General features: G+C 41.9%; 2 protein-coding genes across 2 annotated transcripts; one reads left to right on the top strand and one right to left on the bottom strand.

Annotated features, from left to right (window-relative positions):
• Positions 1-18,476: 18,476 nt before the first annotated feature.
• LOC147897627 (increased DNA methylation 1-like) lies at positions 18,477-20,647 on the bottom strand. Its single transcript, XM_087380706.1, has one exon. The coding sequence runs from the start codon at positions 20,530-20,532 to the stop codon at positions 18,898-18,900; it is 1,635 nt and encodes a 544-aa protein (XP_087236832.1). The 5' UTR covers positions 20,533-20,647; the 3' UTR covers positions 18,477-18,897.
• A 23,859-nt stretch (positions 20,648-44,506) lies between these two features.
• LOC147897626 (DHHC-type zinc finger family protein) lies at positions 44,507-67,534 on the top strand. The gene is made up of 10 exons (XM_087380337.1): positions 44,507-44,822; positions 44,901-44,994; positions 46,297-46,391; positions 46,578-46,745; positions 46,926-46,998; positions 47,155-47,207; positions 51,545-51,636; positions 56,593-56,645; positions 56,755-56,880; positions 67,146-67,534. Exons 1-10 carry the CDS (start codon positions 44,677-44,679, stop codon positions 67,443-67,445), a joined length of 1,200 nt encoding a protein of 399 aa, XP_087236463.1. The 5' UTR covers positions 44,507-44,676; the 3' UTR covers positions 67,446-67,534.
• Positions 67,535-72,089: the final 4,555 nt, after the last annotated feature.

Genomic DNA, 72,089 nt, shown 5'->3' with positions numbered 1-72,089 from the left:
AATAAACTATCTCCCCAAGATGAAGTCTAATGGTAGACTTTGCCAATGCATCCAACTCATTCCATTCATCTGTGGACATAGCTACAGGCTTAGCTGCAATCCCTTGCAAGGGTTTTATCTGCTTCTTTTGAATAAGCACATCCCTTATCTGTTCTTTCCACAAAGAAAAGTTTGTCCCATCAAACTTTTTAATGCTGAAAAACTCCTTTTGAGACATGGAAGAGGATGCCATGATGCAAATAAAGCAAATTCCCAAATGCTAGTGCGTGCAAGAGAGAATCACACCAAATACCAGGTGCACCCAAATGTGTATACCACAATAGAGTGAAATATCACCAAAACTCAAAGCTCAAAGCATCAAAAGATACAACTGACTCGTGTGCATGTACTATGCATCCATATGAGCAAATCTGGCCCAAAAGAAAATTTGGCTGACATTTTCAATCATTCAAGAGTGAGAAAAAACTATATGTCAGTAAAAACTCTTACACTCCTTGGTAGAGCAAAACTACAAGAGGGCTCAACACATATCCTTGCTGCTAACCAATTATGTATCAACTACCCATAATGGAAAAAGCTACATTCCCATCTATTGGCTATACTAATTGGGTTTGCAATAGAGCAAGAGGATGACTCTACACCCCTCTCAACACAAGATATAGAGGACTTTGAAACATTGATATTGTCGCCAGAATGGGAATTACACCCTCCACCTACTCTCAATGTGGATAGCATGAAAGGGCAACAATCAGAATACATTTCAGAGAATGATAGAGTCCCACACGCCCTGCACGGCTGATGTAATGTGATCACCAATCTGCTCCCCAAAAGTAATTTTGCACGCATCCCACATTTGATGCGGTGCCCCATTGTTACCGGTGGGATGCCAATCATCATGATCTAGATAAAGTAGATGCTCCTCGCAATTGGCCGTTAATTAATAGAAACTCTAAAATCAAATGGACAAGCTAGGAAACACTCATCAGAGCCTTGGACAGAGACATGCATCAATTATGCAAAGCAGTTATGACAAAACACACAACGAAAGTGCAAGACTTAGTGAAGCCTTAGCAGTCATCCTAGAGGTGGCCCTCACCATTGACGACCATTTACCCAACCTCAACTTCAATCCAAATCAACAGATAGATGCTCAAACAACAAGTCTCCTCTTTCAAAGGGCCATATCTCTTCAAGGGTGCTATGTGTGTTTGTTTGAAGAAATGGTTAACACTGGCTTCTTAAAAACCGAGCAAGCAATCTACGGTGTTCATGGATTATGAGGAACCATACTCATTGGGTAAAGACAACTACATCACAACATCATCTGCAGACCCAACCATAACCCGAGGATAGGTAATCAAGTCGGTCCAAGGGAGTTGTTAACCCTATGGTAACAAGGGCCAGAAGTGGAGTCGAGGACAACAACTATGAGAGCATTGTGTGTGTAGAGTAGTGGCAAAGCTCCACTGTAATATCTTGAGGCTGAAAGATGGTATGATAAATCTTAAAGGATGAGGATAGCCAAAATCCTCTCTAGAAAAGATCCAATCATACTTGCAAAATCAGGACCTATAGAGAGAAAGACTAAAAGCCTACACTTTCAGAGGTCCCTCCACTTTGTGTAGAGACCCAAAAGGTCCCCCCACTTTGTGTAGAGACCCAAAAAGTCCCCCCACTTTGTGTAGAGACCCAAAAGGTCCCCCCCAAAAGTGAAGGAAAACATGTCCAAAAGGTCTCCTACAAAAGACGTCCCACCACGGAGGTACCTACGGATTGTGTAGAGACCAACATGTATAAAAATCTCTCAATGGAATCAAGGTCCCACTCTTTGGGGTTCAGCGTCCAAGCTCACTATTGTGTTCATGCGATTGATCTCCATTGCATCCATGCTCTCTTACGATATCGTGTTCTAGCATGCCCTTACCCTTGCACTCTCTACCCTTGTACTTCCTCCTCCTCCTCCCTTATCCTTATCCTCCATCTCCTCCTCCTCCTCCCTCCTCCTTCCTTCTCCTCCCTCCTCCTCCCTCCTCAACCCCCTCCCTCCTCCTCCTCATCCTTCCTCCTCCTCCATCCTCCTCCTTCTCCCTCCTCCTCCTCCCTCCTCCTCCCTCTCCCTCCCTCCTCCTCCACTCTCCTCCCTCTTCCTCCTCCTTCCTTGTCCCTCCTCATCAACCCTTACCCCTCGACGAATCCGCGAAGGAGACTAGCTCTCCAATCCTCAACCTTGGACTCCTCTTAAACCCTGCAACTCCCTCTGAACTCTAGAAATCCTAGTTAGCTCTCTCAACCCTATTGACAGTGCTCTCAACAGAAGCAAGAACGGAAGAGGGAGAGAGAGAAACAGAGAGCCACACAAGTTTTTGGTGGGTGCAGAATACCCTGATCTTCTTTTTCATTCATTTATATATGTGTTTGAGTATTGTACATAACCGGGGTAAAGGCACAGTGACCTCTAACCCCCACAACCTCCCACTTAAAGGACGATGTGCCTTTAAGGGAGAACAACAGTGAGCATACTATCCAATGCCCATCAATACACAACAATACTCAAACCGCTAACTAGGTAGACTCTTCGTCAGCATACCTGTAGGGTTATCATCTGTAGGTATGATATAGGAAAGAATTAAAGTAGCCACCCTAGGATGTGGACTACATGAAGTGAGGATGTGGATCAAGGATACCGATAAGGAGAAATGTGGATGAGAGGATCCCACAAGTGTAGACTATTCTAAGGGCACTCTCTAAGAGGAGGATGTGTTAGCTAGACAGCTTTAGGACTACATAAAGATGGGTTATGTACACCCCAGTAAATCATTCCTATCATGTATTGTTGAGAAAAAAGGAGAAATGCACATTCACTGAAGATTTTGTTTATGAGTCCAAGCGAATCTATCTTGGAACCTACTTGACTTGAGGTACATGTCATGAGCATTCTATTCATCATGTTTCCACATAGGTTCCATCCCCCTTAGAGCGCTCCATGGATCCTGAGGCACGCATGTTTTAACATCCTCTTGCATCTCATTTAAGCATATGAAAATTTTAACTAATCAATTTCTCAATTGTAAAGGAAGAAGATGTGTGCCGCTGTAATGCCATTGGAAACCTTACATCAAGAGGATTATGGAAACGTAGTTACAACACTTATAATATTCTCCTACCAACATTAGCTGATACCATTGTAGAGCAGAGAATATAGTAAAGGCAAGGCTACCAATAACACCAAGATGAGATCTACTTCAAAGGAAACATTCAAATTTTCTTCGTCAAACTCTACATTCAAAAACAAAGGCAACATTAAGTGTCACTTTTGTGGCAAATTAGGTCACTATGAAAAGGATTGCTACACCAAGAAGAGACTCTTGGCAAACCCTTTTGAAGGTAGTGAAAAGCAATAAAAAGATGAAGAAATTGTAGTCTCCAATGAGGCCAAATCTGTTGAATATGATTGGGAATTTTTAGGATAAAAACCCAACTCATGTTGTCATGCCATCCCAATCATATTCTATTCAGTGTGACTGTAATCCAATAGATCAACTTTAGAGTGAGGCCATTTTGGGGCTAGAGAGTCGAAATGAATCTACTTTCAATACAAGTATAGAATACCAAGTCGGGTCATGTGTGTTGTGACTAGAGATTGACTAGCCGTGAAGCTTCCCTTGGATTACTGCTAGGGTTGAGGTCCTTAATTTGAGAGGGAATTTATTGGACACATTGATGCATTTGGATGTGGTGGATTAGCCATGGATCCTTATGAGTGTGTGCGATCATCTATGCGTGTGTGACCATCTATGTGTGAGTGTCATTGTTGGAATGTGATTGATAGGTGGAAGCATGAATCAAGGTAAAATGATTCTCATGAATAAGTTCCTATCATGTTGTTGTCTACATGCTCTACATCTTGCAATGAAGATCTGTCATCTTCCTACCATTTAATCTCCCACTAGCTGTTCAAGCCATATAGCCTCCTTACAACCCTCTATGCCTGCAACGCAACAACATACTCAGCCTCTGTGGTAGACAAAGTAACGCACTTCTATGTGGGGGTTAAAGGTCACTGTGCCTTTACCCCGGTTATGTACAATACTCAAACACATATATAAATGAATGAAAAAGAAGATTAGGGTGGTTCTGCACCCACCAAACTTGTGTGGCTCTCTGTCTCTCTCTCTCTCCTTCTTCCTTTCTTGCTTCCGTTGAGAGCACTCTCAACTGGTATCAGAGCCCGGGTGATCTAGCTGAGCGTGCGTGAATGCTTGAAGCTCAGCAGCTCTGTGGGAGGAAGGAGAAGCTCTGTGAGAAGCTTTGTGGGTGACTTTACTTGCATCCGAGTGTGCAGAGACCTTGGAGGAACCTTTGGAAAAGTCACTTTGGCTTTGCGAAGTGGTTTTGAGAGCCTGTTAAGTCGTTTGAAAGAAAAAAGTCGTTTTTTGAGCTTTTCCCTGTTCCGTTCGATGACAGAGACTCCGTATTGACTTGTAGAGGCAACTATTGCTTGCTTTTGGTGTCCACTTCACTTCAGGAGCTTGGAAACACCTTTATTCTTGAATCTGGGATCATTTCATTGGATTTCTGACTCACTGTGTCAGTTCCTGCGTTTTTTGCCCGGGTGTTGGAACTCAAGTTTGGAGCAACCATTTGCAGATCTGTCAGTTTCGGTGGACTCAGGAGGTCCTAAAACTTCTATGTTACTCACCATTCGCACTCCGATTGAGTTTACAAATAGCTCTGTTTCCAAAAACGTTTTTCAGTCCGTGTGTTGGACCCAGTGATTGAGACCACGGTTTCCAACTGTTCCATTGCGTTCCGGACACCCAAAAACCCCTAGCTGTCAGTTCTTGCACTATTCGGTGGAGTATTTTCAGAGTTATAGATCTCTGTGTATTCGATTTCGTCTCTTTTTTATGCATTTTTCATTCTAAGGTTTTGAAACCTTAGATTTATGCCACATGGCAGTGGATAATTGTTGACTCCCATTTCTCACTCATCGGTTGGGATTTTGGAGTCTGGCAGAAGAGAGATATTTGCAGATTTTCTTGCTGAGTCCGATTATTGAATGGCGCCCATGTTTTGAGGCATCTCAGGTTCTATTTTCAGTAGCGCTCATTACTGTGGGACTATGATTTCTTGAGCATACCTTATGCAGATCACTCTGGTTGCAGTTTGAGCAGTGTGCGCTCATTCGTGGTGTGCATTGGGTTGCAGTGGATGATTTATAGGCCATTTGGATACATTGCGGTCCTTATTGGATGCGCTGATAGGCTCAAATTGCCTTATGGGATGCTATTTTTATGGACGCTTTGCACAAGGATGCTATTTTATGCTGAGGGACAGCTTTGATACATTGCAGATGATGCAATGATAGTGCTATGCTCTCTTGGATGAGATATTATTGATGCATATGCCAGTGGACGATGTTTATGCTTGAGTCATTTGGCACTTATTGGCATTTTCTTTTGGGCCAGATTTGCTCATATGGATGCATAGTATATGCACATGAGTCAAATGCTTTGAGCTTTGATTTTTGGTGATATTTCACTCTATTGTGGCATACACATTTGGGTGCACCTGGTATTTGGTGTGATTCTCTCTTGCAGGCACTAGCATTCGGGATTTTGCTTTATTTGCATCATGGCATCCTCTTCCATGTCTGAAAAGGAGTTTTTCAGCATTAAAAAGTTTGATGGGACAAACTTTTCTTTGTGGAAAGAACAAATAAGGGATGTGCTTATTCAAAAGAAGCAGATTAAACCCTTGGCAGGGATTGAAGCTAAGCCTGCAAATATGTCTGAGGATGATTGGAATGAGTTGGATGCATTAGCAAAGTCTACTATTAGACTTCATCTTGCAGAGTCAGTTTATCTTACAGTAGTAAATGAGCAGACTACGGAAGATTTGTGGAAGAAACTGTGTGCCACTTATGAGAAGGAAACTGCCTCTAATAAAGTTTACCTCATGAAGAGGTTGTTTGAGCTGCAGATGAAGGAAGGGGTCTCCATTGCTTCTCACTTGAATGAATTCAATATTATTTTCAGCCAGCTTCAGGCTCAGAAAATGAATTTTGATGCAGAGACTAAGGCAATATTTCTCTTATGTTCATTGCCATCCTCATGGGATACCTTCCGTACAGCTGTCAGTAACTCTGCACCTGGTGGAGTACTGAAATTTGATGATGTTGTGGGTAGCTTATTGGCCGAGGAGATTAGACGATAGTCTATGGATGGCAACAAGCAGGATGCAGCCTTAAATGTGCAAAGGGGCAGATCACAGTTCAGGGGGAAGTCCCAAGAAAGAGGGAAGTCACATAGCGAATCTAGGGCACGAAACATTCAGTGTTACCACTGTGGCAAGAAGGGCCATATAAAAAAGGATTGCTACAAGCTGAAAAGAGCTGAAAAGAGAGCAAAAGGATAAGAAAAAGAATGCAAATTGGGGTGCAAATCAAAAGGAAGAGAGTGCAAGGGAGGAAAAAGCAAAAGTGAAGATCGAGGAGATCAATGCAGTCACACATGATAGTGACAATGATGTTCTCTTCATGTCTAGTTTATCTACAGAGTTGCTTACCACTTCAGATGATGCATATTCCCAAGATTGGATTTTGGATTCTGGTGCTTCATTCCATGTTACTCCCCATAGGGAATGGTTCTCCACTTATGACAGTGGAAAAACAGGTTGTGTGCATCTTGGAAATGACTATGCATCTGACATAGTGGGAGCAGGTGACATAAAGTTTTCTTTTGCAAATGGGTCTGCATTTGTTTTGAAACATGTGAGACATGTGCCTAAGCTGACCAAGAGTGTTATTTCAGTGGGTCAGCTAGATGATGCTAGTTTTCACACCACTTTTGGCTTTCAGAGTTGGAAAATTCAGAAGGGATCTATGCTTTTGGCCAGGGGTGCCAAGTGTGGGACTTTGTATCCCTTACATGTATCAGGGGTATTTGATCATGTTGTTGCAATAACCGAGCAGCCAAGCACTTCTTTGTGGCATTGCAGGTTGGGGCACATGAGCCAGAATGGAATGAAACTCTTATGCCGTTTGGGTTATGTACCGCATTTGAGTTTCTCTGATTTTGAATTTTGTGAGCATTGTCTCTATGGGAAGCAGACTAAATCAGCCCATAAAAGAAGGGGAAAGAAAGAGTTTGAAATGCTTGATTTGGTGCATTCAGACGTATGTGGTCCCATGCCTACACGGTCATTAGGCGGGGCTGAACACTATGTGACATTCATTGATGATGCAACTAGGAAAGTGTGGGCTTATGGTATAGCTCGGAAGAGTGATGTGTTCCAGGTATTTCAGAAATGGCTGGCCTTGGTTGAGAATCAGTCAGGTAGAACGCTTAAATGCCTACGGACTGACAATGGTGGAGAGTATCTCTCTCATGACTTTCAGCATTTCTGTGATACACGTGGGATTAAGAGGGAGCTCACATCCCCTCGTACTCCAGAGCAAAATCCAGTTGCAAAAAAGATGAACCGTACCATTCAAGAAAGGTTGCAATGCATGCTTTCCAATGCAAGTCTTTCTAGTGGTTTTTTGGGCTGAGGCAATGAAGACTGCAGTGCATGTGATCAATAGATCACCTAGTAAGAGTTTGGATGGTGGTATTCCTGAAGAGGCATGGAGTGGCAAGAAGCCCTCTTACTTTCATTTGCGCATATTTGGGTGTGAGGCATATGCACATGTGCCAAAAGAGCTTCGAAAGAAGCTAGATCCTAAGTCTAGGAAATGCATCTTTCTGGGTTATGGTGAAAGTGGAGACATGGGCTATCATCTCTGGGATCCAGAAGCAAAGAAGATCATACGTAGCCATGATGTGGTCTTCAATGAGAAGAAGATGCATAAGGCACCCATGAGGGATGTGGAAATGAGGAGAATCACTTTCCAGGATGTGAATCCACCTGCATATGTTGATCGACAGCAAGCTGTTCATGTACCAAATGTGCAAGAAATGGTACCACCAAGTACTCCCACAGGTATACAATCAAGGGTAGATGATGGATCATCTATTGGTGGAAATGATGAGCCAAATGTGGCTGATATGCAGGTGGGACAGCAAGCTGAAATGCCATTGAGAAGATCATCTAGAGTGTCTAGACCGCCTGATAGGTTTGTTCCAGGGGTAGACTATGTGATGCTTACTGATTGCGGGGAGCCTTCTTGCTACAGAGAGGCTATGATGCGTGAGGATCAACGCAAGTGGGAGTATGCTATGCAATCAAAGATGAGTTCACTTATGAAGAATAAGACTTGGGACTTGGTTTCTTTGCCACATGGAAAGAAAGCATTGCCATGTAAATGGGTCTACAAAATGAAGGTCACAGGTGATGATGTGCCTAGGTACAAGGCCCGTTTGGTTGCTAAAGGGTTCAAGCAAGAGAAGGGTGTGGACTTTGATGAGATATTCTCTCCGGTTGTGAAGATGACCACACTTACATGCATGCTTGGACTAGTGGCAGTAGAGGATATGGAGCTTATGCAGATGGATGTCAAGACAGCTTTCTTGCATGGGGATTCGCATGAGGAAATTTACATGGTGCAGCCGGAAAGCTTTGAAGAAAAGGGCAAAGAGCATTTAGTTTGCAAGTTGAAGAAGAGTCTCTATGGTCTTAAGCAAGCGCCTAGAGAATGGTATCAGAAGTTTGATGCTTTCATTCGGTCCCAAGGTTTTAGAAGGAGTGAAATTGATCACTGCCTCTACACTAAAAGGGCTAAGGATAGTAGCCTGATAATCCTGGCACTATATGTGGATGATATGCTATTGGCTAGCAAGAATACTTATGAGCTAGATGCATTAAAGGCCAAGTTGCATGAGGCCTTTGATATGAAGGATTTGGGATTTGCAGATCATATTCTTGGTATGCGCATCACGCATGATCGGAGTAGGAAACTCCTTTGGCTTTCACAAAAAGAGTATGTTACAAAAGTATTGCAGCGTTTCAATATGGAGGGGGGGAAGGCAGTGAGTACTCCATTGCCTCCATATGTGAAACTGAGTCATACAGATAGTCCCAAATCAAATGAGGAGAGGGCCATGATGGCCAAGGTTCCTTATGCATCAGCGGTTGGGAGTCTTATGTATGCTATGATAGCTACTAGACCAGACATTGCATTTGTAGTGGGAGTTGTTAGTCGGTATATGGCTAATCCAGGAAAGAGGCATTGGGAGGCAGTTAATTGCATCATGAGGTACATGAAGGGTACCAAGGAGATGTGCATATGCTTTGGTAAAGGAGACATGCGTGTACTTGGGTACACAGATTCAGACTATGCAGGGCATGTGGATAGTAGGAGATCCACTTCTGGTTATGTGTTCACCTTTGCAGGTGGTGCAGTGTCGTGGATGTCTCGTGCACAGAAGTGCGTTGCTTTGTCTACCACAGAGGCTGAGTATGTTGCAGCCACAGAGGGTTGCAAGGAGGCTATATGGCTTGATCGGCTAGTGGGAGATTTGGGGATTCATACAGGTGTACCGACATTGCATAGTGATTCCATGAGTGCTATTCAGCTAGCACGGAATCCGGTCTTTCATGCAAAGACCAAACACATTGAGGTCAGGTACCATTTCATCAGGAAGGTACTTGAGGACAAGCGCGTAGAGCTTGTCAAGGTTCATACAGATGATAACCATGCAGATATGTTGACGAAGAGTCTACCTAGTCAGCGGTTTGAGTATTGTCGTGTATTGATGGGCATTGGATAGTATGCTCACTGGTTGTTCTCCCTTAAAGGCACATTGTCCTTTAAGTGGGAGGTTGTGGGCGTTAAAGGTCACTGTGCCTTTACCCCGGTTATGTACAATACTCAAACACATATATAAATGAATGAAAAAGAAGATTAGGGTGGTTCTGCACCCACCAATCTTGTGTGGCTCTCTGTCTCTCTCTCTCCTTCTTCCTTTCTTGCTTCCGTTGAGAGCACTCTCATTCTATGCGCGAGACATCCATGACACTGCACCACCTGCAAAGGTGAACACATAACCAGAAGTGGTGGATCTCCTACTATCCACATGCCCTCCATAGTTTGAATCTGTGTACCCAAGTACACACATGTCTCCTCTACCAAAGCAGATGCACATCTCCTTGGTACCCTTCATGTACCTCATGATGCACTTAACTGCCTCCCAATGCCTCTTTCCTGGATTAGCCATATACCGGCTAACAACTCCTACAGCAATGCAATGTCTCGTCTAGTAGCTCTCATAGCATACATAAGACTCCGAACCACTGATGCATAAGGAACCTTGGCCATCATGGCCCTCTTCTCATCTAATTTGGGACTATCTGTATGACTCAGTTTCACATATGGAGGCAATGGAGTACTCACTGCCTTCCCCCCCTCCATATTGAAACGCTGCAATACTTTTGTAACATCCTCCTTCTGTGAAAGCCAAAGGAGTTTCCTACTCTGATCACGCGTGATGCGCATACCAAGAATATGACCTGCAAGTCCCAAATCCTTCATATCAAAGGCCTCATGCAACTTGGCCTTTAATGCATCTAGCTCATAAGTATTCTTGCTAGCCAATAGCATATCATCCACATATAGTGCCAGGAGTATCATACTATTATCCTTAGCCCTTTTAGGGTAGAGGTAGTGACCAATTTCACTCCTAAAACTCTGGGACCGATTGAAAGCATCAAACTTCTGATACCATTCTCTAGGTGCTTGCTTAAGACCATAGAGACTCTTCTTCAGCTTGCAAACTAAATGCTCTTTGCCCTTTTCTTCAAAGCCTTCCGGTTGCACCATGTAAATTTCCTCATGCAGATCCCCATGCAAGAAAGTTGTCTTGACATCCATCTACATAAGCTCCATATCCTCTGTTGCCACTAGTCCAAGCATGCATCTAAGTGTGGTCATCTTCACAATTGGAGTGAATATCTCATCAAAGTCCACACCCTTCTCTTGCTTGAACCCTTTAGCAACCAAACGGGCCTTGTACCTAGGCACATCATCACCTATGACCTTCATCTTGTAGACCCATTTACACGGCAATGCTTTCTTTCCATGTGGCAAAGAAACCAAGTCCCAAGTCTTATTCTTCATAAGTGAACTCATCTCTCATTGCATAGCATACTCCCACCTGCGTTGATCCTCGTGCATCATAGTTTCTCTGTAGCAAGAAGGCTCCCCGCAATCAGTAAGCATCACATAGCCTACCCCTGGAACAAACCTATCAGGCGGTCTAGACACTCTAGATGATATTCTCAAGGGCATTTCAGCTTGCTCTCCCACCTGCATATCAGCCACATTTGGCTCATCATTTCCACCAATAGATGATCCATCATCTACCCTTGATTGTATACCTATGGGAGTACTTGGTAGTACCATTTCTTGCACATTTGGTGCATGGACAGCTTGCTGTCTATCAACATATGTAGGTGGATTCACATCCTGGAAAGTGATTCTCCTCATTTCCACATCCCTCATGGGTGCCTTATGCATCTTCTTCTCATTGAAGGCTACATGATGGCTATGTATGATATTCTTTGCTTCTGGATCCTAGAGATGATAGCCCATCTCTCCACTTTAAGCATAACCCAGAGAGATGCATTTCCTAGACTTAGGATCTAGCTTCTTTCGAAGCTCTCTTGGCACATGTGCATATGCCTCACACCCAAATATACGCAAATGAGAGTAACAGGGCTTCTTTCCACTCCATGCCTCTTCAGGAATACCACCATCCAAACTCTTACTAGGTGATCTATTGATCACGTGCACTGCACTCTTCATTGCCTCAGCCCAAAAACCACCAGAAAGACTTGCATTAGAAAGCATGCATTGCACCCTTTCTTGAATGGTACAGTTCATCTTTCCTACAATTGGATTTTACTCGAGTACGAGGGGATGTGAGCTCCCTCTTAATCCCACGTGTATCACAGAAATGCTGAAAGTCATGAGAGAGATACTCTCCATCATTGTCAGTCTGTAGGCATTTAAGCGTTCACCTAACTAATTCTCAACCAAGGCCAGCCATTTCTGAAATACTTGGAACACATCACTCTTCCGAGCTATAGTATAAGCCCACACTTTCCTAGTTGCATCATCAATGAATGTCACATAGTATTCAGCCCCGCCTAATGACCGTGTAGGCATGGGACCACATACGTCTGAATGCACCAAATCAAGCTTTTCAAACTCTTTCTTTCCCCTTCTTTTATGGGCTGATTTAGTCTGCTTCCCATAGAGACAGTGCTCACAAAATTCAAAATCAGAGAAACTCAAATGCGGTACATAACCCAAATGGCATAAGAGTTTTATCCCATTCTGGCTCATATGGCCCAATTGGCAATGCCATAAAGAAGTGCTTGGCTGCTCGGTTATTGCAACAACGTGATCAAACACCCCTGATACATGTAAGGGATACAAAGTCCCACACTTGGCACCCCTGGCCAAAAGCATAGTCCTTTTGAATTTTCCAACTCCCAGAACCAAAGATGGTTTGAAAACCAGCATCATCTAACTGACCCGTTGAAATGAGACTCTTGGTCAGCTTAGGCACATGTCTCACATTTTTTAAAATAAATGCACACCCATTTGCAAAAGAAAACTTTATGTCACCTACTCCCACTATGTCACATGCATAGTCATTTCCAAGATGCACACAACCTATCTTTCCACTGTCATAAGTGGAGAACCATTCCCTATGGGGAGTAACATGGAATGAAGCACCAGAATCCAAAATCCAATCCTGGGAATATGCATCATCTGAAGTGGTAAGCAACTCTGCAGATAAACTAGACATGAAGAGAATGTCATTGTCACTATCATGTGTGACTGCATTGATCTCCTCGATCTTCTTTTCCTTTGTCCTCCCTTGGACTCTCTTCCTTCTGATTTGCACCCCAATTTGCATTCTTTTTCTTATCCTTTTGCTCTCTTTTAAGCTTGTAGCAATCCTTTTTCATGTGGCCCTTCTTGCCACAATAGTGACACTCAATGTTCCGTGCCCTGGACTTACTATGGGACTTCCCTCTTTGTTGAAACTTTCCCTTGGACTGTGATCTTGCCCCGTTGCACATTTAAGGCTGCATCGTGCTTGTTGCCTTCCATTGACTTCCATCTAATCTCCTCGGCCAACAAGCTACCAACCACATCATTAAAGTTCAATACTCCACTAGGTGCAAAGTTACTGATAGTAGTACGGAAAGTATCCCATGAGGATGATAATGAGCATAAGAGAAATATTGCCCTCATTTCCGCATCAAACTTCAGCTTTTGAGCTTGAAGGACTGAAAATGATATGAAATTCATTCAAGTGTAAAGCTATGGATACTCCCTCCTTCATGTGCAGCTCAAACAATCTCTTCATGAGATAGACTTTGTTTGAGGTAGTCTCTTTCTCATATGTAGCACATAGCTTTTTCCATAAAGCTTCCATAGTCTTTTCAGTGACTATTGTGAAATAAATTGTCTCCCCAAGATGAAGTCTAATGGTAGACTTTGCCAATGCATCCAACTCATTCCATTCATCTGTGGACATAGCTACAGGCTTAGCTGCAATCCCTTGCAAGGGTTTTATCTGCTTCTTTTGAATAAGCACATCCCTTATCTGTTCTTTCCACAAAGAAAAGTTTATCCCATCAAACTTTTTAATGCTGAAAAACTCCTTTTGAGACATGGAAGAGGATGCCATGATGCAAATAAAGCAAATTCCCAAATGCTAGTGCGTGCAAGAGAGAATCACACCAAATACCAGGTGCACCCAAATGTGTATACCACAATAGAGTGAAATATCACCAAAACTCAAAGCTCAAAGCATCAAAAGATACAGCTGCCTCATGTGCATGTACTATGCATCCATATGAGCAAATCTGGCCCAAAAGAAAATGCTAACTGCAATGGCAATCCAAAATGCCAATAAGTGCCAAATGACTCAAGCATAAACACCATCCATGGGCATATGCATCAATAATATCTCATTTAAGAGAGCATAACACTATCAATGCAGAGTCAATGCATAACCTACAATGTGTCAAGTGGCTGTCCCTTAGCATAAAATAGCGTCCATGTGCAATATGCCGATTTCGGCGGACCGTGCTCTACCCCGGTGAACTCATGCGGTTTCGACGTGCCCAGAGGCCAAGGGCGAATCCGTTCACCGTCCATGTGCAAAGCATCCTTAAAATTTAGCATCCCACAAGGCAATCTTGGCCTATCAGCGCATCCAATAAGGATCGCAATGCATCCAAATGGCCTATAAATCATCCATTGCAACCCAATGCACACCACGAATGAGCGCACATGGCTCAAACTGCAACCAGAGTGATATGCATAAGGTATGCTCAAGAAATCATGGTCCCACGGCAATGACCGGTACTGAAAATAGAACCTGAGATGCCTCAAAACATGGGCACCATTGCATAATCGGACTCAGCAAGACAATCTACAAATATCTCTCTTCTGCTGGAACTCCAAAATCCCAACCGATGAGTGAGAAATGGGAATCAATACGTATCCACTGCCATGTGGCATAAATCTAAGTTTTCAAAACCTTAGAATGAAAAATGCATAACAGAGAGACGAAATCAAATACACAGAGATCTATAACTCTGAAAATACTCCACCGAATCGCGCAAGAACTGATAGGTAGGGGTTTTTAGGCGTCCCGAACGCAATGGGACATACGGTTTTGGAAACCGTGGTCCCAATCACTAGGTCCAACGCACGGACTGAAAAACGTTTTTGGAAACTGAACTGTTTGTAAACTCCACCGGAGTGTAAATGATGAGCAACATAGAAGTTTTAGGACCTCCTGAGTCCACCGAAACTGACAGATCTGCAAATGGTTGCTCCAAACTTGAGTTCCAACACCTAGGCACTAAAACGTTGAAACTGACACAGTGAGTCAGAAATCCAACGAAATGATCCCAAATTCAAGAATGAATGTGTTTCCAAGCTCAGGCTCTCAAAACCGCTTCGCAAAACCAAAGTGACTTTTCCAAAGGTTCCTTCAAGGTCTCTACGCACTCGGATGCAAGTAAAGTCACCCACAAAGCTTCCCACAGAGCTGCTGAGCTTCCAAGCATTCACGCACGCTCAGCTAGATCACCCGGGCTGTGATACCAGTTGAGAGTGCTCTCAATGGAAGTAGAACGGAAGAGGGAGAGAGAGAAACAGAGAGCCACACAAGTTTTTGGTGGGTGCAGAACACCCTAATCTTCTTCATTCATTCATTTATATATGTGTTTGAGTATTGTACATAATCGGGGTAAAGGCACAGGGACCTTAAACCCCCACATGCTAGCATCTGAGCTACTTTTATGGTTTGATCTGCCGATGTGGGGCTTATGCTCAACTTGCTTAATATGTAATAATCCCTCTCAAAACAAACTATTTTATAATGCATGATCCAACCTATGTGGATGTGAGAGGAAAGATACCAAATATAAGGCTTGTAATAATATGATGACAACAACATGTCAATAATAGCCAAGAGGCTTTATAAAGCTGATGTATATAAGCGAACCAATACCAAAAATAATCAACACCGTGACTTTGGCATGTGTGTGCAAATGTGTACAATTGTCTTGAATCGAAAGGAAGATAACTCTACCAAGGGTATCACTAATGTGATGAACTGCTCATTACCAAAGTACTAATATGGGCTCAGATGTCTGAATGTGAATAGCAATGATAGATCAAGGGGACAAACTCTGTTAGGAACTAATCAGGTATTTCAGGCAATGGCTTACTTGGATCTTCTCTGAGGCTATGCTAGTTTACTCCACATCAATACGAGAAATGAAGGAAAAGATTTTATCTTTGCTCATTTTATTGCTAGTTGAAGCAGCTGTCATGGAATAGGATGAGGTGATCATTGTGTAAAGCATGATCTGCTGTGGCAAAATTCATCATGGATCAAAATTTATGGCCATTTGAAATTTTGCCAAACTTTGTGAGTGGTCAAAATGATGATGTGGCATGCATGATGTGTGGCATTGTGTGCGCATCTATTGCTTGTAAAAGTCTACTTGTGTAACACACTGTGCTTAGGTGGCACATGATGACATGGTACTGATGTGGCAAGTAAGGTGCCCGTGCTGAGATGGTATTATTGAGGTGGCTCTAAGGATATGTGGCATGTGATGATGTGACTATGTTGACTCTGCAGATGATGTGGCACTACCACGTTCATGTTGATTGGACTATTGAGGTGTAAGGCTGATGGCATGGCGATAGAACAATAAACCTTTCTAGCCTTGTGAAATTGTGAAGAGCCTAAGGTTCGTTGCTGGTCGAGAGTTGCAGTTTGACAACCCATTAGTAGATACACCTATTTCTTGCCAAAACAATGGACGTTGAAGGTGGAGAAGGTGTTAAACGGAACACATGTAAGTCTAAAAATGCACATTGACTATAGAGGATTGAGCAATGAAAAGAGAACAAGCTTAGGCTTGCCTTTAAAAGGCACATTGACCATAATGAATGAAAATAGAACACTGCCATTAAAAAGGGAAGGCCAAAAATGGCAAAGGTTCATTTCACACTTTTACATATGTCCCAACACAATCTGCAGAAATGGTCAAGTCAACTAATGCTTTCTATGGAGTGAATAAAAATGGTGTTTACTAGTTTAAAAATCCTAGACTCTTGGGAGTGGGTAACTGTCATGCCTACGGATGCCAAAACATTGCTTCTCCATCATGCTTTCCAACATCTAACTTCAGGTGGCATCTTAACCCGTACTTATCGAATCAACTTACAGAAGTAGCTTTGACTGCTTTGTTGCCACAACTCTGGCCGTGGTTTTCAAGTGTCATTGCTGCAGAATCCTTCCAAAGGAGTGTAACATACCACAGTTGAAAGAAGGTATGACAAGCAGAACAATAGCCTCATTTCTCTTCCTGGAGAAAGAAAATGGAACATTTGCGAAAACAGTCGTCATGCAGCCATGCTTTGTCATACAGCTATGAAAACAGTCTCCCAATGAGCTATGCGTGACTCATTTGCCAATGAGCTATGCATAACTCATTTGCTAAAACAGCGTTGGCGGATACCGGATGACCTTATCTAATGTCTGATCCCCTCCTAGCAAAACAGATTGGCTTTTGGTGAAACAGATTAGTGTCTCAAGTCTGTTGATCGCCTCATTTCCTTTACATGAGAGGCGTTGAGCATGCAACCATGCAGCGTTCAATTACTGCCATATCCAGTGGGTGCACCCAGTTTTCCCGTTTGCTGCTAATTTACTTCTGTGTTAGCTGAGCTCCGTGGCGATTCGTGTAGATTGGGTTGCTGTAAAAATAAGATTCTGCAAGACTGCCGAGGGCTATAAAACGCCTGAGTTGTAATTCGGACATAAATGAAATGTGTAGGCTGTGTTGGGGAATTGAGAATCCAAAATAAGCGTTCCATTTATCTGCTAGCAAGAGGGCACTGTTAGAAATTAGTTATCCCATACGCAGGGTTGAGTCTAATTTAGGAGGCTACCTGGAATCCTAAACCGGGAAAAGAAGGGTATTTCTAATCTCTGTCAGGTAGTGCATCAATGGCTAGCAATGCTGGAAACATCCTCTAGCAGGAAGGGTGAAGAAGACGCCCTCCAGAATCACTAGGACTGTTCATCCAATAAGCTTCCACTACCATTTCCTGTTATGCTAAAACAGGGCGGTCAAACGTGGATAGAAGTTAGAACTGATGTAAGAACGCAGCCACGAATTGGGGGAGAAGAGACCCTATGATCTGCTAGAGCATTCAAATCGGTTTTGGGTTCAGCAATGGCTCGCAAAATATTCTGCAGGGTGCCTTCGGATGGATGGCAACACTGCACTTTGCTGGCTTCACACTGCCTGCAAGTTTCTAATTTCAAAATAGCGTCGAGTGAGTATCGAGATCTGTGCACGAGAAACACCTTCCGATCCTTGTTTTTTAATTCAAATTTGAACACTGAACTAAACCCAATAAGTATTACACCTCCTGAAAATCGCAAGCCTAGTAACCTGCAGAGCACCGAGTTCTGTGCATATGAAGCAGCTTCCAAAATCCTACTCGATTTTGAATTCAAATTCAGAGCATGGACCCAAGTAATACAATGCGCAGTTTGCAATAAATTTTTTTCGTGCAGAAGCTCCAGGAGAATAAGACCACACTCGTCTAAAGCATAGAGTAAATATTTGTACTTTGCAAATCTCGTCGCCTTTCCAAGGAGATAAAAGGTTTAACACAATGACAATTAACAGACTGAATACAAAACCATGTCTAAATAGCAATCACTGCCAATTGATTCAGACACACCTAGCAAAACAAGGTGGGCACTGGGAAGAAGAATAGATTCCGTTGATTTGGACCAAATTTAGTGAGTGCCAGTAGAAAGAAGACATAACACAGTCTGCTTTACCCTTTCCAAGACCCTTTCAGCCGACCTATTATTCAGAACAGAAATATGTGCTTTTCGGTGATACTAAGTCAAAAAGATGTAACAATTTCCCGCGTAGCTTTGGACGAGACAACACAAGATGGAATGCGCTAGCCACTCATTTATATTAGACAGTCTGCATTACACATTTTATAAAGGATTTCCTTCACCTTAGCACGAAATCCATTACAAGAATCCTTCAGATTAACAGGAAATCCATTACCAGAGGTCCTCCCTCCCCAAGATCTCCAAAAACTGGTCATTGCTATTTATAAGTTGGGAGTTGAGATGGTGAGGGGTGTAATAGATATAAGTATGTACGCAATTAAGCTGGGTCCGTATCAAAGGACCTTCTCAACCGACAAGCAAAGCATGAAGTGCACCAGCACGAAACAACCCGACATCAAAAAATTGCTTCCTTTCAGGTTCTGCTGAAGAAAAAATGCAGTTACATGTCCACTGTAAGACATTTGTGCTACACAGGAGATCAGCTACACTGTACAGCTTCTTCACATGTACAGCTTCTCCATCAATTGCAGCTGATAGGATACGAACTGAAAGCCGTAGCCTTCTTATTGCTGGAAGCATTCTTTGAGGGATTAGTCTGTCGCACCTTGAACCGGAAATTCGCAGTGTGGAATTTCACACATGACAACTGAGATCCTCCATTGCCACTCATTCCAACCTTGCCTAAGGATTGTTCTTTCACTTGCAGGAGCTTGGAGGTTAACAAATTTTTGTAAAGCAGTGTAGTTCCAGGAAAGGACATCACATTTAATTTAGACACTTGCTTCCGCTCCGAAAGATTCATACATCTGAAGCCAAAGGCACCAGTCCAAGTCTCTAGCAGCTCAGGAACCGACGGTAGAATCATTCTGTTCACCCCTACTCCTCGGAGCATCTTTTCGAGCGACACCATCAACTGCCGACACATGCCTTGCTGCCGATATTGATATCGAGTACCAATAAAAGGCATCTCCGCAAGTGCAGACCCATGAATCCTTACGGATGCAACAGAAATCACTTGATCCCCTCTAGCTAGAATCATCGTATAGAAAGCACTGCAATCCAACCGTCTGTACTTCGACTTCCGATTGAAGGTAGTCTGGCTAAGCACATCTGTCTTTGTTTCGTAATCCACAATAGGATCAAAGCATTCTTGCAGCACATCAAGTGCCCTAGAAAGTTTACTTTCATATTCTGGGATGGCTTTTTTGGCCACAGATGTTCTACCTTCATATTCATGAGAGGAGGATCTGAGCAGCATCCAGAAAAAACCGTTCTCCAAAGGGTTTACAACGCCGACAAGTCGTCGGACTTTCCTGAAGATGTCCTTACAGTGTTGACCGCAAAACCAGTAGCCTTCCTCTTCATGGGAGCTATCAGCCCTAACGCAATGTTGATGGTAATAGACATCGCACTGGCGGCAACAGAGCATTGCTCTTCCGGCTTCTTCACCGAGACCGTTGCCTCCACAGTGGCCACATCTACATCTGGAACAGTACCAGTCCCCTTCAGGAATGCAATCGAAATCGAGGCACTCAGCGTGAAAGGCAGAAGGGCAACTGTCGCACAACATCAATTTGCCTCCATCTCCACAAACTTGGCAAACGTCGTCGTTGTTATCCACTGCGTCCGGCTGTTTTGAGGTCCGCGAGGAGTCATCGGCCTCAACATCCATCTGGCACTCCGTGTCGGACGTTCCATCCTGTGAAACGATTTCCGTCCTTGCCTGACTCTGGCAATTTTCGCTCCGCGAACCCTTGCTGGCACTTGGATAACCGGCCTCCTCGGCCTCCATCTGGCAGTTGGTGATGGACCGTCCGTCCCGCAAAAACATATTGGCACTTGGCCGATGAAGATTGCTCCCCGCATGGACTTCAAACTTCGAAAGCCGGAAAACCTTCCGGCAGCAATTGCAGAGGACGCCGTCACGAGTGATCTGGCCCTCCTTCATGACGGAGCCATCCTTCTTGCGGAGGTAACGAACGGGCTCGGAGGGGGCGACGATTCGGAGGTCGATGAGGCGGGAGAAGATGGAGCAACCCTTGGAGTCGGAGGAGGGAGGAGGGGGGGGGGGAGGGGGGGGGTGACGTTTTTTGATGCGGAGGTCAGAGAGGAAAGGGGGGGGGGATTTACGTTTCTGAGATTTTTTGGCAGCCATGGGGGGATGAAAGAGGAGAGGAAGGGGCAGATCAAGGGGAGGAGGAGGGGAAGGATGCTCACCAAGAAGAAGAAGAAGAAGAAGCGACGGAAAGCTTGGAGAAGACGCAGCTTCAGAAAACGCAGAACAAAAACGAAGAAGATGATGAAGATGAACAAGAAGACGACATACAAAGGCCCTTTAATTCTATATTACTCCCCTAATCCTACTTCTTAAGCCTCTAATCTTGTTTATTATAATAACCCCGTCTAAACCTGCCCTCGTCAACCGCCGCCTGCCGCGTTTTGAATCGCGCTGACTTCAACTTTTGAACTTTGACTCCCTATTTAACCCTGGTTAAGTTATTGTCCACTTCAGGGTTCTTATCATAATCCTAACCCTTCCTTTTGTACCCCTTGACCACGTTCTCCCCTCTTGGAAAATTCGTACCCCTTTGCCTTTCCATAATTCAAATTTTCCTTAGATTCCCACACCCTTCCTCCTCCTCCCTTCCTTCATCATATGGAATGTCTCTTCTTTTTTCCCTCCTTGCTTTTTAAAAATCTGTAGTTATATAATGTTCTCTGCCTTTTGGCTAACATCATCTGTAGTATTGCTTTTGTCTTCCTTCTTAACTATGAACGTTATACTGCACATTATCTTAGCCAAAAGGCCGAGAACATTTGAACATTATATCACTGTTCATGTTTTGGCTTAACCTTCCTTCCAACCAATGATTTAATACATCAATCATTTTTCCTAGCACCAGAAATTAACAAATCTACATAGAGGCAACTCTGGCGCCTCCCTGACCTGGTTGCTCGCATTTGATTCCCTTGGGAAGAACCCTACTGCCTACCAATGTACGCCACGAGCAATGTGCCCCTCATAGATGGCCATCTATATGTGTGTGCGTGCGCACGCACGCGTAAGAGAGAGAGTGGGAGCCCAACAGATTATATCGAGGGATATGCATTTCCTTCCCATCTTTGCTTGTCTTCCATTGCATGTGCATTAATGAAACACCGCTTGCGGCCACTAAGATTAGGATCATGTTATTTATGTAAGAGATGCAACCTACATTCATCAGCTAGATGCCACACTAAAATTCCTCATGTTATTTATGTAATAGATACAACCTATGTTCATCGGCTAGATGCCACACTAAAATTCCTCACAAAATCGAATTATCCTTTCATGAACTAACCTTAATTCGCTGCTACAACATTTTACCACACCTTTAAGGGGCTGACGTCAACATGTCCATTTCATCTCATGTCGACGCCTTCTCTCCTATTTTAAACCTTAAGAATATGCATAAGCCTTGTAATTTTTATTAACTTTCTAGCCCTTCAACACGAACCTATACATTTGATTTCTTTTTAGAGGCTAGTAACTTTTGGAAGAGTGCCCTATTTGAATAAACTACCCATGGAATGCAACACTTCATCCACATGAGGAACACGTTTCCAACATGAACAAACAATCCTAGCTTGCCATTCTTTAAATGCCACCTCATCTTGCCAATCTGTTTATTTCCCACCTCATTGCTTACATAAGTCAAAAGCACTTTCTTGAAACTCTCCTACACTATCAAGTCCCTTTAGTATCATTGACCTTCACATCCATGCCCATTACCACATCCACTTGTCAAATGCACCCAAATCTCACGTGCTACCTACTAAGCTTCTGTATTCGTGCTTAACTGTTAAACTTATTTACTTGCATGAGCTCAAGACTTTATCCACATGGCTCATGACAAGCTTTTTCAAATCTTGAGCCAATGCAATTTGAACACTCTCGTCATCACATGGGGGATTTTAGAACCTCAAAGAAACATTTCACATGCCATAGCGAGAACATGTAACTTTTTTGTCCTTTTAATCTAGCTTCCTAGTAAAGGTAGGTAGTTCATCTCCAAGTAAATACCACCTTGCAAAACCAAGGGAAATTCCTTTGGTAGAACATCTCCATCAACAAGGAGTGCTCTTGTCTAAAAAACTACCCTCAACTGAAGATACCATTAAAAGAAGTCAAAGACCCAATAAAGGGAGAGGTAATCTACCAACAAGATCCCAAGGACCAACTTAACTTCTAAGCTACAACATAAAAGCAATTAAATTTACATTGATCATCTAAACCTCTAGTGAAAATAGAGTGATATTACTAAAAGTCTTTATGTGGGTGACCCCCAAAGCATATAAAATTGGCATGTATATCAAGAATAATCTCCTCAAAGAACATTTATAGCCCAAAGAAAGCCATTTAAGCCAAGAAAGATCTACGTTTTCAACCTCCACATTTTTCCTTTAAATTATGAGACTATTATAAGCATTAAACAAAAACAAATATTAGGGCGGGGGGAAGGATGAGTCTACCTCAAAATTTTTATCACTTTGAAAAAACTCTTTTGGTTCATCACTTTCAATGAATAAGCCTATAGACTAACACTTATTTCTTTAATTTTGGACTTGTCAATGTATAAATTCATTTTTATAGATACTTTTGGACTAGTTTATGGATAAAATTTAAGGAAAAACTCACTCTTCAAAACACAGATAAGAACATAAAAACAAGCACTTTTTTAGAGTGTTTTGAAGGAAATAAAATCAAAATTATAAAAACGTAACACAGATAAGCTACACCAAACGATAAGAAACAGTAGCAAATAAAACTAAAATTATGAAAATTAACGTAACTTCTTACATAGACTGGTGCACGATCCCAATTCATTTTTGTACTTAGATTTCTATTGAAAAAATCTACTTTATGAAAATATCCTTCCAAAACCAAAAGATGACACTATCCTTTTGAAATAAAGAGTTTATTTACTTACACTATCATTTTGAACTAATAATGAAAAAACTAAGAAATGTAATTCTTACATTACTCTATATTGCAAAAATCCTAGTATAAATTTATATTTTTAAGTATCCTCATTTAAAAGTTTAACTTTTCCTTAACTTATTAATAACTTCAATAAATAAAAATCATTTAAATCCATGGATAAACTATACGTGTGTGTGTGTGTGTACGTACATATATATATATGTTTAAGGTCCATGCATGAGATTAATTCAGCATGAGAGTCCTCTAAACGCTACTTAATAATGGTGTTAATAAACACCTTTCAGAGTTTCGGAACTCTAAAATCTCCAAGAGTTAATAACGGTGCCAATAAACACCTTGAGAGAGGGAAAGGGAGAGGGAGAGGGAGGGGAGAAATAATTTTTTTAAAACAAATTTAATTAGATAAGAGAGGGGAGATGGGTGACAAGGAGAAGGGGAAGAGATCGCGCAGCGCAAAGAAATAATATATATATATATATTGGTCGTCGCAGCAGCAGCGCAATCCCTTGGGCACACTATGCTATTGATTGACTTTGAGGTCAAGAGGAGACTTGAAAGGGTGGGGAAGAAATGGAGGGAGAGAGGAGAGGAGAAGGAGAAGAGAGAGAGAAAGAGAGAGAGAGAGAGAGAGAGAGAGAGAGAGAGAGAGAGAGAGAGAGAGAGGGAGGGAGGGAGGGAGGGAGAGACGGGGGGAGAAAGACAAAGGGAGAGAAGGGAGGAGAAAGGAGAGTGAGAGGGAGAGGGAGAGGGGAAGGCGAAGGGGAAGGGGAGTGCAACACGAGGGAGAGGGAGAGGGGAAAGGGAGCACAACACAAGGGAGAGGGAGAGGGAGAGAGGAAGGGAGGGGAACACGATGAGAGGGAGGGTGTGATTGAAACTGAGTTACGAGAGAGGTCCTCAAGGAATTCAAACTTCCTGCTCATTCTCTCCCCCCCATCTCTCTCTCTCTCTCTCTCTCTCTCTCTCTCTCTCTCCTTCCCCCTGGTCAATGGTTGGGGTAGGTGCAGCAGCGATCCTGGCTGTCGAATCTTCCATCTTTCTGAACAGGAATCTGCAGACTGCTGCAAACTAGCAGAATATCTACCACCTATTCAAAAGTGACCGAATAGTTACTATGCATTGTACCATAGGCAGACGCTCGATTCCAAATCGTTGGATGGAATCCCAATCGAAGGGCCATAATTTATCGTGATTATAGGCTGTTAGATCTTGATCTCGGTCGTAGGGTCAAGAAAAGACACTTTTCGATCACCTTCTTGATCTTATGGTGTATGCGCGACAATGCTCGTGTGCCCTTTGATTAGCTTTCTCAACCTACGAACAAAATGTGGTACTGCTTGTGCACCCTCGGATCATCTCTCGCCTCAAATCTAACATCCCATATCAACCCACGTGTCGACCGCGCCTCCCCAAGCCTTTGACGGCCGAAAATCATCAGCGGTCATCCTTTACCGATCGAAAACCAGCTCCATCGGCTCTCGACCTAAAGGCCAATCGTTGGCTATGCCGGTTTCCTCCTGATAAAGGAAGGCCACCGACGATTCCCTACTCCTTCCCCTTCCCCTCCCCCATTCTCCCTCCCCCCCCCTCCCACGTTTCCCCTTTTCTCTTTCTCCTCTTTCCACTGTCCCTCTCCCCCCTTCCCCCCCCTTTCCCCTCCCCCTTCCCCCCATGCCCCCCTTTCCCCCATTCCCCCCTCCCCCCATTCACCTTTCTCCTCTATCCCCTTCCCCTCCCCCATTCCCCCCTTTCCCCCATTCCCCCCTTTCCCCATTCCCCCTTCCTCTCCCTCCATTTCGGCATTCCCCCTTTCCCCTCCTCCCCCTTCCCCTCCCCACCCTTTTTAAACCCCCCCCACTTTTCACCTTCCCCTCCCCCCCCTTTCCTCCTTTACCTCCCCCCCCCCTCCCCCTTCCCCCGCCCCTTTTACCCCCCCCCTCTACCCCTTCACCCCCCCCTTTCCTTCCCCCCTTTCCCTTCCCTCCCTCCCCTCTCCTCACTTTCCCTCCCAATGTGATTGTACTTCCTTCTGTTCCCCTCTCCTCCATTCCATTAATTCCATTTTTTTCTTAACTTTCCAAGGTAAAATTTTAAGGGCGAATATTTACCCAAAGGCGAACCTAGGAGCTTCTCCAAACTCGTTTAGCTAATATTTCAATCTTGAAATTTGATAAATTTGCCTAAAAATTAACATCATTTCCTTATATTGGACCCAAATTTAGCCCTCCAAGTACTCAAATCGATCGGTATAAGCCATCTAGAGTCATCTATATGGTTAGAATTTTCAAATTCCAACTTATAGGAAATGTGTGTAAAGTATCGTGCCCATCAACTATGAGCACATTCGAATGACACACCTCAGATTCTCATAACACGGTGAAAAACGGCGTTTGTGGTGAGTTTGACCATCCAAAGCATATACGATGGGCACAATAATTTACACACGCCTCAACATAGGTTGTATTCACATGTGTAAAGTATCATGCCCATCAAGTATGAGCGCATTCTTATGACACACCTCAGACAGATTCTTTTGGCGGTTGTGTATATCACTTGGTGAAAAACGGGGTTTGTGGCAACATCGACCATCCAAAGCATATCCGATGGGCATGATAATTTTTACATGCATCAAAATATGCAGGATTGATGCCTATACATAGTATCATGTCCATTGGCTATGTGCGTGCTCGCATAACACACCTCAGATCGTGTTTTTTAGCGGCGGTTGTGCATGACACTTAGAATAGGGTTTGTGGCGAGTTTGACCATCCAAACCATATCCGATGGGCATGATACTTGGTATAAGACTCAAAAAAGGTGTAATTGACATGATTGCAAGCTATCATGCCCATCCGGTATGTGTGTACTTGAATAACACACCTCAAATACTATTTTTTGGCGGTTGGGCATAATACTTGATGAAAAATTGGGTTTGTGCAGGCTTTGTCCATCCAAAGCATATCTAATGGGCACGATACTTTGTACGCACCTCTAAATAGGTTGGATTGACGTGTGTGCAAAGTATCGTGCCCATCGAGTATGAGTGCATTTGAACACACACCTCAGATACTATTATTTGGTAATTGTGCATAACACTTGATGAAAAAATGGGGTTTGTGGTGCGTTTGACCATCCAAAGCATATTCGATGGACATGATATTTTTCATGCGCCTCTAATTAGATTAGATTAACACATGTGCAAAGCATCATACCCATCGGGTATGAGAACATTTGAATAATACACCTCAGATACTATTTTTTGGCAGTTGTGCATAACACTTACTGAAAAACGGAGTTTGTGGCACATTTGACCATCCAAAGAAGATCTGATGGGCATGATATTTTGCATGCGACTCAACATAGATTTTATTGATGTGTGGGAAAAGTATCATTCCTAGTAGCCATCTTGAATAGTATACTTTGTCCATTTGAGTCCTTTATCATCAACTTGTGGTGTGTCACCATTTCCATGTGACTCCTCAATGAAATCTCGATTAATTGGATCCCTCTTCTTAATTGCTTTTCCTATTTCAGAAAAGTGAGAATCAAACTCACATTTTCCTTTTAAGGACTCTAGGAAATTGTTTTGGAATTGAGTAGAACACCATTCATCAACAATTGGCATTCCACTTAGGGATTTTGCTACCACATTAAACTTCCCCTTCCGATATGTCAATTGGATATCAAACTCTTGCATTATTTCAGCCCATCTAGCTTTTCATCCTTTAAGCTCTAGTAGCTGATTGCAAATCCACTTAATGCTTTATTAATAAAAATGATCTCAAATTTGTCACCATACAAATAGTGCCTCCATTTCTTCAAAGCATAGACTATAGCAAACAGTTTCTTCTCATATGCCGAGTAATTCGGTTGGGCACAGTCGAGCTTTTTTCTTTCAAGAGCCACTCGTTAACCCTTTTGTAATAGTACTGCCCCAATAGCAAAATGACTAGTGTCTGTTTCAACCACAAATATTCATTGGGATCCACTACCTTAAAGATAGGAGCAAATGCTACAGCCACCTTCAATTTCTTGAAACTATTCTTTTGAGATTCATCCCATATGAATGTACTTCCCTTTCCTGTAAGCTCGTCCATCATTAGAACAACAATTTTAGCATAAACTTGGATTAATCTCCTATAAAATCTAAACAAACCTAAGAATGTTTGCAATTCTTGTAGATTTGGAGAATGTGGCCATTCAATATGGCCCTTACGTTCTCATGATCGATATGAATCCCTTCTTGGGATATAATATGTCCCAAGTACTTTACTTATTTTTGAAAGAAGTCACATTTGAATTCTTTTGCAAAAAGATAATTATCTTTAAGCAATTGGAACACTTTTCTCAAATGCTCCAAATGATTTTCCTTATTTTACTATAGATTAGGATATCATCTAAAAATATTCTAGCAAATTTTCCTAAATATGGTCTCAAGATACTATTCATAAGTGTCATAAAAGTTATTGGAGCATTTATTAAACCAAATGGCATAACTTTGAATTGATAATGACCATACCTAGTACAAAATGACGTCTTAGGGACATCTTCTTCTATAATTTGCATGTGGGGATATCCTAATCTTAGTAAAATATTTGCACCTTGCGATTGATCAAAGAGCTCATCAATGTGAGGCATAGGGTAATAATTTTTTATTGTGATTTTATTTAAGGCTCTGTAATCTATGCAAAAACGCATAGTGCCATGATCTTTTTGCTTTACCTGTAAAACTGGTGATGACCATGGTGAATTACTAGGTTGAATTTGGCCCTTCCTACTAAGGTATTTAATTAATTATCTTTTGACCTCACATTCTTCTATTTGATTGAGTCTATATTCTTTAAATTCAACCATTAAATCCTTAATGAAGATTCATTCTTTTTAATCACATCAATAGAAAATTTATTCTTTTCAGATATAGCAAAAATAAAATCACCAATAAAAGAAACTTCACAAAGGTTTACCTCACAATATTGTTGTTGTAGCATCGAACAAATAAGGGGAGAGTTGGGCACATCATGTTTACTCTGAATCTAGAAGACTCTACCATCTTTATCAAACATAATGGAGTTATTTAAATAACTCCACTATAGCTATGCCCAAGACTATATAACCATTCTCGACCAAGAACAACATCCGTTCGATCGAGATGCATAATTTAGAAATCCAAGGCATCTTGATACCTTGGATATCCACCTCTGCACCATGAATCATGGTGTCCCAACCTTTTTATAACACTACCCTTTGCTAAAGAGACCACATGTTTATGGGCACTTGGACTCTCTGCCAACTTTAATTTAGCTTGAGAAATTATGTGTTCCGTTGTCATTGACCATCACTCTTACTCTTTGCCCCTTAATTTTTCCATGCATCCTCATTAATTATGTGTTGTGCTGTCATCGACCATCACTCTTACTCTTTGCCCCTTAATTATGTGTTGCACTGTCATCGACCATCACTCTTACTCTTTGCCCCTTAATTTTTCCATGCATCCTCATTAAGTCATGAGTACCAAAGGTGGATTGCCACGTTGCCGATGATAGGCAACACATATGGGTGTTGTCCTCATGAAAGACATCTACCTTCGTGTACTTTTCAGTACCATTAAGTGACAACACCTGCATCCCATGTACTTGTTTTTGTGGAGGTTTATTTGAGGCTTTAGCTCTCATCTGTTTATTTTTAGGGTAGTTCCAAGCAGCATGATCTTTGCCTAAACACTTGGAGAAAATATTTTCCTACTTGGCCATTTCATAATCCTCTTTCTTCAAAAGAGGATATTTTTGTGTTTGAGGTTTTCTCAGGTGGTTCCTGAGAAACCTCCTTCTTAAAGTGCTCCTTCTTTTTAAGATTGTTGAACCTAGGAGAAAAACCTACTTGTCTCAAAGTTCCAGGCTTGGATTTCCCCATCGTGTCATCATAGATTTGGGCATATTTAATTGCTTCTTCAAAGGTTTTGGGAGAATTTCTTCTCGCCTCAACCTTATATGTGTCTTTCAAACCTCTCACAAAACCCCTTATCTTTTGGAACTCATTGATTTCCTTCAGCTTAAGGACTGCCTCCCTATAGTTCACTATGTACTAGACTAAAGTGTTCTTACCTATATTACAATTGTCCCAAGCCTCCCAAGCTCTTTTCAACTCATTTTTAGGTAAATACTATTTTAATCAGGCTTGTTCAAATTTGGCCCAATACCTAGTGATCCTATCATTTTCCCTGAGGCTCCATCCAATATTTATAGCCTTATTTTCCAAGGGAAAGACTTGCTTCCATGACTTGATTTTCATTAGGAGCAAAACCTGTTTGTTCCAAACCAAATTTATCCCAATACCTATGGATCCTATCATTTTACATGAGGCTCATCCACCATTTATAGCCTTATTTCCAAGGGAAATACTTGCTTCCACGACTTGATTTTCATTCGGAGCAAAACCTAATTTTCATTAGGAGCAAAGTCTCTTTTAATAAGGCTTGTTCAAATTTAGCCCAATACCTAGGGATCCTATAATTTTCCCTGAGGCTCATCCAACATTTATAGCTTTATTTCCAAGGGAAAGACTCGCTTCCTCGACTTGATTTTCATTAGGAGCAAATGCTATTAGTTCTGAACCAAATTTAGCCACCTAGGGATCCTATCATTTTCCCTAAGGCTCATCCACCATTTATAGGAAAGACTCGCTTCCACGACTTGATTTTCGTTAGGAGCAAAACTTGATTTTCATTAGGAGCAAAACCTGTTTGTTCTGAAGTTCCAAGTTTGGATTTCCCATTGCGTCATCATAGATTTGGGCATATTTAATTGCTTCTTTAAAGGTCTTGGGAGAATTTCTTCTCGCCTCAACCTTTTAGGTGTCGTTCAAACCTCTCACAAAACCCCTTATCTTTTGGAACTCATCGATTTCCTTCAGCTTAAGGACTACTGTGATGCCAAAATTGGATATTTTTTATTTGGCATTGGTAATGTTTTCTTCTATGTTTGATAAGAGTTTGAGTATCAAGTAATAGCTAGGCGGCTCTCACTTATTTCTATTTTCTAAGATATTGTATGGGATTGAGACGATGAGTGGAATGGATCATTGTAAATACCATAGGTATGAATTATAAATACCTTGGTATGGGGTGAGAGTTATTTGTGTATGGGATATTATTTTAGAAAACAGGAAGAGTGAGTCATATAAAAAGATGGGCTCATGTCCATGTGTTCTAATAATATAGCAGAGGCCACATGCCAAGCGTGTGGAAGGCATGTGGAGGAGTGTGGAGTCAAGAGAAATCCTTCTAGAATCCCCATGTGGAATAAGGAGGATGTGGACATATGGAAAAGAGAGGGTCCCTATGGGCTCCATGTGGGGAGACTCTTGACTTTCTCAAAATTTTAAGAGTCTTGAGCATCTTTTGATGGGACACATGGCAAGAGTAGCCAAAAAGGACATGGATGGTGACATACGGGCTTATGTGATTGATGGGGAAAAGAATCTACAGGCAACAATTGTAAATGGGTGAAGGAGTGTGACAAAATCTCTATAGAAGGAGCCCTCCTCTCCCTTGTTCATCATCTCTTCCACCATTAGGCCTCATGTTACTGTAGCTCTAGTCTCCTCAAGCCTGTTCCATGAGCCTTCTCTTCCTCTTGTAGATATTCTCTTATGTAGACTCTTGAGTCCATCTCTCTCTAGTTCATTCTCTCTCTATGAGTAGTCTTGGAGCTTCTGCTCCCTCTTGTACATATGAAACCTCTTCTTCTCCCTTGTGTTTATAGTATTTTGAGTTGCATTGGAGTGGAGTCTCACTCTATTTGGCAATGAAGGTCACTTCAGGTTCTCTCTCTTGAGTGTCCCTTTCCTTTTTCCATTGTTTTCTCTTCCAAAGTGCTCAAAAGTGTTGTCTATTCGGCCACTCATTGCGCATACATGGTTTATCTATTTCCCAAGCCACAAAGGGAGCTCTTCCTTCCCTCCTAGGCAACCTCTATGGGACTTGGATCGTTGATGAAATCTAAGCATGGAGGTAGTATTCTCCCAAGTCGGCACCAGTAGAAGGAGTAGGTGTTTTTCATGACAATTTGACCCCCTATCAGTATTTTGCTCATAATTTTTTGCTCGATGGTCCAATTTGAATGAAACTTATATCAATGCGAAGCTCTATTCAACAAGCATCATCTTATGTCCTTAGTTATTGTATTTGATGTCAAACCAAAAATCTATGACTCTTTGTGTGTGACTATTTCTTTTTCAAATAGGCTTTACCTTCGTCTAGTAAACTGCCCATATCTTTCTGACCGCTTCTCTATTTCTTACAAAACTTATATCAAACCGAAGCCCATTTCAAGGCACATCTTAATATATGTTTGAATATTTGATATCATGTCTCTGTTGACAGTTATGGGTGTATGTGTCTTATGATATTTTGGAGAGTGTTTTGAGGTAATTGTAAAGGTATCTATGAAGGAGGTGCAATGTTTCCTTGGACCTACCCATTTGACCTAATCATCCCCTTCAAACTCTTCAATATATATCGGTTCATGTCATGTTGAGCCGCAAGATCTATGGTGTGGTCTCTTGGTATAAAAGCTTCCTTTTAAAGTCCCTTTCCCAGTGATGAATATCTCTATCACTCAATTCGAAAGCAGTAGGAAGTGAAGAGGTGCGTGAAGTTATTACCCCCAACTTTTGGTGAAGACGCCAAGTATGTTTGGTATTGGATTCATCCCACCTTACTCAATGGTCTTGGGCATACTTGATTGCATGTAATTCCTAGTATAGGCATGTGTTTTCTGATGTGATAAAGAAGATGCCTGGAAGAACTCCATTAGAAGAGATTATAGCCCATTTAAGAGAACTAGAAGATTGTGAAGGTGATGTTCAAGCTATTCGCATGGTCATCATGATCATATCCTTTACGTTTGTACTCTTGAATATGTTGGTGAATCGACAATGCCATTAGTAGGCACAATGATAGATTGGGGATGTTTCATGCACTGGTAGCTTGGTGTGAAGAAGAGTTGAGTCTTTGGGTAGTTTTTGACTATAACAATGGAGTGGTGATTCTCAGTGGGCAGATTTCTTTCCTATGATTGAGATTCTCTATAATAGTTAATCAGTTTAAACCTCTCAGTAAAGAAATTTACTTCCATTGCCATAGGATGAAGGAGTACAATATCTTGAAGCTGTTATGTGCACTTCCAATTGTGAGAAGGGTGATTCTTGAATGCATGTATACACAATGTTTTCATGGTGCTGGTTGGTCACTTATTTTTGAAGATTTTATTGAGGATCACATTGTGGAGGGTTTTCAACAAGTGGTTATGCATAATCAATCGGTCTTGGTATACTAAGCTCTATGGGATCTTGTTTGGGATATTATTTGAATCTTGGTGTTTCCCTTTTGAGTTTCATCATGGTGAAGATTCCAGTGTTTCGAGGGACCCAAGGGGAAGACCTGGAGTCTTATCTTCGAGAATTTGTTCAAGGATGCCAGCTTTTTGGATGGTCCATGAAGGATCAGCAGGCCGCGATTCGGGCCACGATTTTGCCTGATTTTCTTGAAGGTGTAGCCTTGAGTGCCATGAGGCCTTGCTGGACTCTACCAAGGAGGACTGGGACCAAGTGGTGGTTGCAATGAAGCAGAGATTTGGGACAGTGGAGTTGCCAAATGCTTTGATGTTGCAGTTGGACCGGCTCTATCAAGGAGAGGGTGGGATGGTCTCTGCATTGGTAATCCGATATGAAACTTTATGGACAAAGTATGAAAGAATTCGTATTCGGAAGGAAGATCAAAAGAAAACATCATTTGTCACACCTTGGGGAGTTTTTGCTTATAGAGTGATGCCTTTTGGGTTGACTAATGCACCATCTACATTTCAAAGGTTCATGAGAGTGCTTGAGCCTTACTTAGAAAAGTTCATAAGGGTGTTTTTGGATGATTTTTGCATTTATTCTCGGCGCATAGATCACATGGAGAAGTTAAAGATGGCCTTAGCTCGGATTGATGAAGCAAAAGGATATCTAAATCCTAGCAAGTGTCATTTGGCTAATCCTGGGGGGATATTTGCAAAATGGTTGTTAGAGCTTCAAGAGTTATCTTTCTCTTTTGTCACTAAAAATACCACTAGATCCACTATGGCAGATTTGCTCACAGAATGGCAAAATCTAAGAAATATAAGGAGGACATTAATGATGAAAAGGAGACACCACCAGTAGCTTTTGTCTTGTATTTTGATGGGGCTTTTAGTCCTTCATGCCAACAAGGAGCTGAGGAGGATGGTCTTGATGAATTCTGAAGGTCAAGAAGTATGGGCAAGAGGACAAGAGCTTCCAGGTATCACAACTAACAATGCAGCTGAGTATAATAATTTGATTCTTGGTTTGCAGGGTTGTCCTCAAAGTCAAGTTAAAGAATTGGAAGTAAGAGGAGATTCTCAGCTTATTATTATAAAGCAAATGCAAGGGCATTACAAACAAGAAGTCCTCATTTGAAGGAGCTTAATCAAAAGGCTATGGCAACATGTAGTCAATTCGATTTTTGCAAGTTTGTTCATATAAACAAAAAAGAAAATCAAAGGGCAGATGAGTTGGCTACTCAAGCCATTGTAGTACAAGACCGGGGGGTGGTTTCTCTCGAGGGTTAACTTCACAATAGAAGTAGAGATTGGTTACTTTTGGCCACGCCTCCATAAGGATGTATATGAATGTCACCAATGGAACCTATCAGCTTGAGGATGTTGATGGCATGGTGATACCCGGATGCACCAATGAGTATCGCCTTAGATTCTTCTATGCTCAACCACCTTGAGGGCCAGTAGACCCTCTTTGTCACTAGAGAGGATCTGCTAAGGGGGGAAAGATGATATTTTTTATTTGGCATTGGTATTGTTTTCTTCTATGTTTGATAAGAGTTTGAGTATCAAGTGATAGCCTAGCAGCTCTCACTTATTTCTATTTTCAAAGATATTGTATGGGATTGAGAGGATGAGTGGAATGGATCATTGTAAATACCATAGGTATGAATTATAAATAGCTTAGTATGGGGTGAGAGTTATTTGTGTATGGGATATTATGGGGTTTTTAGAAAATAGGAAGAGCGAGTCATATAAAAAGGTGGGCTCATGTCCATGTGTTCCAATAATATAAGAGAGGCCACATGCCAAGGATGTGGAAGGCATGTGGAGGAGTGTGGAGTCAAGAGGAATCCTTCTAGAATTCCCATGTGGAATAAGGAGGATGTGGACATATGGAAAAGAGAGGGTCCCTATGGGCTCCATGTGGGGAGACTCTTGACTTTCTCAATATTTTAAGAGTCTTGAGCATCTTTTGATGGGACACATGGCAAGAGTAGCCAAAAAGGACATGGATGGTGACATATGGGCTTATGTGATTGATAGAGAAAAGAATCTACAGGCAGCAATTGTAAATAAGTGAAGAAGGGTGACAAAATCTCTATAAAAGGAGCCCTCCTCTCCCTTGTTCATCATCTCTTCCACCATAAGGCTGCATGTTACTATAGCTCTAATCTCCTCAAGCCTCTTCCATGAGCCTTCTCTCCCTCTTGTAGATATTCTCTTATGTAGACTCTTGAGTCCATCTCTCTCTAGCTCATTCTCTCTCTATGAGTAGTCTTGGAGCTTCCGCTCCTTCTTGTACATATGAAACCTCTTCTTCTCCCTTGTGTTTGAAGTATTTTGAGTTGCATTGGAGTAGAGTCTCACTCTATTGGTAATGAAGGTCACTTCAGGTTCTCTCTCTTGAGTGTCCCGGAAAATTTCCATTGTTTTCTCTTCCAAAGTGCTCAAAAGTGTTGTCTATTCGGCCGCTCATTGCACGCATACATGGTTTATCTATTTCCCAAGCCACAAAGGGAGCTCTTCCTTCCCTCCTAGGCGACCTCTATGGGACTTGGATCGTCGATGAAGTCTAAGCATGGAGGTAGTATTCTCCTAAGTTGGCATCAGTAAAAGGAGTAGGTGTTTTTCATGACAGTTTGACCCCTTATCAATATTTTGCTTATAACTTTTCGCTCGGTGGTCCGATTTGGATGAAACTTATATTATGTGAAGCTCTCTTCAAGGAGCATCATTTATGTCTTCAGTTATTGTATTAGATGTCAAACCAAAAATCTATGACTCTGTGTGTGACTGTTTCTTTTACCCCCGTCCAATAAACTACCCATATCTTTTCGACCGCTTTTCTGTTTCTTATGAAGCTTATATCAGAGCGAAGCCCATTTCAAGGTGCATCTCAATATATGTTTGAATATTTGCAGAAATCATTTCAATATGTGATAGCATAGAATTCAAAAATTATTGCAAAAATCATATCCTAGACCATAGATCACTAGATGCCATAAGGAACAATGGGATTGGCACAAGCTAAAGAGGCATAAACCTTTAATAACCCTACCATATACCTTGATGAATCCAGGAAAATTCCCAAACTCAACACAACATAGTGCAATTTCAATCCCAAAAAAGACTACAAATCATGATCACAGCTTACAAGTACCCCTTAAAGTGGCACAACCTTTTATCATGCAGCATGAAGGACACCAAATAAAATGTTAAGCTCACCTTTGATTGATTGTTACAACTTCACTGAGCCCAGTGTGGTTATGTTAACGAGGTAAACAAAGACAACTGCAACTTTGGATTCCTGCATCATGTATGGTTGGAAAAATACCTCATAGTTCTAAACCCAGCTCCACTGCTGCCTCTTCCCCAAAAGCAGTTCATACTGTAACTCATTTGCTGCATACAAATACACTCTGACTTAGCTGCAAAACCCTAGATAGTGCATAAAATTGTCAAGTTCCACCATATAAATAGCATATCACCTCCTTATTGCTGTTGTATTAAGTTAGCCTAGTACAAGTACCGCATAATGCGCTCTTAGTAAGTACCCATAAAGCATAGTACATTCTAATGCTCAAAACCAGTATCAATATGGTCATGACAAGTGACTGTTTCGTCCCTCGACTTCAAAAAAAACTCTCACCCCCTCATAGAGTCCCTTGAGACTCTGCCCTGATCAGTCCATCACTGAATTCCAAGATAGTTGTACAGCTTGTGTCATGTAGCTAAAATGAAATTTTATACGGGTTGTCACATAGTCTTGATAGGTGAGGCTCCTTCATAGAGTCCCTTGAGACTCTGCCCTGATCAGTCTCATCACTGAATTCCAAGATAGTTGTACAGCTTGTGTCATGTAGCTAAAATGAAATTTTATACGGGTTGTCACATAGTCTTGATAGGTGAGGCTTCAACCAAGGCATGAGGTTGCAATCTTGAACTGGCCCCCCCCCTTAGAATAACTTCATCTTGCCTTGCTGCAATATGGATTTGGAGGCACACATGTAGCAGAAGAAAATTTTGCCCATCCAATCTTACTCCTTTCCTATGCAAGAGGAGGAGGCAAACTGTGTGGAGGCGAGGAGGCATCCCAAATTGGAAGTAATTGAAGGAGAACCATTTGTGAGCGTGTGTGCAATCGGGACGAACTCCTTCTCACTTCCCAAAGAGAGCCAGTATGAGCCTTCGAAGGATGTGCAGCAGAGTGTAGCAATGGATCAAAGAGCTTCTTACTGCATGAGTTGTAGGTTGCTTACTTTGAAAGCCTCCCAACTATGTCAGCTCCTTTCACAACCTCATAAGAGGGCTTCCTTGTTTGTGCTAGTAGTCCAATTGTAAGGCCCGATGCTAGTGGCAATGCTGCTGCATCATTTTTCTCAGCCCTGCAATGCTAGCCGAGCAGGCTTGGTTTGAGAGAGCTTGTTTTAGTAGAGCATTGCAATGCTGAAGCATGGGATTGGCTGAAAGATTCCACCTTCCACTCGATTCGTCCACCATCTACAAAAATGTTGTTAACCCTCATCAAGTTCTAAGTAGTGAAAAGGAGGTGCAAGAGATGAACAAGTTCATGTGAGGTGCTCCCTCTCGAATCAGCATGCTTGCTTGTCACCTGGCCAATGATCTCTCGTGTCCATCTTCTCCACGTTGACCCTACTCGGCTCTCACCCTAGGCACATGATAGCTTTTTTGACCAGTTCCGGTAGCCTGCAACTGATGTAGCAAATGGATGCCAAACCAATCTCCAATTTTTGCCTAACGGTTGCAAACGGAGTGCACAAGCAGGTAAGGCTAGCAATGCTCCGATAACCAACGAGAATCTACCATAGCAGCAGCTGTTCTTGCCAGTTGACTAACCTGTGAGCATGTGCTCTTGATTTTGATACGTTCTCGGCAGGGAGCCTTGGCGGATAAGGAGCTTAGGCCAATTGGTGTGAACACCACACCCCAATGGACTCGTCCGGCACATATCCCTGGCTGTCAGTTGATGTCAGCCCGCTGGCCTACCTAAAGAGATTTCTAGGAGCTTTCATGTAGTGATTAATTGAAACCTCTATATCGAAAATTCCCCATGGAGGTCATCATCCAATTAGTGCACACAATTGAGCCAATAGATAGCTCACAATAGCCAAGAGGGTCAGGAAGCCATTGAATCTAATAGCTTAGAGATGGTTTCAATTAGAGTTTTTAATGATCTCATTAATAGACTCTGCATGAGTTTCGATGTTAAGTGCTCAATTTTCTAGATTTTGAAGAAGAAATTCCATAACCTTTGTAATCTACTTCCTCCAAATCCATAAACTCTGTAATCTACATTCTCCAAACCTATAAATTCTTCGTGTGTATCCTCTTCAATCGCTTTTCTTTCTTCGCTCTGTCCACTATCAATGATTAACCTCTCTCGTTCTAGACCCGTCACCATGAAATGAGTTTTTTCTAGTAATAAGAAAGTAAAATTCTTTATCTAAGAAAGGATACTGTGATATCCGATTCCCTATTATTTTTCAAGGGCTTGGAATTCAACTTTGTAGCCAAATTGCTCTCCCCTTCAGGCACAAATTCGGTTCTTCAATCCTACTCTCCAACATCGATTTGTTGAATCCAAATCTCTAGTTCTCTCAATTTTTATCTCCTAGAGAATGGTTCTTTTCTTTAGAGTTTAAAAAATTGGGAGCTTGGAAGTGTGCCCCATTTATGGAGGAACACGAGCTACCTTGGTAGCTAATTATGGGATGAATTTAGAGAATCCAAGGCAAGCCAAAGAACCTAGATCCTTCTATGATTAGAAGATACACTCCATGATAATACATAAAAACCAATGGATGGAGTGACCTCCAAAGTGAAGCTATGAATTTGCCAGTAGTATCACCTCTGGAGAAAATGTTGAAATATAAGTCACGACCTCCTACTTATACAAGTTCATAAGCATGTGTGCTTGTGCCCACCACATATTGACCAAGTAGATGACCTCCTCGACACTGTTTGTGGAAGAAGGAATCCTGGTCAGTAGCTCATCCTCGACTACCACTAGCTCCACACATTTATTGTTGTCAGTGGAAGGGGCGGGAAATCGGCGAGAAGGCTAAGCATAAGTATACGAGATGGAGAGAGATGATAGGAAAGGGGAAGGAACCTCAACTCCCATGAGTAGAAGATGATGGAGTTGTTCCACAATGGCATAAAAGCACAAGGGGTGCACTAGGAGGGGAGAGAACCAACAATTTGCCATAACCTTTGACTATCGATGAAAACACACACGCCGAGACAAAAAGAGATAAATTTGATATTTTATTCCATAACTGTCTGTGATGCTTTTGAACAGTTTTGACTTGCTTTAGCAAATCAAAGAGAATGAGGAGGATGCTAAGACCGATAGAGGTTTAGTGCATGTCCAAAGGAGACTCAATGGTGCAATACCAACAGTACTTACATGGTAGAAACATGATTAGGATGCCTATGATGCAGGTAGGTCTTAGACACTCACAAGTCCATGGATTTGGGTCTTCAAGAGCAAGCGACAAAGGGTCGTCCCCTTTGGAGTAGTCCTAACTAAATTTTTGTAACTTACTCTCATCTTTGAATCCAATGGTCTAATGTATTTCTGACCTATTGTCTGCTCATGATTGATTGCAGTTTGTTTAGGGAGATCTTCTGTTGGAATTGAGCTTCCTTAAAATTCATGTCATTATCATGTTCAATTGAAGTCAAGTTAGCATTCGTACCCGTTGCTACCTTATGCTTGCCCTTAGAGCTGTCACTTTGCCTGCTACCATCCTGTAGTAACCATTTACTTGATGAATCGTAGCCTTACTACAATCTTATAGAATATGACTCCAAAAGAAGCATTCTAAAGAATCAAGCATTCTATCAATCATTTGAGAGTCTTTGGCTCTCTTGCTTATGCACATAGTTGACATGAACTCATTACTAAGTCAAATATTAAATCCATCCCATGTGTTTTCATAGGCTTGAGTGGCATACCGCCTCTTTGATCCAGTCAAAGAAGACCTATTGTTTGCAGAGATGTTACATCATATTTTGATAACGTATAACAATTTTTGCAACACCGCCTTCAATTCCATTTATTCAACAAATTACATTTGGTAATTTCTAGGTCACTCAAAGAGTCTTTAGTCCACTATGACATGTAGAGCAAAGGAAAAGAATTTGCACGTACTGTTGGTATTGCCATCAAGAGGATTATGACAAATCTTTTAGAGCCTTCAAATGCTGAATTGCAAAGATCTTTGAGACCCTGAAAGGAACAAAAAAGCTAGATATACTGTAACAAATTTGCATTTATGGCCAAATTCACGAAAGATGAAGAATCAACCTCCTTTAAAGAAGGTGTTCAAGTTCTAGAATGCCAACACTCAATGTATGAAGAATTCTCTAGTTTTAAGAATCAAAGATGGAGTTTGGCAAATGTTATAGCAAATAAGAAGTTCATAGTTTGCAAATGGGTTTACAAAGCAAGTTTCACCCCAGATGGTGTAATTGACAAATATAAAAGCAACACTAGTTGCCAAAGGACATACTCAGGAATATGGAATTTGCACTCATTGCAAAAATGACAACAATCCAAATTGTTGTTGAATTTGCACTAATTGCAAAAAATACAACCTCCAAACTGTTCTTGCCCTTGCTTCACTTTTTGACTAGCCTATCCAATCAAACGGATGTAAAAGATACCTTTCTCAATGGCTATCTTGATGACAAAGTCTACATGACACAACTTGAAGAGTATCTTCCTTGTTTTTTTGGGGGGGGAGTTGACACTTTCCTTTGAGTTCACTATTGTATCCCCTTCTAATGGTCCCTTTATGGTGCTAGCATTTTTTCACAACTCATCTCAACATCATGTTCATAATGTACATAAAAAAGCACTATACAGATACACTGATTCGAAACGCTAACCTGAAACTAAAGGGGTATGTATATAATCATTCTTTTCAACTAATATATTGTATAGTCATACATTTGTGGTGTGCTCTTTAGCTATCTCTCTCCTCATCTCCACTCTTCTCCTCTCCCTCTTCATATTTACATGCATGATATTAGAGCTTCCTTGCCTGTCGCAAAGGCATTTTCATTCATTTTCTCTTGAAAGTTTGAGGGATTTATTGTGCTTTGAGAGAGAGCTAGGGAGTACTTTTATCTTATTGTGTAAAAGAGAAAGGGAGAGAGAGGTAGAGAGTGCTTTTATTCTTACTGTGTGAAAGAGCTATCCTAACCTATTCTATCCTTTTGGTAGGAGGGGAGAGAGAGAGAGAGAGAGAGAGAGAGAGAGTGGCCAACCTATCTACAAAGGCGAAGCTCTACAGAGATAGGAATCTTTGCTAATCTACTTGGCTTTTAGAGCTCGATGACTTTTATGGCCTATCTACAACAAAAGGGCATCAAGCAATTTTGAAATGCAACTAAGAAGGGTCTAAGAAAACAAAGTGACTCAATGACTTGTAGATAATCAACTCAAAAAGGCATGCAATGATGGGAGACTCTACAATGATCTAACCTACAACAAGCACAACCATAACGTCAAAACAACTTGTAAGACAGACCAACAATATATCAATAGCTAGTGGACAATGCACACCTATGATTGACGTATCTACAACAACTAATTACGACATGCACATAGCAAGTAGCAAATGCATAAACAAGCCAAGACACCTGCAAGTAACTGACCATGACTAGGATCGCACGCAAACAACGCTATCAAGCAGCAGGTAAGCAACAATGAAGGGAAACATAGCAAAGCAATCTGGATCAACATTTGGTCCACAATGCAAGATACACAAAATAGTAGGGAGAAAACAAACACACATCCAAAACTAGACTCAACATAGCTACAACTAAGGGCCTAGCTAAGAAACAACAACAACCTGACATAAATAGCAAACAACCCACTAAAGATAAGCATGAAACAACAACTTGAATACGATAATAGAATGTAATACAACACACATCCATAGACAACAGGATGCCAACAGCCGAGGAAACCAATGCAATGAGATATTGCAGTGATGCGCAATAAGATAGACCAAGCAACTAGACCATCAACCCAGCAACTACAAACAACCTACAGTAAGGACAATTAGATGAAGAGGCACCAGATGACAAAACATTGAAAAAAAGGGTAGAAAAGACATACCGAAAGTCATTGAACTTCATGAGTGGAAGGAAACCTAGTCATGCCTATGTACTCAAAATCAAAGACATCAACAATCAACTTGCAATTAAAAGGAGAGATCTTAAGCCCACAGAGATGGTTCAAGTCATTCTTAATGGATTCAGTAAAGGATATGAGAATCTAGTCCAAATTATTGCCATTCAAAGGCAAGTACCATCAATTGAAGTAATATAATTAACATTACTTTGTGAGGAACTTAGGACTCAGACCATTCAAGCAAGGAAAGGCCAATCTAATTAGTAAGCATTGGCACCCTCAAACAAAGGTAGAGGTAGAGGTAGAACATCTCAAAGAAGTGGACATCAACATCAAAATCAGCATTAACATTAGCATTAGCAGCAGCATTAGTATCAACATCCAAGAGGAAATCATTCCAATAGAGGGAAATTTGAAGGAAGAGGAAATGCATTCATCAACATGTCAAACATACAGTGTAACTAGTGTCACAAGTTTGCACATTATGAAAGAGCTTGCCATAAGAAGTAGTATGACCAAGGAGGTTAATCTAGCAGCAATAGAGGACATTTTTATGCAAGAGAAAATCATCCTAGCAAACATCAAAGTTAGAGTCATTATGCCAATGAACCTAACACAATGTATCTTGTAATTGAAGGCATGCAAACACCTAAAAGTGGAATGCAGTTATCATGTTGACCAAGCACATTAGAATCCATGGTATATTGATAATGGTGTATCATAGGATATCAAGAATGGTTTGTAGAGATCAAGCCATTAGAAGGATCCAAAAATGTGATTTACATTGTATATAGCACACCGAATCCAGTTCAAGTGCATAGTCCCTAGTTTTATTGGAAAAAAAGGATTGATGAAAGATGTACTTGATGTTATTAAGCTTAGCAAGAATCTTCTATCAGTGGTACATATGATGAAACATAACTAGTACTTTAGAATCATCTTTGATGGAGATAGTATTTGTAGAAGCAATCCACACTACAGCTTCCAACTAAGCTAGTTCAAGGTATGACACCTTGTGATACATTTATTGGATACAATCCATGTATTAGCATGTCCACATATTTGGATGCATAACATATGCCCACATACATGATGATCATCTTAGAAAGTTGAATGTTAAGTCACGCAAATGCATCATGGTGGCTATAGTGATGAGACTAAAGCATACCAGTTGTATGATCTCATCAACCAAAAGGTCATTACCTTGAGAGATGTAGTGTTTGATGAAGAATCAAAATGGAAGTTCATCAAACACACAAGAGATAGTCATACTAATTGTTCAATTCTATATGAAGGTTGACAAAGAAGAGAAACAATTGCTAGAAGATCCCCAAAAAAGAAAAAATCAAACGATCTTCAAGAGAACACTCAGGTTGACATATGCTCATAAAGGCAAAGCAATTCAAGTTAAAGCACAAATTATTCTCTTATGACGACCACCATAGCTATAGAAGAAGAGCACCGTGATGGCCGCTACATGTAGACTTCCTCATCTAAGTCTTCATTGAGAAAAGCAAATTTGAAATCTAGTTGATACACATTCCATCTGTTAAGTGCGGCTAGAGATATCAAAAACCTTGAAGAATCCATCTTTGCTACTAGTGCATGAGGTCTCATTATAATCTTGTCCATACTTTTGTGCAAAACATTTTGCAACTAGTCTAGCTTTGTATCTTCAATTCAACCATTTGGATTGTACTTGACTTTATAAATTTTCTTGCGTAGAGTCCTTGGGCACCAACTCCCTTTAGTAAGACAACCAAAATTTTGATTATGAGATGAATTTAACAATATGCCATGAATAAAATTTAGTCAAATTAGCATGGTTGTGTTTTACACTAAAACAACCTCAAAAATGTCTTTATACCTTGAAATTTTAGTACACATGAAAAAGTTACATGATTTTGAAATGATTTGGGCTTTTATATTTTAGTGTGTTTTTTGTTTTAACCCCCCTCATCCCCCTGGGGTCACATATTATGAAAAATATGTATGAATCTTAAAATCTTTCATACATTTTGAAGTATAAACCTTATGCTTAATGGTAGGGAGAACTAGAAATTGTCATTTTTTCCCCTTGCATATTAAAAACTTTTGCAAAAAATCCATATATATATATATGAACCTTGTCCCCTGATGATCAAGGTAGTAACATAATACATATTGAGTTAGTGCCCCAAGCTTGTAGTTGCCTTTCTTTCCTAGTGGAAATGTACATAAATCCCAAGTGTCGTTTTGTACAAAGCGTCCACTTCTTTGTTCATTGTAGTTGCCATTCTGGCCTATCAACTACATCCTCAAATTACACTCATCTTATGAAAAGTCTCTACAACTTAAGGAAAGCTCCCAAAAGTTGGTATAGAAAAATTGACAAGTGTTTTGATGAACTGGGATACATCAAATCCAATGTAGATCGTACTCTCTACTATAAAGTTACAAGGAAGGCATTACCATTGCACTTTTGTACTAAGATGATCTGGAAGCAATGAGAGATTCACTATCAAGCTAAAACAATACTTATTTGCAAAGTTAAACACGAAATATCTTAGACTTATGCATTATTTTCTTTGTATTATTTTTTTGAGAAACTCATCACATGTCTTGGCTGCTTGGTTTAAACGCTCTTGGCAAGATTAAAAATATATTTTATCTTGGTTAAAGAAATCCCTTTGAAACGTTCACTGTCTGTTATTAGCTTCACAGCATGACAATGCTCTTAGGTTTCCTCAAAGCAAAACAAAGCAAAAAATGTTCTTAGCTTTCCTCAAAACAAAACAAAGCAAAAAATGCTCTTAGCTTTCCTCAAACATGGATCATTGGATCACGATTGCCTACGTTGGAATCGTGCTTTTGTCCCTCATCGCATTTTGCTGTGGCGATTGGCCCATTTTCGAAGGGACATTGATCCAACGTATCAACCATTGCTGTACCGGGGGAGGTTTTGATCTTTTAGAGTAAGCATCTCCTCAATTTTGGATTTTGGATTTGAAAAGCTCCAATGTGAAATTAACTGATTGTCCTAATATCTACAGGAAGATTGTGGGATTGGTATGTGGAGAAACAGGTAGAGAAGCTGTTGCATCAGCTGAGTATTATTGTTGTGAACGTCCCAATCCAATCCTACAGGTTCGGAGCTTTGTGTATCGACTGTTCTTTCTGCTATCTGTCCATGTTGAAGCTTCTTTTGCTCTTTTCTCATTGTGTCGAGGATCTAATGCGCATCGTCATGTTAGATCTAAGCTCTAACTCGAAAGCCCAGTAAATAATAACTCTTTGTTATGTGGAAATTGGATGCAAAAGTTGGCGTATGCTATCACTACAATTTTTGAATGCAGAATTTGTTTAGTGTTTGAGGCAGTTTCTACTAACGTAATTAAGCTTGTTGGACATAAGATCCTCATACAGATTGTAAAATATAGACGTATAATTCCATTCAGAGGTGGGAAGAGACTACATATGATGTTTTTATCAGGGTGTAAGAAAGTTTTGCTCAGTACTGCAGCTTCATGTGCACATAGGTCTAGACCCTAGATTGTGGTTCACATCAATCAGAATGGCACGACCCTTATTAGAAGATGAAGGATCTGCTCAGTTGAACCATATGAATGCTGTATGACTTTAAAATTATACGTTTGGGTAGGTCCTGGTTACAGATCCGTTATTAACATTACCACAGTCTCTGCCTGTATGCATTTAAACATCCCTTTGGCATCTAAATTTGACAACAGAAGTCTCTAGTATTTAGGGAAGCTGCAAAAGTTTCATCCGTTATATAAATGATGGTTGTGGAATAGAATTTTTGTTGGAATTTTAATTCTGGAGGCCTATACTGTAACCCAATCGGTTTATTTACACTGGCAAAATGGAATGATCCACTTTATTCTAGAAGGCATTTCTTTACGACGGTTTGACTCATTGAATCCTATTGCATAACATAATATTGGATCTCACCACAATATCATGTTACTTTTGAAATCTTGTTGCGTTTTTATTACTGAATTGTGAGGTTTCCAGCCCCGTCTTATTGCCACATGTATTGGAATGAAGCCTCTTGGAATAGCATTATGAAAGCAAAAGTAGAAGCTAGTTCCCTGTAGTAATTGGTTTACATTGATCAGTGTAGGTGTAGAATTAAACAAAATTATTTGCTGTTGGGTTTACGAGGATAGGGTTATCAAGCTGCCTTAACTGCATGTTCATGTACATGCTAGATTGTGCAAAGTTCTTGTGGTAGTATTAAGGTTATCTTATAACTTAAGGCTTCTTAGCATGGGAATAGGAGAGGTGAAATATTTGTTGGGCGTAGAGGGCACATGGAAAATGCTTGCATAGGAGTCTTTTACCTATCGGAGAAGGTTTCTCCCCTTTCCTTATTGTTTGTTACTTTTCTTTTGAACCATGATTAAAACGCATATTGTTGATGTGCAGCTGTTCTACTTTACAATCCTGGGCGGAACCTATCTTACTATTGTGAATACATCATTTGAATACATACCAGGGCATTACATCTCGTCAATACACAGGTGTGGGGATATACACTAGGCAAATGTGATTTAAATAAATTCAACACATAAGCATTTGGATATCTTTTAGCCTTACCAGCACATAATACTTGTGGCTAATAAGCTGCAAAATTTTGCACTTCAATAGCGTTTGTTGCCTTTCATTACTGGTGGCATTCTCAATCAAGGAAACCTTCTCTGTAACAGGTACTTGGGAACCGGTGGCGTGGTTATTGGCCTTCTTCTTTTCTTGATGACAAGTTTCAGCGACCCTGGCACTATAACCGCTGCTAATGTTTCTGAATATCTGTCAATGTATTCCTATGATGGAGTTCTTTATGAAGAGAAAATGTGTGCAACTTGCAACATAATTAGGTAACAGTAACACCGTCATGCTATAACTGCTTGTGTTACACTTTAAAGCCTTTTCTAAATCCGAGTATCTAGATCTGCAGTCAATTTGTGTTTGGATCCTTTCCAAGATTTACAGGATTGAGGTTGTTCAATGTTTGGAACCCTATCCCCAAGGTCTGCTGTCTGTCTTGATGTTGACAGGCCAGCTCGATCAAAGCATTGCAGTATATGTGGTCGTTGCGTTGCTCGCTTTGATCATCATTGTGGTTGGACGGTTAGTTCCCTTTCTACAACACAATGGTGTTGTTTCCTTGACTGCATGATAGCTTTCTATGCTTTGACTCCTGACAATGTATAAGTACGCGAATTGTCTACATTTTTAAAGTTCTCATGATCTCATGCTCTTTCTTACAGTTGAAATGATTGGCAGAATACTTGCATTGGCGAGAACAACCTACGCTTTTTCTTGATGTTTCTTTTCTGGTACTACTGCGAGCCAATGCGTAATTCTCCTCTTTGAAATTCAAGATGGGAACAGAGGTCTAGGCAACATGTGCTTGTGTTGTGACAGCATGACCTGTGATGTATTTTGTTCAACTTCTGTCAATGTGCAAATGTGGACAGAGCAAGCAGTGAAGCAGACTAATAAAGACAGTATATCAGGCTCTGTTTGTGTGGTTCTGTAAAATTAGTGTTTTTGTTTTCAACGGAAGGGCAGTGTAATAGGCTCTGTTTTTGTAGTGTTGAGAATGATTGCGATAAAACCTTCTGAGCAGAGGGAGACATCTTGTTGTAAATCTTTTGGCTGTCAATTTGAGTCTTTTACTTAGTTTGGTTTTAATTATTTGTAAGTTGCAATGATTGTAATTTTGTAAGTTTAAGATGCCAGAGATTGTGATGGTCTCAACAGCTCGAAAGGTGGTGGTATCAAAAGGGAAAGACCAGATTATAAGAAACATACAAGGGCCGTGGAAAGCAGGAAGAGGCGCAACACAACGGTGAAGCCATTGATTACGAGCGTCCAGGTCAGGTGGACATGAAGGATTTCCATGATGGAAGAGAAATGTCCAATTCTGGAGCCAAGGATGCCTGTTCTTACCTTTGACTCAGGTGGAGGAATGCACAATGGCATAGGCATGTGTTACTTTGGAGGCTGTCATAGAAGGAGGTTACAGATTCATCTGTTCATTTGCCTACAGACGAAACACAATGGGTTGCAAATTTGAGTTATAAAATATCTGGATGCCTTGCCTTTTGCCCCACAAGATGATGTTATGAGACATTGGGGATGCCTTGCCGTTTTTCCTACAAGATGATGTCAGGTTAATTCTTCATGCAAGTGGAGCCATACTTTATCTCCCCATAATTGCCATTTTCCCTACAAGATGATGTTTAGGTTAATTCTTCATGCAAGGAGCAATAGATCTACTAGCAGGCACAGCCTAGAGCTACACCTTATAACCTATTATTGTCGATGGGGCCTAGAATGCCTAGAAAGCCTAAACTCTGAGGCATGGCCATTGAATAAGAGCCCCAACAATCTGATTGCTTCAATACCTTGTCGACAATTGAGACTTGCAGCCAGAAATTATGACATCCAGTGGTATGTTGGGGCTACCGGCAGCACAGGATGTCTGATGAACCCTGTAACCTGGCACACAGCATTGAGATGATGAGTAGGGAGCTGCAATTCACGGAGGAATCTCACATTTGAAACCAGGCTTGCCTCTATCGATTTAGTTGACCAAATCTAGGCTGTTTCCATCAAGATTTGATGTCTGTCAAGAGCTCATGACCACTATACTTACTTCTCTTGATGTTGACAAGGTAGGTTTAAGCTCCCTATTGAAGTCACCTCAAGCGATGAATGCTCATCTCATTGGGTTAAGAGAAGTTTGGAATCATCCGTGATTGCCTGGAAGTATGTGAACATTAAGACAAAAGGCCTTCAATGATGTGGACATTGGTTGAAACCTTAAAGAGCATGGGACAATTAGCCATCCTTAGTAGCCCCTGCTGTTGCACTAATAAAAAGTTTCCTACTTTTGGTGTCAATTCTTTGGGACATGTTATTGTTGATACGTCAGTCTAATGGTATGTTGGGGGCTACTGGCAGTGCACGATGTTCGATGAACCCTGTGACCTGGCACACAATATTGAGATGATGAGTAGGGAGTTGCAATTCATGGAGGAATCTCACATTTGAAACCAGGCTTTCCTCAGTCGATTTAGTTGAACAAATGTAGGCTGTTTCCATCAAGATCTGATGTCTGTCAAGAGCTCAGGATCACTGTATTTACTTCTCTAGATCTTGACGAGATAGGTTTAAGTTCCATATTGAAGTCACCTCAAGCGATGAATGCTCATCCTCATTGGGTTAAGAGAAGTTTGGAATCATCTGTGATTGCTTGGAAGTATATGGAAACATTAGGACTGAAGGCCTTCAATGATGTGGACATTCGTTGAAACCTTGAAGAGCATGGGAAAGTTAGCCATTCTTAGTAGCCCCTGCTGTTGCACTGATAAAAATTTGCTACATTTGGTGTCAATTCTTTGGGACATGTTGTTATTGTTGATACTTCAGTCCTTCCTAGTGCTTTTTAAAGGGAGTTTTTCTTGAAAAGCACAAAATTTTGACTTTTTCCCATTATTGTCTATTAAAAGCCATAGAGAAGGTGTTAAAGTAGAAGAATGTGTAGGAGTCCAAGGTCTCTTATCACGTTGAATGACAATTTTGAATCTCGTTGCTCTAAAACTAAGACAAGTTTCCTTGGTTCAACATCTGATAGTGGTATAAACTCTCTCTTTAGGGGATGGGACGTCCCTATGTAAATTTGATCTAACATTGTGACTCCTTGTGTAGACAAATGCTCAAATAATTTTGTCTTCACTTGCAAAAAGTTTTATTTGCAATATCTTTAACATTTGATTTTACTGCACTCTATACTAGGATAGATTTGGAAGATTTGAAGTCTTGAATAGGAAAGATTGTTCCTCAAGTTTTGAATTACAGATATGAAAAATAGCTGCAAGGTTTTTAAGCTTTACATTTTGGATATCTGTTGGCTGAAATCTGGAAAATAAAGCCTTAATTTGCAAAATAAAAGGTGCACAAAAGATGTAAATGTTGAAGATAGACCTTTTCTGGTTTTAAACTTTCTCCTACATGATTTGTTCTTAACTCTAGGGGCCTCTTTATTCGAACAAAGGATTGGTATTCCCACTGGGCACTCATTGTGATGCTCTCTTAGCAAACTTCTGTCTTTTTCTTGTGTGAATTTGAGTTTTGCAATGATTGATCTCTTTTGAGACTTGTTCGATAGTTCTTCATAAACTTATTGAGGTTAGGAGATTCATGGACGACTTATTTGTCCCCTGGCATTCCAAACTTCAACGATATTCATTTGTAGAGGTCCAAATTCTTCTATTCTCGCATGGTTTGTGGACTTATTTGTATAGCTAGTGGAAGATATTACAGTTTCTTAGATCTTAGCATTACGTAATGTTCTTTAGGTTTAGAAGTTGATGTCTATGATAAATGACAACCACTTGAGTATGCTATCTTGAATATCATACAAATGCCTCGCATCAAGTTTGATGTGGCTAATATGGAGTGATTGCTTCCGAATTCTATAGAGTCTCCAAATTTGCACAAGCAAGAGTGCTTTTATCTCTCAATTTAGTAATTTGATTCTATTACGTCTTATAATACAAGAAAAGTAATGAAGAAACTCCACTTGGTACTATGTTGTAGCAGTTATATCTTTGGAATTCAGCTTTGGGTATACTTAGGATCCTTGAATGTAGAATCCAGTGTGGGGAGCTTCAAAGCCCATTTTCTTTTTGATTCTTAGTTCTTTACTATTCTTGGAGGTCATATGGATTTAAATACTGTTTTGTTTTGGTATCCATCACTCCCTTATTTGTTTATTTATTCTCATTATTTTTTATTTTGTTTCCTTGTGTTTATGTGGGGTTTCGTTTGTTTTCTTGTATTTGCGTTGTTTTACTTTTATTTTAATAATATATTAACATGAAGGTTTGTAAGTTTGTATATATTATAGTCCTATGAAGGTTTATCTCTCAATGTCTACAAGAGGCGCCATGCCATTGCAGGAGGGATTTCGTATAGAAATAGAAGGGTCAATGGGTGCTATTGTAGATTTAATCATTAGAGCATAAAAAGGTCCTAGAATATGCAGCGAAATGCTAACTGTGCAGCCAGGTGTCACTGCCACCTATGCCCTGCACTGGTGTGTGTAACAGTCCCCTATGATGAACTTGTTACTAGGTGGATACTATGCAACCCTTTTCCCTGGCAACCCAAACTGCTCCGCTGTGGCTTGTGATTTTGGGGACCTGACCACCTGCTGCAGACTCTTGCCCCAATGGCCTCTTGGAAGAAGCCATCCATCCATGTCTCCTAGGAAACAATGAACCTGGGCATGAACCAAGGAACTGTGGAAGTCAACTTCCTGTGCCATATGCAAGACCCAAGGCTGAGGGCATGTGCCAGTGTGATGGTGATGCGGAATAAAACCTCGATGATGCCAAGGCCTGTACGAAACACCTTGGCCTCTTTGACAAGGAATGTTAGACCACTGACACAAGATTATGGCACTAGAAACATCTAAGTTATTTACCAGATTTACTCTGTTGTTCAGTTCTAAAAAGAATCAGAGCTTATAAATCTCTCTTCCTTCGACATTATTTATTGATTATTAGCTTCTAAATTATGTATGATGGAGTCATATGTGTCTCTTCTACTTTTCTCCTTAGTTGTGCTCCACAGCAAATAATTTGCTATTTCAATGTTGCAGGCATTGTTGTCTGTGCTTATATGGAGCATGCGTAATTGCGGCGATCCTGGCTGGGGAACTGAAAAAGCGAAATATTATCCATATTCTCACTGGTGAGTTTTACGTCGAATGTTGTACACAAAATGCTAGTATTAAGGATCACGACAGTGTATGCATTGTGCACATGAATGATAAAATTGTGTGATATGGTTTTGATACCTTAGAAATAAGTTTAACTGTTCTTAGAAACCACCACAGTGTAGCTGACCCAGAATTTAGGTGGGACCTAAGTATTCGGTATGTGAAAAGGGTAATTACACCTATTTCATACAACCTTTGTAGAAGCACTGCCATGTTGCGATGTACCAAGCTATGGCCAAAGGAACTTGGTAACCCACAATCTGGTTGAACTGGATTAGAGGAGCTTCCGATGCACACTCTTTAGCACTAGAGCGATTTGTTGTTTTGCCGATATGTCCAAATCCACCCAACCTCCCGAGTATCGCGCTGTTTGTCCTGTAGGTATGCATTAAAGCCAACGTTAGCTCCTGTTTGGAAGCCCATCCTCTGTTGTCTTGAAGCGAATAGATTTGTTCCAAGTGATCTTGGCCCGGCAATAGATCTCTAGTAGGGACCTTGCCCTGTCTAGGTTGGATGCTGAGCCCTCCACAAAAAAAGGCCATGTCATCTGTAAACTCCAAGAGCTCCTCATCCTACTGTAGTACGGGTCATATTGCTCGGGAGGAGAAGAATGGGATTGGCAACTCCTCATTTCTCTACGCCGACCACATGGGGGCTAACGGTTGTCAAAAATTCTTTTCCTAGGAAGCTCAACTTCATTCGGTACGACGGTAAGCAAGAACCTCTAGTGTTGACTTCATGGCTCAATCAGTTTGAAAGCTACTTTTCAGTTTTTCCTACGAATGACAACAAGCGGTGTATCCTAGCATCAATGCACCTTATAGGTGAGGCGATCATCTGGTGGCTCAAGTGGTAGAAGAACCACAATGATGCAAAGGACGAGGCACCTCTTTATAGGTGGACGGAGTTCATGAAAGATATCCAATCATGGTTTCTACCACCTCAGTACCTGGATAGGCTTCAGAGTTATGAGCTACGCCAAGGGGACACCGAGATGGTGAATCATCATGCCAACAAGTTCACCCAGGTGTTCATACGGCTGCAGCTAGAGGAAATCAGAATTTGAGCAAGTTTCTCCATTGGCTGCATTCCGACATTTAGTGATTTGTTCGTAGTTTCAGGCCACGGGATTACGAGCGTGCATATGAGCTTGCTCAGAATTTCGAGCTCATGCACAAGGGTCAAGGATCCAAGCAGGTTAACAGTAAGAAGTCCAAGGACTCCCCGTCAGGAGATGGTGAGAAGGAGTCCCGCAATGGGCAGCAGAAAAAGAGCTGAACGATGAAGGACAACAACGTGTTATGGCGGGTACTTGGATGCAACGACTTGAGCTACCTATGGCAAAGAGAACTGATGCTTCCATTGTCATGTGCAGGCGAAATCAAGTAGGATTGCCCGCACTTCAAGAGAATGGGGGGGTCGGAAAGGAAATGTTTTGGGAAAGGGGAACGGGAACGGGAACGCCACGTCATATGACATGTCATCAAATCACATGGAAAGAGACCAAAATATGCTAAGAATAACCAGATGTAGAAGGGAGTGGAAGGAGAGGGGCTGAGTGGAAGGAGAGGGGGATAAGTAGAAGGGAGTGGAAGGAGAAAGAAAGAAAGAAAGAAAGTTTATTAAAGTCTTCGGGAGACCGTGAAGGTCTATGAGACTAAAGATAACTGATACAATGAGCATAACGGTGGCGGTCTCAAAACGGGCCAGCCAACCGTTTCTACAAAAAAGAGGTTATGAAGGATGGTGTGTCTAGTCCTGATACAAAAAATATGTGTCTACCTCCAGATGATACAAAAAAGAAGGGGGGGGCACCAAAAATGGGGCAAAGGGGGGAGATACAATATATATGTGCAGGTGGTGATCGTCAGAGACCAATCATAGAGGGGCCGTCAAATGGGAGGCCGGAAAAAACGATAGATGATTGGCCGAGAGGGGCCGAGACTTGAGTAGAAGGAAGTGCGAGGGGAGGGGGCTGAGTGGAAGGGGGTGGAGAGTGGAAAAACCCACTAACAATCCCCGTCATGGCAAAAAGTCGTTCCCCGCACAGTCCAAAAATGACGTCTGTTCCTCCCAAAAAGTTATTGTATTGAGTCTAGAGCAATAGATCGCACAACATTTGCGTACCCAATGATCTCAGAATGCGTGTGTACAGAGCCGTCTAACGGTTAGAGAAACAGCCTTTGAAGACTACAACCGCTTGGAGATCTGAACTGTCAACCATTGCGGCTAACCTACCCTTGCACACCCCTCTAGGTCACTGCTGCTAACCGGCATGATTATGCAATAACAATTTTTCTTGCTTTATAAAAGGTTACGTCAGCACCGATGTTGATGAGATTGTACCAGACTCACAGGTTGTGTGCACCACAGTGGATGGACTCCCAGACTCATATAAGGGATTTGCTACAACATGATGCCATGCCCAAGTTTCCTGCAATAGGTACATCTCTTTTTCTATTTCTTCGCTCCAAAGTAGATGCATCATGCGAATGACCAGCATGTGTATGAGGGGGCTTACCAGCTGAAACTTTCCCTTTGCTCTTGTTTTAATGCTGTGCAGCAAAGGCTTGATCACTAACACGGCTTTGTTCCTCTTGTAATAAAAGGGCAACGGGCTGGTCAAAGGAGTAAGGGTTGGCATTGCCGCCTGCGATCAACCCCAAAGTAGTAGCAAAGCCCTAGTAGGAATCAAGCAATCCATCTAGTGTCATGGATACAAGCTGAGAATCGGGGACTACCTCATCAATATTTGTTAACTGCTCTTTCAAATTTTTCACACTGGTGAGATAGGCATCCATATTACCACCCTCTTGAAGCTTTAAATCCTTCAACTGCTTGCGGAGATAGGCAACTCTAGCTTCATTCCGCATCTGATATAAGGAGGCAAGCTGATCCCATGCTTGCTTAGCTGTCTTGCATGAATGGATATGAGGGACAGTAACCCTTTTTATTGAAAGAGCAATCAAGGCATGTGCTTTGGCATCTAGTCCATCCCACTGAATTTGCTCCTGAGTAGGAGGCAAAGATCATGTAGTGGAAGAGGCAGCTCCACCAGAATTAACATTAGACCCATCAATGAAGGGTGCCAAAGGAAGGCTGGAAAATGGAATTACAGCAAGAGTGTGTGCTCCCCCAAGCATGAGAAGACCTCGAAATGATTGCAGCAGCAACCAGAGGTGAGAAGCTTGCAGCCTGAGATGTAGAAACAACAAATGAGAGCAAGAGGGCCTCAAAAGAGGTCTCTGGATTGCAGCAGCAGGCTCCAAACCCTAAAGTCAGCTGATGTAGACACTCCGAAATGGAGCAGCAGGCCCCTCAAAGTCGGCTCCTATAGGTGCTCAAGAATGTGGCGAAATTCACACATGTGAAAAGGAGACTGCTGCAGACCTTGAAAACAGCTCGGGGGTGTCTTGAAACAGCTCCGAAATGCTGTACTAGGGCAGAAAACAGCACCACAAGAGTCAACTATGCTGGAGGAGCACCAGAGAACAGTTTTCCAGTGATGAAAGTGCTTAGAACAGCCTCAGGTGACTACAACTTGCAGCCACGCCTTGTGAAATGTGCCAACCAGCAAGAGGAATGTGCCGACTTGCAAGAGAACAGGCCGCCAACAGCTTGGGGAAGCTGGAAATGGCTGAGGGAAAGATCCTTGACCTACTCTGATACGACTGTAGACTAGGGCAAGCAATGGAAGCACAAGAGGTGAAGCAATGAATGAATTGCTGCAATAGAGAAATCAGTACAAAGTACATCCTATATGATGAAACCCTAGGATAGGGTGTCGTAGTGGTACTAACTGTACTAACTATACCAAGTGTCCTAACTGCCCCTAACTAGGCCTACAAGGCACATACCAAGGAATGAGTAGCACCTATGGATAGCCCATAGAATGGCCTACACCCCTTCCCCCCTTTCTTTCCTGTGGGCATTGTCAAGAGTCTTAACGAGGTGTGTTTTTCGGCAGCCACAGGGGTGACAAGGCGCGCTGGCAGACAATAATTCGGATCTTTCAGAACCAAGTGTATGCTAACTAACAAGGATGTGATGTTTCATGGGAAAAAAAAAGCAAGAAGGATGCGACCTAATTTGTGACTAGCATCTTCTAAAATGCTAGCCTTACTTTTTCGCAGAGTTGCATTCATCTCTGCATGTTTCACCATCCAAAGAGGTTTGTATGAGCATTTTTTTGTGTATTTGTGTGTGTGCCAGCATACATGTACATGCTTGTGGGAGATTTTGTTTAACATTATTAAGTTACCATTGGGCATTTCATACGCATGATAGAATTGATGGTTTGAAAGCTTGTAGATAATAATGTTTACAATTGCAATTTCTGTTTGTGTTTTAGAAGATGATGGCATGCTCCTAGACTTAACTGAGTGATACAAATATATCCCTTGTGCAGCATGTGATCTTGGCGTCTGCACAATCTGCACTTTTTTGGAGGGAATGAAGTAGGGCTTGGGTGAGAGGGTGTTTGTGGTCTGTAGGGTAGAGAAAACAGTGATGGGAGCAATCAGAATGCTTACCAAAGGACCTGCTAACAAAATCACATGGCCTGGTCATGATAAGAAGTTGCATTAGGCATGGATATTGTATAAAAATGCTACACTTATAAAACGATTTCAGTTCCTGCATGGATCTACCAGAGCTAACTCCAATAGTCTCCTATCTTCCAGCTTCTCCATATTAATATATGATGATTGGAACCATTTTCCAAAATGAAGAAAGACTTCTGCCATCAAATCTGTAATCATTTGTGGTCTTGTCAGGTTTTCAAGATACCTTCTGTGGATGGCAGGTTTAGTCTTTTCTCTGCCATTGATGTTCTTTGCCCCCAAACACCCCCCCGCCCTCCCCGCCGGTTCTGTGTCTTGAGATTGCTATCTGAAACTTGAAATGCGATGTACCTTTTTCTGGCACAGCATATTTTGGGGTTGAACGCTCTTTTCGAAAGCTTCTTCCTCATATACTTGAGGTAGATTTTCCTCTTAACCTTGCTGATAGGTCCTTTGAAAGTTTAGCTCTAATTTTGTGTGTAAAGATTCTAAGTGTATTCCCATGGCTAATTATTTGAATCTTGGCAGTGGTTGCTGGTCTTTTACAATACGCAGCTGTTTATATTACTTTTCCTTCTGGTAATATCGGTGCTGCTGACTGGCTTTTTGGGTTACCACCTGTATTTGGTTTTAAGCAACACAACAACAAACGAGGTGAGTTTGTATTCCTAAGTGGCCTGGTTTTTGGTTTTTTATTGAAACCTAGCATGTTCTTCTATAAAAGAAAACATTTCAACTTGGCCTCAACTGGCCTTTAAAGCCTATTAATCTCCATCTTGTCAAGTAAAATTCTTAAACCTTTTCCCTTGATCCTAATTTTGGAAGCGATAAGATGTGTGGTCATGTTCACAAATCTATTGGAACTGAGGTTTCTCTTCAATATCAGTAAAAATTTCAAATACAGATTGCAATTGTATGTTTGAACTTCATCTAAATGAGCATCGTTTAGTATTCAATTGGGGCCACTAAAGTAGGCATTCACACCTGCTGTCTGAGAGACGAGAATATCAATATAGAAATACATTGCGCTGTCTTTGCGGGAGAGTACACATATGATTTTCCATAAATGTATGTGAGAGAGAGAGAGAGAGAGAGAGAGAGAGAGAGAGAGATTAACGTCCTCGGAAGACCTCACGGGTCTATGAAACAAAAGCACACTAAAAAAGAGTACTTACAACATCTGGATAAACCAGAGCTTCGAGGTTATTATAGCACATATCTAAATTCTAGTACTATGATAAAGTTGGTCTTCACGACATCAGTTTAAGACTGAGGGTCTTTGGGTTTGGATTTGAAGCCTCTAATGAGTGCTTTTCCATCTCTGTAAACAGCCCATTTACCTTCCTTGTGAGCTTCCTTCACTTTATCTAATTTTGTGGCTTTCATCTTGGGTTGAATCGGGATGAGCTCCTCTGAAATCCATATCTTGGTACCTCTTAATTTGTTGGTTTGCTTAAGAACTTTGCTTCTTGATATCTTGTCCTTCAGAATTAATTTGGCTTGTGTCCCTTTGTTGGAGGACACAAACCATATCTTCCGAGTCCCATTCAATCTTGGGGATTGCTTTTGTGACATGCTCAAGTTTTCTGCTGTGGTCCCTTCCTGCCAGCCCTCAGGTAAAATCCTCCTATTCGTAGTATCCGGGTATTATTAGCTCTTCTTTCCTGTTCTTGTACTTCTTTATAGACATCACATGTATTGATTTTGTTGTCCATCTTTGCTGTAATTTCCTGTTTAACTGATTTGACCCGAGTGGTAACGAAGTCCTGGACTTTGGTTACCAGTTTTGGTTCGAGCACTGCTTCACTTTGTATATGTAAAACTTCTTGTATGATTTCCTGTTTTCCACATTGAAAACTTTCATCTCCAGCATGGTTGTAAGACACGTTAAGACACGACACGTTAGACACGCTTCAGACACGAGTGTTTGAAGTGTATTAAAGATAAGACACGTAAGACACGCCATTGTAATTATAATAATAAATATTTAATTAATATATGTATAAGTATACAAACGTACAACTTGCTAGCATAGCTCGCTGCTAGATTCTAGAAGTACAATAAGCTACACTTAAACAATGCAAGAAGGCACTTGTAAGACTCGTCACTCAAGACTTAAAACTTAAAGTTAAGACTCGTGACTCAAGAGCTCGCAAGTATTGAGTACTTAAAGGTTTAAATGGACAATTGAATCTTGTCACATGTGATATGAATGAAATCTGCATCTCGATACATATAATTGAAAGAAAACTTCCGACTCTCAAGACTCAAATCTCTGAAGATTCATCCTAATCCGAATCTACGAGGTCACTGCCACTGCTAGATCCAAAGTCACCATGGATGATAGCATGGCTAAGTCAAACTCAATGTTGTTGTTACCCCCCACCCACCAAAAAAAAAAAAAAAACCAAGAGTGTCTAAAGGTGTCTTAAGGTAAGACACGTGTCGTAAGTGTCTTACGATAAGACACGAGTGTCTTAACAACCATGATCTCCAGCGAGGCAAGTCAGGCCTTAGCCTCTCTGAGTTCTTGCTGTAAATAGTAAACTTGTTCCTGTAGGTTCAAGCCTGTGAGTTTGCTTCGTTGCCTTTGATAGTTCAAATCGTAAGGAGATGGAGTCGGGGAAAAACCAGTAATGGCAGCAAAAGACAATTTCTTCGTTGTAGGGGTCGAGATAACATGCTTCTTCTCCATGAAAGCCTTCGAGAGCTCCATGACGGCTTGTGAATAGTTTGCAGGCCCCTTTGCTGTCTCTAACACCCCAGACTAAGCCCAGGGCTCAGCTCAGCCTCGGGCTGAGAGCAGGCTCCTATTTGCGACCCCCTACGCTATGCTAGAGACTTAGGCGCAGGTTGGGGTTGAGATAACAGGCTTTTTCTCCATGAAAGCCTTTGAGAGCTCCATGACGGCCTATGAATAGTTTGCAAGCCCCTTTGCTGTCTTTAACATCCCAAACTGAGCCCGGGGCTAAGCTCAGCCTGGGGCTGAGAGTGGGCTCCTGTTTGTGCCCCCCCTAGGCTACGCTGGAGACCTAGGCGCCATGACCTTCTTCTTGGTCCGCCTTGTGTGTGCACGCCCACCTTGCCCGTTGGCTCTATTGCTCTGTGTGTGCGCGCCTTGCTGGCCCCGTTGGCTTTGTGTGTGCCGTTGCTAGATTAGGATAGACGACTAAGAGGCTGGGCTACGGGAGGCTGAGGGGCTAGGTGAGAGAGAGAGAGAGAGAGAGAGAGAGAGAGAGAGAGAGATTGACATATGCTAGAGGCCTCGCGGGCCTATTAGACAAAGTGCGAATCCAAGAAGTACCTCATACAAGCCACTGAGGGCTGAAGCAAAGGGTTCACTAAGACCCTTACTGAAACGAGCTGTCTCGTGACGTGGGGGAGGGCGTGGTCTTCTCGATTTCTGGATCCGGTGGGCTACATCAAGGGTGATGCCTCGTCTCTGGCGGTCGCCTCTGAGAAGGGATGAGATAGACCGGACCTCGATCGTGCGTGCTTTGGGCTCTCTTTGTGTCGCACGTGGAGTGTGTGTCCCTCGTCTGGCTGCATCGTGGTAGACACTCCTACTGCTGATTCATGATGCTCTCATCTCATCAAGCTCCTCTCCCTCAGCTACACTGGCAGCTGACTCAGATGCATAGAAGTCTGTAACAAAAGTCTATGATCTATTGATGGTGACCCGTGGCATCAGTCCATGCTGCTCTCTGGCCTGTCACATCCGTGTGTCTCTCCGTCGGCGCATCTCAAGCAGGTAGAGCCCAACACAGACCTGATTGTGACAATGTATCAGCCGTGTGAGTGGGCCAAAGCCATGTCCCTCCTGAAAGAGGCAGTGATATCGTCCTCGGATCTCGGGCAGACACATAGAAAATGCTCCTTCGTCTTGATCTCCCCCATTTGGCATAGTGTGCAAGTCCTCTGCTCTCTGGGTATGCCTGCAGCTCTCCTTGCCTCAATCCGCATCTGATGTGATGAGACTCGTAACTGACCAATGGCGATCCTCAGTGCATGTGAAACTCTCCTGTCCTCAAGATACTGAGGTCTGATGACAAAAGCAGACATGCTTCGGGAGTTTGGCCAGCCAGCAACAGCAACAGCAACAAAATATTTTCTAATGTATAATGTTGAAGATTCTATGAGAAGACAGCAGCAGCTGGAGTGGTACTTGGAGAGGGTCCAATTGCTTATCAAGACCAATACAATGTCAAGGGAAAGCTATTTGGTATTGAGAGGAGCTGAGAAGGGCTATAACATTTCGTGGGCCGACATCATTTATAACGGGCTAATGGCAAAGATTGGTAAGAAAACTTTAACAGGTACCAATAATCATTCCAAAGTTGGTCCATTTATTACAGCATTATTTGAATATGGGAAGAGATCTTCAGTGATTATAAGGGAGATGCCAAGTCTTGACGGAGAAACCAGAACTAAAGCAAGAAGAGATGTGCATATGCAAGAGGCATCCACAGATGATGAGAAGTGGAAAGTAGCTGAGGATTTGAATGAGGCTAAGTACCTCCTTGGCTCTTCAGACCCCTCTATCTTGCAAACACCCCAAATACTAATTATCCTAACCCCCACTAACTTGACCCACTTTTGGCCTTCATTACAATCACCAAAAAGGATAGCCTTGGGTTTGATTTGAACTTTTACAAGGAATATCTTATGTAAAGGGTTCGTGTCTACGATTTTTTGACAAATCAAAAACTCTATCCAGTGGAAGTGCGAGGTGTTAGGGATTAGCTACGCAGCTATAACTAGCTCTAGTCCTAAGCATAGTTGCCAGATGTTTGGAAACGCAAACATGTTTCGATTCAAAATTTTCCCTAGGCGCCTGTTTTACCAAAAAATATATGCCTGCTATAAGTACACAATCTTGGGACCTAAAATGCATGATTTCATGCACTAATGGCACCCAGAACACTGAGGAACATAAAGGAAAACATTTCAGCAATCTAATATGTTCATACACTTAGAAGTGAGCTCGGGAAGGCGTTTTCCAACAAAGCGTGATGGCGATGGCTCCTTTGATTGTTTTGATAAAAATAGGGCCAAAAATTGACCTTAGGGCCTTTTGTCCCAAAAACCATTGCCAACAAAACATGTTTTTTATTTCCAAACGTTTGGCAACGTTTGAAAACATTTCAAAAAATAAAAAACGTGTTTCATTGCAACTATGGTCCTAAGTAGTACTCTTATTAGTCAACGTACTAAAAACAGTTATTCAGTTATTTGCATGTAACTTCTATGCTCATGCTTATGAGTCTCAGTAGTTTGACGAGATCTAGGGATTGATCGGATTACAATGATGCTCTATTTACCAGTTCTATACTAATCTTTTGCTATGATCTGATAATGATGGATATAAGGAGACACTTTCTGATCTATATTTGCTATTTCCAATGCGCCATTGAATTATTATCTGTTCCGACTTCTGTCTAATATAGTCCCCGGCTACCCCCCGTTCCCTCTCTCTCTCCGCTCCCTCGCTCAGCCCATCGCTGCTCACGCTCAGCACTCCCTCGCTAAACCCCCCGCTGCTCCTCGCTCCTGCTCCCCGCTCCCTCGCTCCTCGCTCCAGCTCCCTTGCTCACGCTCACGCTCCCTCGCCCCTCGCTCCCCGCTAACCCCTCAACCACCCCTTGCTCCCCGCTAACCCCTCAACCAACACTCGCTCCCCGCTCAGCCCCTCGCTCCCCTCAGCCACCCCTCGTTCCCCGCTACCCCCTCACTCAGCCACCTCCCTCCCTCCTTTTCCGCTCATCCACCGCCCCCCCCCCCCCCTCTGCTCCCCTCGCCACCTTTCCGGGAAAAAAATAAAAGTAAAGAAATTAATCCTTGCCATCTTAGCCTCGCCTCCTTCTCCACCTCTTGGCTGCCTCTCCACTTCAGGCTTCCGCCCTACCTCTCCACCACCTCGCACTGAACATGCATCCCATTATGGGGGGGGAACTGGTGCTCCCGCTCCCGGCTAAACACTAACACTAAGATCTGCACTCGCACCCCAAGAGAAATGGGGGACAAAGCCAAGAAAGACGAAAATAACAACAACAACAAAAAAAAGCAAACGACACAACTGAATTTGGAGGATGTGAACACACGTTACAACCAAAGTGGACTCGGGGTAGACAGCAAGGCAAAGGTAGGACCCGCCTTAGCTTCTTCAGCCTCTATCTCTACCTCAACCTCAACCTCAACCTCAACTCCCGCTACAATGTAAGTTTCGTTTTCAGCTCCAACCTCAGCTCCCTCTATCTCTGTCTCTACTTCGACTTCAGTCCCCGCTTCAGGCCCAGCTCTAGTTCTAGTCTCAGCCCCATCTACATCTACGATCAGTGACATACTCATGCCCATGGCGCCGGCTGTTGTTTCCTTTCCCTCTTCTCCTGTTACAGGTCTCGCACAACTTATGACCCCTACTTTGGAGGTGTCATACACTGTGCTGCATTACGCTTCACTCTCCCCTCTCCCTCTAAGTCAGCCCACCCTACCACACCCCGTTGGAACTGCCTCATCCATTCCACTGTCATCTCCGTTCCTCACTCAGCCACCGTCCAGTTTCCGGACTCAGTCCCACTCTTTCATGCCACAATCACCACAGTTTCAGCATGGACATGGGTGCACTGATACACCAGAGGCCCGTGAGACCCTACTCACAGAGATACATAGTTTCCATGAGCGTGAGATGGAGCTGGCTTGCTTCGCACGGGAGCAGGTTCGCTTTAACCAGGAGCAGAGCCGCATCATACAGGAGCAGGCTAGGGCCATTCGGGAGTAGGCGGGTCTTATTCAGGGACTCAGACAGGATATCATGTAGCTCTGACAGGAGGTCATAGCCATACACACTGCCCCATGGAGTACCCCGGTGATCGAGGCACAGATTGCGAGCATGCAATCTGCTATTGAGGAGACTTTCAGATGGGTTGACGTGGCTAAATGGGAACCCGCAAGGGTCACCATTTCGGCTACCCTCATGGAGCAGCAGCAGAGAGCCAGTAAGGCTCTCAACATCGGAGTACGTGGGATCCCACACACTGAGGCTACACCGATGGTAGATGCGACTGTGTTCGTGACCACTACTCTGGGTGTGGCTAAGCACAGGATAGAGAGGGCATGGCGGGTGGGGAGAGATCCCAACAGAGAGCAACCCGTGATCATACGATTTCATGACACTCAGGCACGACTTTCAGCTCTACGACGCAGGTCAGTCCTTCGAGATCAGCTAGCGATCTCTATGGATGATGACCTCACACCTCTACAGGTTGAGGAGAGGCGCTCTTTGCTGCAGCAGCGAGATCAATCCCGGAAGGAGGAAAAGTGGGCAGTGTTATGAGAGGGACGACTTCTTACAGGCCCCCGTAGGACACGTGCCTGCTCCCCTACACAGGGAAGCGGGGTCTATGAGACTCAGATATCCGAGACCCTGTCCTGCACCATTTGGAACTGTAATGGTACCTTATGGTCAGAACCAGGGAACTTCTCGGAATCCTATACAGGCCACGACATAGTCTTCTATACAGAGACACATCAGAGTCCAGAGCGCCCTCTCCCTCTCCCATTAGTCAGTGGATATACATGGGAGTCTGCCTACAAAGATGAGACGAGGGGTACAGGAGGAGTTCGAGGTTCAGGTGGAGTTGCAGTCCTTTTCAGATCCACACTTCGGGGGATCATTTCAGTAGAGCAGAGAGATACACATTCGAGATTTCTTTGGATCCGGATATGACACATGGACAGCTAGGATCTGTTTGTCGCAGTTTGCTACTTCTACCCAGAGACCTCCCACTTTGCCAGAGATATTCGAGGTGATGATGAGACATCCCCATTTGCTGCCCTTTATCAGTCCATCGTTGACTTTTCTAGCCGCGGATAAGTCCTTCTAGTGGGAGACTTCAACGCGAGGACAAGGGCCCATTAGGTACCACTTCTTGAGTTCAGAGATGATTCCACTCTACTGGCAGATGTTGACCTTGAGGAGGCAGGTATGCTACGGGTTTCGGCTGACAGGCGAGGTCCATTCTCATCCTATGGGCAGGCCCTATTAGACCTAGGCATGATACATGATCTCATTATCTATAATGGTCTTGACAGATGGCCCGCTTCAGGTGGTTTCACATGCTTTCCACATGGGGGGGGCGCTAGTGTTGTTGATTACATCATGGGATCCCCTATCTTTACATCTCGCATTACTGACTTCACTGTAGCACCTCTCCCCCGAGGGGCTGATCATACATACCTTTTCTTTCGCATCTCCACCTCCCTTCGCACAGCACCTTCCACCCCACTCAGTGCTTACTCCACCTACCACGATATACGCTTTGATCGGGATCACTCACCTTCTTACTCTGGCTGTCTGTACATACTTCTCGCTTATATTGACTTCATACCCCTTTTAGAGGATCGTGCTGCCCTTGTCACCCGCTCACTACATGAGGCTGCCATTCACGCTTTTCCCCACACCACCCGCTCGACCCGCCTACCACCCCCTGGAACCGTACCCTGTAATAGTTGGTACGATGATGAGTGTAAGGCCTTACGCCGTCAACTTAGATTCGAAACCAAAAACAGTCTTCTGAGCACACTAGATACGCTACGTGAATACCGTAGACTGGTACGGAGAAAGAAACTAGACTTCGTTTGTCGAAACGAGGAGGAGCTACTGAACATTTTGTTTAGTTACAACTCTAAGGACTTCTGGCGGAGATTTGTAGAAGGACGGTCCCCTCCGCCACTCACTGACACCCAGATCTGGTTTGATTATGCACACACACTTTATGACATCCCAAATCAGCCAGTCCCTAGCCTCTCACACATGCCTCGTCCCACATCCTGCACCCTTTTCACTAGAGGAGGGGTAAAGGATGTTGTAATGAAACTTCATAATGGCCGAGCGAAGGATCATGAGGGACTATGCACTGAGTTCATTGCATATGGGATTGACCTCCTAGCCCCGATCTTACCAAAGCTTTTTAATGAAGCGGTTTGTTTGGGATTTTCACACACTTGGACCATTAACACTATCTCACCCATCCACAAGGTAGGGGATCCCATGAGCTCGGAGAACTAAAGGACCATTATGATTGAACATGTCATGTCCAAGATTTATGCATCAGTACTTGACTCCGAGGTTAGCAGACTTGCAGAGTGTCGAGGACTGAGAGCATACTTTGTGGGTAATATGCTGTAGATTTCTTATGCAACATCATGTGATTCTTGGTTAGCTTTGCAATGACCTTATTGATAAAATGAGTACCCCTATCATATACTATTTCAATTGGTATTCCAAACCTTGTAATGATATTATGATACAGGAAATTTGCAACACTTCTTCTCTTATTATCTTTCAAAGCCACTGCTTCAACCCACTTAGTACAATAGCCAGTAGCAACAAGTATGTACTTATTATTTGTATACCCGGCTGCTGGCTTGATTGGACCAATAAAATCCAAGCCCCATTTTTTAAAAGATTCAAGTGGAAGAATAGGTTGATGAGGCATCCTCTCTTTTGGTGAAGGTTTCCCATCTCTCTCACATGCTAAACACTCCTTTGCATATTGATGAGCATCTTTGAATACTGTCGGCCACCACATGCTTGCTTGCATAATCTTTCTGCTTGTGACTTCCCCTCAGAAATGTCCTCTAGCATTTCTAGCATGTGTCTCTGTCAACACTGCTTGCTGCTCATGAACTTGAGAAGCAGGTTGCATAGCAGCCAGTTGACCAGCTTGATTGGTCAAGCGTCCCATTGATAGCTGACCTGTATTATTTTTCTCAAGTTTTTAATAGAAAGCTGTTTGGTTTGGAAAAAATTTATGCTCCGTCTGCACAAAGTGTGGCCTGGTCTTGTTATAGGTTTCTGTCTTTGGAGGTCTCATGGTTGGCATTGATGGCTTGCAGCTTGAGAAGTTGCCTACTCCAAATTTTGGACGCCTGTTGCTTTAGTGCTCGGTGTGACTCTGCTGGTTGCTTGTTATGTGCCCTTGCTGGTTTAGACATGTATAGGTGGCTTCAAGCCACACTCCTGCAGCTGAGTTCAAGGTTTTAAACTGCGGCATGCCCTTTAGGTTTGGCCACTCTTGATGGTTCATGCTGCAGCTGAACATCTGAAGTGGCCATTCAATTCAGGCCCATTCTGATGTTGCTGGCTGTGGTAGCTGATTTGAGGCTTCCCCTCTTCCCCAGCTCCGCTCTTGGCTTCCCACCACACTTCAGTAGGTGGTTGGCCTTCGTCGATTGTCAGTTGTAATATGTCCTTTTTGTGTTCCATGTGGTTGTTTTGTTACATCAAGGCTACTGGAGTACTGCATTCCAGGTTAAAGTTTGGTTCTTCTCCGGCCCCTATTTAAGTGCTAGCTGCCTATGGCTCTTTCAGTCTTGCCACCCGGGTTGTAATATAGTAGAAGAATAATTGGGACTTTTAGTAGGAGGCCATTCTGAAGTCAGATCATGTCTTCTTAGGTCCTCCAAAAGAGCATTCAGTTACCTCTTAATCATAGGAGGTTTTTGCCTAGTCCTAGGATGTGCTCCTCCGTCTGGCAAGTAAAGTCCCTAAAGTCTCACTTTTGCACAGGAAATGTAACATGGATTGTGAGGGTTGTGATCTCTTTTTAAATAAAGGAATGGTTCTTATCTTTTTAACACCCCCCCCCCCCCCCTCCGTTGCGGCCGTGGAGGGGGCGCAGATGATGATGGGGCTGCACATGTGTCCATTAGCTGTAATCGCATAGGGAAACTGCCTCTGTCAGACTTTACCCTTACCTGAGCTCTTCTGTTTTCGTTATCATATGTCTGATCCTGCCATTTGAGAGTGGATGGATGATTTGATAAATAAATTTGAAGTTGAGTTCCTCTAAGCTGTTTGCATCGCCAGTAAATATTTGCAGAATGTGCTTGATTGATTGGAATGTGTCATTGTGCAGACCTTCAAATGGGAGAATTATAGGAGGTGGAAAAGTGATGTTCAATCGGATAAAAGCCTTAATGAGGTGCAAGCCAAGCACACTGCAACTATTGGTGATGTTGATTCAGGCAAAAATCGTGATAAAAAATGGTTCATACTTCTGTGCAGCATGCCAAGGTTCTTCAGAAAGACACCAAAAGTAGCTTTAGAAAGAAACAATGTTTATGATAAAGGAATTCTTCAAAATGTAAATGAAGTTTGTTTCCCTCAATCATGCAGACTGTGGTTCAAAACCTCAAACAAACTGAAGAAAATATGACAACAGCAAGGTTTGGTTTATACACTACCAGGTTTTACTATTCATTCTCAGGCCTTCCAAGTTTGCACCAATAATTCATTAAAGCTCTCCTTTAGATATTTGTTTGCAGCAATGAAGTAAGGATAATGAAGGTTCTGAGGGATCTCTCTTCTGTCTACGTGCAATATTTTCGTAGTTCTCTTGCATGGATGTGCAATATTTTCATGGAAAATAAAGGTAAAATATAATATAGTAACAATACATCATGGTGGAAATGACAAAAGAACATCATTGTCATGACAAAGTGAAAGCCACCTGGTTACCTGTTGAGGATGCAAATGAGGGCATCATAGGCATTGAGAAAGGGGAGCTGCTTGTGTACAGAAGCTCTTGAGAACCGTGGTCGCCATTTTCGAAGCCTGTAGTTCTGGGATAAGAGTGGAATGACAATACGTGATGAAATTGTAAGCATGTTGGTTGGAGTTAGGGATGGACTCCTTGTAGATTATTTGCTACATTTGTTATGATCCAAGAGAAAACAGCCTTTCTCAAGAACAGCATATGAGAACTACTGAAACGCAAAACATAAGAAAAAAGGAAATTGGAAGAGAGCTGCCATAAAACTAGGCCACAAAGTTTCCTAAAGTAAATCGTGGCATTAAAAATCACACATTTCACCCTAAATCCATAGCGTTGACTTTCCTATTGAAAGTTAAGCTTTTTCTTGGCAGCAATTTGCTCACATGCAGCCAACATACGATTCACTACTCACAGCTGCTGCTGCCTGATATTGGAAATTCGTTTGCTGCAGCTGCCAGATATTGGAAATTCATTTGCTATCAATGAAATCGAGAATTTTATGTGACTAATTGTATAAGGGGCCTAAGACCTAAGGGGCGCAAGACCTCATGCATGCTAGCTTTAGTCTCAACCCTTAGTGGTTACCAATCCCCAATGAGACTATGCCTAACTCAACCAATCTTGGACTCATGGAGAAATATAGCTTCCTTTGTCTTCTAGGAAGGAAGTCTCCCATTCTAAGGAAACAAGTTATTGTTGCTAAATTTTACAGACATAAGAGGATTTGTGAGTGGGAAAATGACTACGTAGCATGAAGGGCAATGAGTTGAAGCTTAGTAAGTACATTACCCATGAGCGAGTCTACAAATCAATGGATGATGTGAACACGCCTTTAATATCGAATTCCAAGGCATCAACTCGTATGAGGTTTGTTATCATTGGAGAGGTCTCTATACGGTCATCCCTTCACTTATATATTTATAAGCTCGTTGGGTCATATTTGGCAATTGACCCTAAATGAAAGGGTTGTGCTTTCAATAGAGCTATCTTTCATATCTATCTTTCTCAATTATTCTGGAACCATGGAGTCCAATGTAACTCAATGAATACACGTGTCTCTTTGTGGATAAGAAGGTTTTTTGTGATAATGCTATTGAAGATTTACACTCGATGTGCCACTGTGAGACGACCATCTTAGTGCACACATGGACTTGCATATATGGCCATCTTGACTTCTTGTCTCAATTGGTAGATTACACTAAACAATTGCATGAAAGACAAACAAGATTCTATAAATGCACCTAAATAAGGACATTAAAGTATCCTCTGTGTAGAAGGCACATAAACATAGTCACTTCAAGATCTACGGAGTCTCTGGGGGCCGGAGAGAGCACTGTGATGGTACTTAGCCTCTATATACAAGGAGATTCCAGGGCAGAGTACTCCTACCACTCCACTAGAGGATGGGTTTAGCAAGGGATTAGGATGACTAGAGTCCTTTTAGACCATTGATCCACGCTTGACAAGCAGTTCATTAGTAGGCAAGTGGAGGTCCCTTTCTGGCACATGCCATGCACTATGTTTGAGTTGGTCTAACCCTCACTAACGCTCATGATGGGACACTCATTTGCTGGGTGGTTGCTAGCATATATTGGAAACCATGATAGGTCTCTTGAGTCTTATTTAGAAACTCTATACTTATTCAACTGCATATGTTGGGTTGGTTGTGACTCTTCCCAAAGTCATCTTGCCGCCATATTATCTAGTAATCTGTTCCATTGAAACTGGCTCACAAGTTCGTTCTTCGTCTTTAACTTTGGAGACGGAAGCAAGGGTAGCTAGGATCTTTGTTCTAATATGGGAGAGGGAAAGCATTATAGGACTAGAGGAAATTGAGACTCCATGGTGAGAATCCCTTGGAGAATTTGAGTGTGACATGAAAAATATCTAAGCTCTCAGGAAATGGAATAAGGAGATCTCATATCTCATCCCACATTTTTGCTTACAAGTTGGTCATCCAAGAGGTCTCCTCTTTGATTGTTGAGAGTAACTTTTTGTACTCCTATTGGAGACGTCATTTTGTGCCTTACCAATTTCCCTTTTTAGTACAGAACTTGTAAAACTTGACCTGTCTTAGCCATGGCTATCCTCTCAACATCTTGCCACTGCTTGGTCTCCTTGTCCAAGGATGCAACCTTGTTTTGTTCGATTGTAACAATGGTAATTGTGGCATGAATTCTTCTCTATAACTTCTAGAGACATAAACGGCACACCACCAAATCCTTTAACTGATCAAAATTTCCCTTTAGACTCCTATACATCTAGGAGTATTAGCTAGCTAACTTAATAATTGATTAGCATTACTAATTAGCTGTTTGGCACTATTCTAGGTAAATAACAATGTTACTACCTTGAACAAGCATGGCTAGATAGCTAGATAGATGGAAGTAGCACTACTGCTAAAGGTAAGTAGAAGCGTTAGGTAGATGGGTAGGTAGCACCTTTACTAAGGTAAGTAGAAGTGCTAGGTAGCTAACACTACTAGCTAGGTGCACACATTTCATTAATTTTGGATCGGATTGCTCTTCAAAATAAAAATATAGATGGTTAAAAAGTTTTTTTTTTGGGGGGGCTTGTTTTGTGTGGAAGTTAATAGCACATGATTGAAGCATAGAAATAGCATGAACTTTGCTAAAAAGATGAGTAAATATGTCACGTTTTTGTACAACGTACATACTACATTGTGAGAGGAGTTGGCAATCATGTCTTTAAAAAAAAACGTAATATTGATTTTCTCCAAATTCATCCTTGTATTACCAAACACCTTAAAGTCTAATCACTGGAAAGAGTACTCATGTTATTTTTTCTTATTAGTATAGTCTTTTTCTTTCTTCTTCACTTTTTTAGAGTGTGCGACTCATCTTATATCTTGGGAAGAGATTCATGATGATTCTTTTGTAGTGATCCCTATAAGAAAATCCAGTGGACCTAAAGAAAGAAGTAGGAGCTTAGAATGGTACATAATGCTAGTTAACCTTACTAGAAAAGGATATCAAAGGGGAAATCTTAAAAGAGGTTTTGTTCAAGAAATAGTAAATGTAATTTCTCTATGAGAAAATGATAAATACTCTAAGGTAGGGTGCTTGTTCACACTAACAAGAATCATGGGTAGAATGGAAGCATTTGTAAAATGAAATGATGTTTTAGCGTGGTGGATGTCCGTATTTGTCCTTGCAATTTCTAGGCACACTGATGCAATCAAGGAGCTTTTCTTGGCAAACAATTGCCATACCTAAAATACATACCATATCTTCATAGATAACTTGCACATGCGTTTCCTTTAGCTCAAGCCTTTTTAGAGTTTCCTCGTTAACATCATTTTTAAATAAGATGAAGTCTAATTGAATGATGACATTTTGAATCATTCTAAGCTCTTATTTTTTCTATTTAAGGTCACTTGTACTTTCTCATAAGCATAAAAAAACTAAGCATTTTCTTTCTCGTACTTCATTTTTGTCTTAGAATGATCCATTAGGCCATCTCTTTAAGCCAAATATTTTACCATCACTATTTACTTCTCTCTTTTTTCTTTTCTTTCTTTCACAAAGAAAAGAGCATTCTACTAAAAACCTTAAGAAATAATACAAATCAATAATCCATGGGACACTTGGCCAATTGAAATAAGCATAGGAGTTGGCATTGCTATGCTTCTCAGGATCCCAACTCATTGCTTAGAGTATCTTGAAAATAGGTGCCTACTAGTACAACTTGTAGATTCCTTGATTTGTGGAAGTGTAAAAAATTCTTGAACCGAAAGCCTTAGAAAAACACTCTTGCCTTTGTGATCTTCTTAGACACCTCCATGCCTTACTCCCCAGTGGCTCATAGGGTGTAGATGATATCATGCCAACTATTGATGAGGGTGGTGGTTGTTGAGGCGAAGTTTTTTATCCTCCCATGATCACTAAATTCCAGCTGCTACCTAGATATTCTAGGCCTTCATGCTAGCAAAACCATCTCCCAGAGAGATTCCTTTGGAGAGAAATCTAATCTCTAATGAGAGGGAGGGATTTAGTTCTGAATATCTAGGTGAGTGACAGCCACTCCATCTATCCTATAGGCTAGAGAGACCATCACAATGGGGAATACATGTCATCCATTTGTCACCAAGCTACCATGCCCCAAGTGAGGTCACATCGAGTGCATCACATCTTGGCCACCATCTTGAGAGACCACTATTAGTTCCTCAAACTTGTTGGACAATACCATAGGCTGAGCTACCATCTCAAGTCCTTTGCATCACAACAACTATAGACCTCATCCACCATCTTTTGCACCAACCATGGTCCTATGGGTAGAATTCCA

This window comes from Dipteris shenzhenensis, chromosome 10 (genome assembly GCF_047967505.1).
Source record: "Dipteris shenzhenensis isolate YYH24624 ecotype China chromosome 10, Dip_SZ_1.0, whole genome shotgun sequence".
NCBI classification, from domain to species: domain Eukaryota; kingdom Viridiplantae; phylum Streptophyta; class Polypodiopsida; order Gleicheniales; family Dipteridaceae; genus Dipteris; species Dipteris shenzhenensis.
The sequence above is the reverse complement of the archived record's forward strand: the minus strand, read 5'-3'. Positions and strand labels throughout refer to the sequence as shown.

Excerpts from the sequence above, each read along its gene's own strand:
- LOC147897626 (XM_087380337.1), top strand. The coding sequence starts at position 44,677 with ATGGATCATTGGATCACGATTGCCTACGTTGGAATCGTGCTTTTGTCC. Across the intron at positions 44,995-46,296 it reads GTCCCAATCCAATCCTACAG|CTGTTCTACTTTACAATCCT; the intron begins GTTCGGAGCTTT and ends GTTGATGTGCAG. Across the intron at positions 46,392-46,577 it reads TACATCTCGTCAATACACAG|GTACTTGGGAACCGGTGGCG; the intron begins GTGTGGGGATAT and ends TCTCTGTAACAG.
- LOC147897627 (XM_087380706.1), bottom strand. The coding sequence starts at position 20,532 with ATGGCTGCCAAAAAATCTCAGAAACGTAAATCCCCCCCCCCTTTCCTC.